The sequence below is a fragment of the Macrosteles quadrilineatus genome, unplaced genomic scaffold, assembly GCF_028750875.1.
Source record: "Macrosteles quadrilineatus isolate MER2022 unplaced genomic scaffold, UCM_ALF_1.0 Scaffold_3__2_contigs__length_128488019, whole genome shotgun sequence".
In the NCBI taxonomy this organism is placed as follows: domain Eukaryota; kingdom Metazoa; phylum Arthropoda; class Insecta; order Hemiptera; family Cicadellidae; genus Macrosteles; species Macrosteles quadrilineatus.
Genome location: NW_026542596.1, coordinates 9,950,123 through 10,022,211, shown reverse-complemented (window position 1 = coordinate 10,022,211; position 72,089 = coordinate 9,950,123). Strand labels below are relative to the sequence as shown.

The 72,089-nt window shown below is 34.1% G+C and overlaps 3 protein-coding genes across 3 annotated transcripts; 2 read left to right on the top strand and 1 right to left on the bottom strand.

Moving 5' to 3' along the window:
- The first annotated feature begins 6,811 nt into the window (after positions 1 to 6,811).
- Positions 6,812 to 17,676, top strand: LOC128989988 (uncharacterized). The gene is made up of 7 exons (XM_054412176.1): positions 6,812 to 6,894; positions 8,094 to 8,268; positions 10,781 to 11,017; positions 12,286 to 12,436; positions 13,726 to 13,968; positions 15,691 to 15,859; positions 16,271 to 17,676. The coding sequence occupies exons 1-7, from the start codon at positions 6,837 to 6,839 to the stop codon at positions 16,540 to 16,542; spliced, it is 1,305 nt and encodes a 434-aa protein (XP_054268151.1). The 5' UTR covers positions 6,812 to 6,836; the 3' UTR covers positions 16,543 to 17,676.
- A 7,187-nt stretch (positions 17,677 to 24,863) lies between these two features.
- On the top strand, positions 24,864 to 63,531 carry LOC128989917 (uncharacterized). Its single transcript, XM_054412049.1, has 25 exons — positions 24,864 to 24,958; positions 25,676 to 25,727; positions 26,206 to 26,300; positions 26,641 to 26,754; positions 27,488 to 27,678; positions 29,903 to 30,095; positions 32,799 to 32,936; positions 34,299 to 34,487; positions 35,827 to 35,932; positions 38,762 to 38,869; positions 39,313 to 39,440; positions 40,045 to 40,275; positions 41,023 to 41,149; positions 41,535 to 41,626; positions 42,300 to 42,416; positions 43,222 to 43,412; positions 44,897 to 45,086; positions 51,644 to 51,778; positions 53,324 to 53,506; positions 53,853 to 53,970; positions 54,371 to 54,490; positions 55,825 to 55,973; positions 57,614 to 57,826; positions 61,397 to 61,526; positions 62,590 to 63,531. The coding sequence occupies exons 1-25, from the start codon at positions 24,896 to 24,898 to the stop codon at positions 62,682 to 62,684; spliced, it is 3,468 nt and encodes a 1,155-aa protein (XP_054268024.1). The 5' UTR covers positions 24,864 to 24,895; the 3' UTR covers positions 62,685 to 63,531.
- Positions 63,532 to 63,712: 181 nt separating this feature from the next.
- Positions 63,713 to 68,176, bottom strand: LOC128988558 (uncharacterized). Its single transcript, XM_054409949.1, has 3 exons — positions 68,086 to 68,176; positions 64,603 to 67,466; positions 63,713 to 63,748 (listed from the first exon to the last, which is right to left on the bottom strand). The coding sequence occupies exons 1-3, from the start codon at positions 68,174 to 68,176 to the stop codon at positions 63,713 to 63,715; spliced, it is 2,991 nt and encodes a 996-aa protein (XP_054265924.1).
- Positions 68,177 to 72,089: the final 3,913 nt, after the last annotated feature.

The following is a 72,089-nucleotide window of genomic DNA, read 5'->3' as shown; positions in this document are numbered from 1 at the left end:
AAGCAGCCGAAATCCCTGGTTAGGATTGAGGGGCAACCCTCCTTCCGAAGGGTCTGCTTCGGCAGCCGGCGAGCTTGATGACCTTAAGTCATCCGCCCATGATGTGCTAAAGGTTGATGCGTAAGCTTCGGCCTACATCATGGGGCCCGGGTATGTCCTAAAGGATAGGTACCGGGTATGCAGTCAGGGGGCTTCGGCTCTCATGACAAAACGAAATGGAAAATGGAAATGGTACAGTACAAAGGTGCTGATAAATATTAGTGGCAGTGACCAGGATCCGAACCCACGACATCGCTGCCTTGGGCCCGAAGTCCACGACGCTACCAACTGAGCCACCGACTCACTTAAATAATATATAGTAAGGTAGACATATTGCTCTATAGTAAAGTGTTTCAAAGTATACGCACACGCAGTTGTCCTGAAAAATATGTAGAACGCTAGTAACACATCTTGCTCAGGATTATCTAAGCCTTTACCCAAGTGCAAATTGGAATCTTATAGAATAATACTTTTACGAAGGAGTTATGCAATCAAGTAAAGCTTTATAAAATAAAACAAATAATTAGGAAATATAATTTTGATTACAGCGTACCAATTGTCTGCTAAAAATCTGTTGAAAATTTTGTGTATACAAAGAATATTATTATGATATGAAAAAATCTAGTTTTACACTTACGTTATAAATTGTTTGTTTCCCGTATATAAATACTGTATTTAAGAGGTGTAACCATTTACATTTTTGCAGTTTTATGAGGACTGGACTGGTGTTTAGAGCACAGGATTGTCCCCCGGGCTCGAGTTCGATTCTGACAACCACTAATGGCTTTTACCAAAGCGATTTGCCATCAATCGGTGATTTAAATCCACATTACGCCCACTATATGTACAATAAACTGTATCAGAAATCTGACACATACTTTCTCCCATAAGTTTGTCAACAACCTTTATCATGTATAAGCTCTGAGATTAAATATACGGACTACATACTAAATTTTTATCAAAATCGTTCGGGCCATTTTTGTGAAAATCCGATTTTTCCGTTATTTTATGGGGTTTTTATGGGAAAATGAAATTATTTACCATAACTTTGAACCGTATGTTTTAAAGAAATGGGATTTGTACCATTTTGTTCAGAATTTAAAGGGCTACAACATACTAAATTTTTATCAAAATCGTTTGGGGCCATTTTTGAGAAAATTTGATTTTTCCGGGTTTTTACGGGAAAATCCCCATTAAAAATCAAAATTTCAAAAAAATGAAAAAACGCCTGGAGATACCATGGATTAGAACCTACATACCAAATTTCATCGAAATCGGACCACAAGTGTAGTCTCTAGCTCTGTACACATCCAGACACACACACACACACGCACACACAGACATCACTTCGAAAACCACTTTTTTGGGTCCAGGGGGACCCAAAACGAATATTTCCACTCAAAACTCAAACTCGAAAATTTTGACGAAAACTATACTTTCTCCATATACTATGGTATAGGGGGAGAAAGTAAAAAGTATAACATCCCGGTGTGAGAGAACCACCTCCAAAAGTAGGTGTAGGATAATTTAAACGTAATTCGCATTAAAACTAAATCATTTTCCAACTAATGTTACATAACCGCTGAATAAATTCCGCGATTTGGAAGATAAACCATGCCAATTTAAGGGATAATGTCAAATGTCATCCCCCATAGAATCGTGTATGTAATAATTGAAAGCAAGGGTTATATTATATTCTGTTCTAACCCTGCCAAGATGGTTTGCGGTTTCCACCAAAACCAATGTGAATATTGGTTTATGAATATTGAGTTTACCTCAAAGCCTTATCATATATCAAAATAACTAAGTTCCTAAATGTAGCAAAAAAGTGATGTTTCAGAATATTCTCATAAAATTAGGGAAATTTTGGTATTTTTGTTACTAGCTAGAATATATAACTAGTAACATTAATATTTATTTATTATAAGTGAATTTCCCATATAGGGAATAAACTATTTTTAATAAATAACGTGAACCTATGTAATATTTATTTTTATTAATTATTGTTGCAATATGCAATAATAATTAATAAACATAAATATTATTCAAGTTCACGTTAGTAAGATTCTATGTACTAAGTTACAAAGTAGCAGCTGAATAACATTTGTGCAGGAGTGAATGTTTACTTCAGTATGAGACTTGTATGCATAGCTTAGTGAGAATACAAAAGTTATGCATCGAATGCAGCAAATGCGAGGAAATGCAACTTGTTTCGCTAAAAATATTCTAACTATGTATGGATAGACTCTAAGATAAATAAAATGCGGACTCAGAACTATCGCGTGGCTGCATTTTTGCTTTACCAAAAGCATTGACTTCTGATTCTACAAGTGATCATTCCAAAACCTACGTTTATAACAGTTTTCTGACCACCTGCATTTGATAGCACTTTTATCGAATAAATTATTCTCTCCTACTTCAGAGTGATTTTAAAGTTTGATCTTTACCCTCTAGTTTACAATGCCAAAAAGAAAGCTGCCGTATAGTATATTATTTGGTTAAAATGGTTGGTTTTACAATTGGTTACAAACATAATAAATAAACATGAAAGCTTTCTAAACATAATGAGATAAAACAACCCGACTCCAACAGCCTCCAATAACTAACTAACTGGTGCAATGAAAAACAGCATTCGCAGAATCAATCTCTATTGGTCTCTTATATAAACCAGTTATAAGTGATTGGCAAGGTTGATTGAACCATTGAAGGTCTTAGACAATATATTTCACAAACTTTGACCTGAACTTTGACGCCAATCTCGAACCAATCACATCCTTTGACAGATGAAGTGGATGTGATGTGATGTGATCACTCGACTGACCGGGGATAGAGTTATTTGTGGTAAAGATATCGGACGTAAACAACCCCTCTGGGCACGAAAAGTTGATAACTTTATGTTTGGTGTATTTGAAACAACATATTCAGTTTCCAAATCGGTGAATTATGTTTATTTTCCCTTCCGATCTCTTCCCTTATTATTACCCTAAGTCTCATTTTATTCTAAGATTGTATGGTAAATAAAATGGGAAAGAATGAGAAAAAGTACTTCACTATCAATAATAAAATATTTTAAGGAAATGTTTATACCCTGTTTGCCTTTTTTTTCGTGATTTATTTTAAAGGCAATATGCTCATAAATTGTGACACAGTATATGATAAAACTGGACAATTTTAGATAGAAATGTAGGTTTATAGCATTAAAATAGGCCATGAAGAGTGATGTTGATTCTGTCATAGCAAAACAATCTAGGCTTGTCCATTGCGTTTCCTCATTAAGGTTTAATCTAACTTTGACATGAATACACCCTTGACATTTTTTCAGTGGTTAAAGATCACACCCTAGAACCATAGATTTCCCATCCTTATGGATCAGCTGAAGACAATTTATTCTTAGTTCTGTCCGGTGCACTAGTAGGGGTCGTGTTTTGTTAAAATTTGTTTCTTGTTATTTCAGTAATTTAAAACGTCGTTTAACCAAATAAAACGATCAAATCATAAGTAATAACTCGTCCCTTAGTTATGTAACCAAACAGTAAAGCACAGATCAGTAAATACATCCTAATATAATAAAGATACGTTGACACTCAATAGCAGTGTCACCAACATGAGCTAGACACGAAAACGAGCTTCAACATTTACAATGGGGTGAGAACATTGGTGTTGGTTAGACTATATTATAACAGATGTTTTAACATAACGTTGCGGGGCTACAGTTATCCCTCCACCAAATACAAAAAAAACGTTATCGAGATTGTTAAGCTACATCGGAGTTTACGATGCAAAAATTGTTAGTTTTGTTGTAATGTTTTCACAATTATTTTAGTGTTCACAACTCAAATTATTTTTGCAAGAAATTTTGAACATATTGGTATTTACATATTTTTTCGATACACGTTTACAATGAAGTTCAGAGCTATAATTTCACATTTGTCCCGAAAGTGGACCTTGGCCTATTTTGGAGCCAAAGTAAATCAGTAAATAAGTTAATCAGCGAGGCGAAGCCGAGTGTAAAAATAACCATCGAACCCCATAATGAATCCATCGCGACGCGATTCATAACACGAAAGTTCAAAAATCACACAACGTTTCTTGGTTTTGAACAATAGGTCATTCCATAATATAGTAATTATGTTTAAAGTTGTCATAGCTTAGGTTTTCAATTTGTTTTGAAAGTCAGATGTTTAGAACATATTTATTTAACAAAATAATGCATCCAGTTGAGGTTAACAATGAAAATTACAACAGAAAGCGGCGTGGATCGTAACATTAAAACAAATTACGTAACTGGCCTACATCTTATACTAATAACATTAGTATGGTTTAGTTAGTTCCATTTTAATTTTAAATTATGTTTACTTTTGGTCCAGTAATATAATTTGTTTCTGATCCATGCCGTTTCAGTTCTAGTATTCGTGAGCTAAACGGAAACTTTGTTTGTTTGGGTAAGAAAAACGTGTGTTTGGGAAAAGCAAAAGTTTGTTTGTAAAAGTAATGTAAAGGCAGGAGAAATCATATGTTTTCCTTCTTTGGAAATCGACGATTTTCTGATACCTTAGTTGTAAAGATATGATCTATTTTCGTATACAGAGTATTGCCAAACACTTAAGACTTTTGTTAACAACCAGGTGATTTAAATATTTTGTTCTTAACTCTGGTGTAAACGCGGCTTTAAGAACAACAACAATTATAACAAAACATTGTTATATGAAATAGCTTGGTATGATTAGTAGGTTTAAAATATTTGTGAGAATAAATTATTTGAACTGCTGTGTAAAATGTCTGGTGCATTAATAAGTTTGACATTTAAACTGAATCTTCTTTTGTAAATATTGATGTATATGCGTTTTAAATGTATGAATACGTTAAAAGGTCATATCATGAGTAGTAGATAATTATTGTGCTTTCAACTGATTAACTTTCTCTCAAAGAAGTTTACTAAATCAAGTGCTCTGTAATAGCAACGATTAAAACATCATTAACGGGAGTACCTACTTAAACAGCAATACAATTTGGAGTAATGTAAACAAATTGATTCTAACTGTTTGTAAGACACTTGGTGTTGCTGAATTAGCATTAAAACACTTTTTGACTACAAAACCAACTTGATACTTTATCCTCAATGAAGTCGAACTTGACTTTATCCTGACTCTTAAACATAGGTGAACATAGTAACAAAACGGGCTTATTTTTTAGATTTACTGTGTATTTTATTTCCAGGCTTTTTTATAACCATTGGAATTATTTTCAAATGTTAAAATAGTGTATGTAGGTCATGTTAATCAGTTTATATGCTTATGTATCAAACATGCATTTGAGATTTTCACTCATCAATAGATAAATATCCCTGGGATTTAAACCTGGAAATTATTTATATCTGTTAAAGTGTACTAAGAATTTCTTAAAGCATTTGGCTTACAGACTTCTAGGCTTTGAAACCCTTAAGTTAGACTTGATATTCTTTTTCGTAAACATCATAAGACTTAAGTCATCCACCAAAGAAATATCCATCCAGGCACGTTTTTCGCTAAAAATAAAAAAGGATTATTTATATTTAAAAATTTGCTTTTATAGACTATATTTTTTAAGGTTGGGATTAGAAACTTCTATGTTATAGGTGTATCCAGCTTTAAAAAAATGCAAAGTTGATTTGAGCCTTCGAAAATATGTCTTTTATCAATTATTTAATTGCAGCACAGACAATAGCGTTACAATAGATGCTATTGTCTGTGATTACTGATTTCTGTTTTACGCACAAAATATGTAGCCATGTTAAAATTAAATTTCGACCTGGAGGTTTGATTTTATATAAGAAGAAAACAGAATCACTGGTAAAAAATGTATTAGTACAAATTACAAGCCAATATAACCCTAAACTATATGATATGATCTATTTAAAAAATATTGCTTCAGCTAGATCTTTTATATTTGAACTAGCTGTAACCCGCGGGCTTTGCCAAGTTTAACTTCTTAATTATCAAGATGATCTCGTTCGCATGGCTCAATTAAATGGCTGGTTAAAATTCGTTCGCTACGCTCACTCACCTTTAGGTTGGAGCTCGTTCGCTGCGCTCACTTGCCTTCAGGTTAGCTCGTTCACTACGCTCACTTGCCTTCAGGTTAGCTCGTTCACTACGCTCACTCGCCTCCAGGTTGAAGTTCGTTCGCTATGCTCCCTCACCTTTTGGTTGCAAATTAGCTGTTGTCATAAATGTAAAAGAAATAATAGTGCTGCATCCTGTTGGCAATTCTCGTAACTTTAATGCTATTGAACATCATAGAACAGAACCAACTTGTTTAATTGAAACAGCTGTTAAGATTCATAATTCCATTTCTCATAAGGTTAAAGTGGGAAACTCCAGAGCCACTGGGGCGGAGCCGATTGGACGAATCACGAAATTGATGGTGTATAAACCTATTCCATGAAATTATACACGTATGTACCAAGTTTCGTGGCAATCGGTTCAGCGGTGTCTGAGTTTATCATTGCCAAATATATATACAAACATCCTCTTTTATAATTATAGAAGAAAACAGAATCACTGGTAAAAAATTACTACAAATTACAACCCAATATAACCCTAAACTATATGATATGATCTATTTAAAAAAGATTGCTGCAGCTAGATCTTTTATATATGAAGTCCATCCTGGTATCTGATAGCCAATGTTAACGGAATTCTGCTTATTTACATTGTTTAGCCACGATACGAGTGACAAAACTGTTTATCATCGTTAACGGGTTTATCAGTTTTAACCCCTGACCCAGCAGAGTCCAGCGAGTACAACACAGAGTCATTATGGTGAGCACAGTGAAAAGTGCAGTGACTTGGATTTTATTGTGTTTCACATTTACGTGTAAGTATCTTTTAGTGCTCTGTTTCATTTGAATACGTTTTCAAAATATGATACCAACGTTATAATTCCAAACATGAAGAAAACCTGTAATTTAGATTCAATGTGAGTGAAAATAGGTTGATTTTCACACGTAAATATTACTTCTTCTAACTTCTATTATTTGAAACATATTTTGGGGGAAGTTTGTGATCAATGTGTAGAAGCAAACTGTATTTGGTCTTATCAAATATTGTTGAAACATAATAGGTACAATCATTTAATATAACTCGTAATTATTAAGCTATGAAATTTTGGAAAGTTACAACGTTCGTTGTTCAACGAATAGAAATTTTAATTTAAATTTTTGCCTTATTAGAGATTTGTTAAAAGAATTATTGAGCAGTCTTTTTAACAATGTAAATATGGTTATTTTGGAACAAAGTGTGTACATTGAATGGTATAAATTATATTATGTTCAAGCCAAAAATACTTAACTATGATTTTTATGTTTATTCTAGGATACACAATTGTGTAATAACGTGTTTTTTCTTATGTGAAGGTTTCTCCAAGGGCATATACTTACTTATATGTTTAGTAATACAACGTTCTTAATGAAATGCAGTAAAATTAGTCTCATTATTTTACAGCTTTATCAAACTTGTTAGAGTGATTACACATTTTCTGTGAACAATTGAAGACTAAAAACCTTTAAGGACTTATCAACATTAAACAAATTTAAATTTAAATTACATAAACAATCAATTCATTGGTTCATTGGAAGTATGAATGAATTTCGAAGTATGACTATAGTCATTTCCGGAAAATACATGTCACCAACTAATATACGATCTTATAACATATAAACAATGCAACAACTATACAGTATAACTCTTGCTAAACTTTAGATTCAACTCTAATCTTAACTCAAACTTTAATTTTTTTTACCCAACCACTTTTCTTAAACTGCTGCTTAGTTGCAAAGGAAACAATAGTTTCATAATATTTTTATGGATAGTAAAATATATGTCATAATAAAAGAAAATGTCTTAAAATCGTATAGATTCCATGTAAGAAATATTAAATCGTTTAATTGTTCAGGATTGTAAAATTACTACCTCATCAATATTAATGTCTAACATATTTTTCGTAATACCATACTAATTTTCGTTATTAGTTGTTTTCATTCGAAACCCTTATTATTTTTTTAATCCTTGCCAAAGACTGCGTCTCGGAGACTCTCCTAGTGGGCTCAGAGAGAGGTATCAAGATTCTGGAGGCTGTTACGTCACTTCCAATAACAATACATCAGCTGCTACCTTATGTTCTGGCTACTTCTGTGGACTTCCGGTACAAAAATAGAGACATCTACTTCATATCGAACAATCAGATATTGTAGTAAGTCATGTTTGAATTACCTTCTAGAATTCTAAGATTTGTATAGTAACATCGATCATGAAACACGTTACCATGGATAATATCTGTATGAGCTTTTATTACAATATAAACGTCACCATAAAATACAATCTTAAATCTCAATGTCTAAATACAACCAAAAAGTAGACAATTCTACTCCTATTTTATTGTGTTTATTTGTTTTTTCTAGCTCAGATGTTGTTTGTCGGTCCATCAATTAATTAATGATGCTAAAAAATCTACGTTCAATAGTAACAAGATCAAGGGTCAAACAGTTCGCTTAAACAGAAGTAAAAATTGCCAATGAACATATAAATTAACATTAATGAAACCCCGAATCAAATGAACAATCATAAAATTAAATGAATGATGAATCGTAAATTGAATGATGATTGAATGGATGTCTGAATCAATGAACACAAAGCACAACAATCGGGTACATTGAAGAAAAAAAAATAAAATAAAAAAGTACACGTTTACGTTAAAGGCTGTTCTGTATTTAAAAAGTACCTTTAATTGAGCCATTTGACCTAGTATACTGCTGTGAACATTGAAACTTTTCCATTCAAGATATGTGGGGCATGACTATATCAGAATGGGGACAAGTTGATTTTTTCGTTCTGATTTTAATTTTAAAACCATTGTCGATTTTCGATGCTTGACCATACTAAGTATTATTATCTTATCCAAAAAGGAGTGGAATATAAAATGACTTAATATTCCCGAGAATGCCTTTTTTCCACTGGCTGTAACATTATTCACAGTAAAAACGTTGCATGTATCCCGTTTTAAATAGAACTTAGTTTCAGGTCCTTGGACGTTTCAAAAGAGATAACCCACTTAAACAGAGAGTTGATAAGCGGTTTTATTAGTGAATTAAAGAAAATTTATGTTGAAGGGAAGCTCTGAATATTTCTTATTCATGATTATAAACTTTTAAAATTGGCTTGGGAAGTTTGAACCATAAAAAAGTTACTTAATATATAAACTGCTAAAGTAATTTTAATACTGAACTAAAGATAGGTCCTTTAAAATACTGTGTTTAGGTTGCTGTGGAGTATAGAGAATACAAATGGACTATTATATTATATACTGTATTTAAAAACTATTTACGTGAAACTTGTAAAAAAAACTGTCTAAAACAGACCTATAATGTTTTGATATACAGTATGAATATCAAGACAAAATGCTTTGAACATCAGTAAAAAATGAATAAAAAATAATATTGAAAAATCAATAACCTAAAATTGGCTTATCAATATTTTTCTAAACTATATTTCGAGTGCCCAGCATTTGGGATTTTTCTCTCAATAAATTGCTCCTCTAAATACATACTGTTTCTATTGAAAAGGTAATTAAATTACAGCAAATACCACTTCGAAATGCGATGTTCAGTAACTTGTAAGGAAGACTAAACACTTAAGTACTGAAAGGCCGTTTTGTCCAAAACTTTTAATTGCAAACTCGCGCACTTTAAAGAGAAGCTATTCCGTGGATTGTTATTCTCTTCGCCACAAAGTTGTAGGAACCGCGTACTGCAGAGATGAATCTTCATATAATGGTCGTTTAAGATGTGAAATTCCTACATTTCTAAACAACGTTTGTAATAATAAGGTCTGCATTATGTACATTAGTTCTTAACGATATTATCCATACAAAATGTGGACTAAAAATTGCAAATAGTAAATAGTAAAAGAAAATGCAACCTTGTTTAAAGTTGTAAGGACTAAACTCTAACATAAATAGCCTAACTTAACTAACTAATCGTTTTGATTATTTGTGTTATTAAAAATCATATTATTATATTTTTAATTACGGTTTTGTCCTGTTTCTTTACTTCTTGAGGTTAAATAGATAAATGGTCACCGCTCACGTAAAATATACTTATTATCATTACAACCTTTCTTCCTGTTTACTGTTTGACACATATTGCTGGGGAAGTTTGGGTTTCTTGTTCCCTCAAAAACTCACAAGGTAACAGGACATCCAAAATATGGTCCTAAACCATGTTGCTATGTTGTTTTAAAAAGGGAGTCAGTGGCTCAGTCGGTAGCGTCACGGACTTCGGGCCCAAGGCAGCGATGTCGTGGGTTCGGACCTGGTCACTGCCACTAAAATTTATCATTACAGTTCACCTTTGTACTGTACCGGCTCACTCCTTGCTTTGCTTTAAACGTCCCACGCACGGGTGGTTAGTCTATGTGGACGGGCAAATGCAGGGTTAAAAGAACCTCTTTTATATTTTTTTTTTATTTTTGAACCTCTACAGTTTTTAGTACTAGAGTGACTATTTCTAGATAGATATTTCTAGAAGACTACGTGGTTTCCAGCCCACCTAGATAGGTGGGCTGGAAACCACGTAGTCTTCGTAGCCACGCAGTACATTGATGTCCTGGTAGCTAGCTGAATTATATAAGTCAATGGTTAAATACTGAGTATAATATCATGAACAAAATTCAAAATCCTACCTTTCTAATATGTGGTATTTCCCCAGCTCATACTACAGTGAGTATACGGACAGTCATGCAGAGCCTATCCCCATCATATCTACAGGACAGAGGCTGGTAGACTTGGCTGTGGACTGGAGGGACTTTAAGCTTTACTACACAACTGACAATGGTGGCGCCAGCAGCACCATCTACGAGGCGGCCCTACTGGGTGCTACAGTAGCGCCCTTCTTAGAGATAATGGGCGCCTCCATCACTGACTTGGCGCTAGACGTCTATGACAGGTGACCTAATGCGGAGGAGGAATCTAAGAACTAATAAAAATACTATAACATTGTATTTCTACAGTTTAAAAACCAAAATAAGCTAATTCGAAGGCTTCTAGACCTAATTACCTTGCCTCACAACTACTTTGATTCTTCATTCTCGTAATTTTTCACTGCAATTGTAGCAACATCAAAAGACAAAATGTTCTACGCCCAGTTAAAATGCGATTAGAACCAGATAGGTTTCCCACACACGTCATGACCGTAGTACAGAACATACTGCACTGCCGAATCTCACTGTTGTACGAATAAATTATACTCGTATCTGTGTACTGTGACATCTGATGACTCTACAGTAGCAGCGAAACATTTCTATAACGCAAAGGAGTTGGGGACGAAGTATTCACCTAATTTAAGTCATAAGACCATTAATGTGCCATTTAAATAATACATTATGGGCTAGAATGAAGTTTAATTCAGCGTAATTATAATTATATTTACGTGGCTTTTGCTGTTTCTTAAGCATTCACTATACGATCATAGTTACATGTTTGAACAAAGATTAGATGTTATCTAAATAGAACAAGATAAATTCTCAACCATTTGGACAATAATCTTTATCTCATTGTCAAAAACACATGGATTGCTTATGAAACATGCATACTTAAAAAATAACCAATAAAATTCCTATTATTTTATATCTACGAGAGTTCAAAATTTCAAAGGGAATATAGAATCTCAGTTATACCCAGTTTCGAAATTTTAAAAGGGCTACTCTTATTAGTTCTAGGTCCTATTAAATTGAGTAACCGAAATGTAGAAAACAAATTGATAACTCGGTTGTTTGTCATCCGATTTTAACAAACCAGGTCTCATTTGATTTGGATTTGAATTCTATATCCTTTTGATTGTGAAAACGGTGTTCTTAATATTTACGATTTTCATGAAATTTGGCATTAAAGGTTTTAAATGGCTGCCATATTGAAATGGCTTGAGATATTAAAACGTTTTTTTTTACTTCTAAGCTACACATTTAAACCAATTTTAAAATTTCTATCTTGAAAAATGCCCAAGATATAAAATAATGAAAATAAATTACATACAGACCGACAGACAGAAATCTAGGCATTTTAGACTCATACTCATATGGCATTATGTTTGTCTTAGCCCAAGGAACAAGTCCACAACATATACCTAGACAATTTGGAAACACCCTGTTTAAACAACGCTGAAAAGTAAATTAAACCTTAATATTATTATATCAAACATTATGATGGATCTTTTAGGAGATTTTTCTACATCAATGATGACGGTCTTTACATGTCTTCACTTCATGAGAAGAGGTCATTCTCCGACCACTTCAAGTATCACTTTTCTACAATCACTCACAACATAACAGCTGTGTCTAAGGTCTCTGTAGATCATCACAACAAACACGTAGGTAGTTATTGTTAAATAATAGGTAATCAGTTCATTAAGTTTATATAATACTAGCAGAGAACCCGTCCTTCGTACGGGGTTGGCATATAAGTATGAATGCTTATTGCAGTTATACTCAAGCTTTGCGTTTGCAGTGGGGGAGGACACAGTTTGATCAAATTTGCTTCTTTAAACTTATGGTTTAAAGATACAGTATACTACACAGTATACTATAGTATTACACATATACCATAGCCATATAGTTCTACCACTTCACCTAAACAATATAGAAAAATAAATTAATCAAATTCTCAAGATATCTTAAATTATTCATGTAATTTAAAACATAAACATAACTGAGTTCAAATTAGCTGTTTTCATAAATGCATCAAAAAGAATAGTGCTGCACCCTGTTGGCAAATCTCATAACTTTTTAATGCTTTTGCATGTAATAGAACAAACTTTTTTAGTTGAACCAGCTGACTAAATTCTTTAATTCCCTTTAAATATGAATACTCATAAGGTTAACATGGGGAACTACAAAGCACTGGGGCGGAGACTGAAAGGAGTTTTGAGATAAAAATATGCCTAAATGTTAATCGGGAATGTGAGCTATCATCATGCCAAATTTCAGACCAATCTGTCCAGTAGTTTATGCGTGATTGAACTTCAAACAAACAAACACACAAACTCAGTAAGATGTTTTTTTAACAATAATGTGAGGTGGTTGGAGATTGGTTTTTGGTTAATTGGGGGAATTTCAATGTCACAAGTAAAACATGTTTTCAAAATTGCGTTTTGTACATCTGTATTATGAAAACCCAGCACAACAAGTAAAAATTAGAGAGAATAATAAATTCTCTCTTCAATCTATTTGTTTATTTAAAATATTTATTCCGGTTTTCGTTTACTTAAATATTGTTTATAATTTTTTTTATTATATTGATTAACTAAAACACAATTACACTATAGCTTCCGTACAATGTATGAGTATCATTCACTTAATTTAAATGTGAAAATAAACAAATACGCTTTTGTGGAACTTTGTAACTCGTCCGGCAATCATAAGCCGCACGTTATTAGTCTAGGCTCCTTTTTTCAGGTAGGCCTATTCGTTCCATAGATTGCATCCGTTGCAGCAGTTACAAAGCTAAACATTTGTTTCCAGGCGGACGTGACCAACTTTCAAACCGTATGTTGAAGAGAGAATTTATGTCAAATTGTACGGCATAGTATACTAAAATTCCATCAATGGCCTGATTGATTACAAAATTATATAACACATGCTGTACCATAAATTTGTTCAGGTATACGTCGTAGGATATGACGAAAACCACCACCAATGGCATCTAGTGAGCACCGACTACCTCAACTCCTACTCCACCCTTCTGTTTAACGGGGGGGAGCTGGCTCAGCCCTTCGCCCTAGGAGTGTTTGACGGAGTAGTAGTCTGGGGAAGCAAGACTCATGGAGAATACATCGTCTACTCCTGCAAACTAACCCCTGCCTGTGATATTGACCAACTAGAGATCGTCTACAGGTCTGAAGAGGTGATAAAACATGTTCTTTGAAGACAAAACAATAATCATTGTATTGAATTAGAAATCTCTTTATTCAGGTATACTATGGGTATGGTATACATAGAATGGAGTTCCAGTGTTTGGATTAAAAATAAAAGTCTTAAGTTGGAGACAACTCACGAATACGAGAAAAATACCGGTATGGATCATAAACATAAACAAATGACGTTTTTGGTCCGAAATAAACATTAAACAACTGCCAAAACATATGTTCAATGCTATTAGTATAGGATTCGGGCCAACAACGTCATTTGTTTATGTTTATGATCCATACCGGTATTTTTCTCGTATTCATGAGACAACTTATGAGTGTATTTGGTTACCTCAAACACGATCCTTTAGAAACCGGGAATGCCACGTTTGAAACTTGTTGATAGAGTTTATTATCCTACTGGAAAACACTTAACCGATTTTATAGGAGTAAAATAGGGACCGAAAATATGACACACTTAGCGGAAGCAATTTGGCATACAATTTTAAATTGTCTATATGTCATGGGAATGCAGATGTAATTGAACGACTTACTGAAACATCTAATTTTGTCAGAATAGAAGTAGGCTAGACATACTATAAAAAACATTGAAAGGTTAAAGCGGAATAAATTTGTCAATAGAGATGGGTGGATAGTATACTCATGTCCCTTTAGTTTAATTGCAGTCATAAATACATTTTGGGTCGATGTCCTGTGTATTTAAGTAAATCAACAATTCATAAATATTCAAGCGATTCTATACAACTAGTTTTATAGTGTTATAATGTGAAATTAGAAATCTGTAAACAATTTGAGTCAGCTTTATCATCACTTTGGTAAAACTTACTGTTATACGTTTCAATGGCCCTTGTTTGAAAACTTATTCTGAATAAGGCCATATTCTGACTAGGAAGAATCCACTTAACAGTAAGTGCAAACTATGGGTAAATATTTGGTGATAATAAGTTTAACGCGAAAGAAATTTATCGATTTTGACACTGGCCGCGTAGCTTCGTTAAAAAAAAACATCCACTGATTAGCTCAGATCAAAGAAAGCTTCTAAAACATTTTAGTGTTTTATTTTTCTCTGCTTTGTGTAAATAAATGCTTACATGGGCATAACTTTTCTTAGTGAGATGTTATTCATAAAACAAGCAGGGGACAAGAAACAAACGATTCTACTTTTTTCTCCAGTTAGACACTGCCTCTTTAATTTTTAGAAACTCCTGGTCTATGAACCAGGAAAACAAAGACAACGGAATATAATGCATTGATTATAAGTCAGATAGATGATACTGCAATTTTTCAATTTTGTATATCTGCTGCCAATATTCTGTATAGACAGCTGCCTGCCACAAACCGCCATGGAATTAGTAGTGCTAAAAACATTTATTTTTCTTAAAAAGAAGAAAGAAAACAAATTAATTTTGTTTGTTAATTTTTGTGTATAAATTGGACCTCGCAGACAAGTTTTGTAAACCTGGCGAGGCCAAGACGATGTATTATCATGAATAAATATATTTGAATTTGAATTTTGAATTTATTTTACTTTTATTGTTTTCGTTGAACTTAAAAGACAATATTTAATACTTAGCCCTTATTTTCAAATATTTATAAGTAACCTTATATCTAACAACTCTTGTTGTATTTTTTTTAAACTTTCTGCTTTTATTGGGGATTTTTTCTTGGTTGCATTTTTGTAAATAACTTTTCTGCTTCAGGTGATTCATGACATCAAGTTCTTCAACTCACACACACAGACGCCAGACCCTGACACAGCCTGTGCAGAACTCAACTGTTCGCACAACTGTACAATATTGTCTCAATACACGGTAGAATGCACCTGCCCTGCTGGTCTTACGATTGGAGGAGAGGGCAACTTATGTATAGGTAAAGTTAAAATTGTGTGTATCTTCAAAAACAATAAGAGTTTATACAAGAGTGGTACAAGCTAAAAACAATTTGACATTTTCAGTTATATGCAATTTATATTTCCGTCTTGGTGAATCGGTGGCTTATGTATTCAACAAAGACACGTGGACAGTTAAACGAATAAAACACTCGTGTAACAATTTTATAAAACTATTTTACACATTCCTTTTCTGATCTCATTTTACAGATTCCAGAACTTTATCGACGTGAGAAAGTTATTACTCCAAAGTCACATTTAACTGCTTCACGTGATAAAACATATTAGGTCAGTCCTTAAAATATATTCTAAGCAATTAAAATTCGCTTTATATATTAACATACTAACTCTAATTCAGTAAGCTCTCAATATTTTCTCTGTTCTCATTCCAGAAGACAAAGTCACCCTTCTCAAATTCAGAACAATCGGTTCTCAGCTACAAGCGTTGGTGATGGAGATGATAGACTATGTTCTGCAGTGGCTGTCTTCTCCGAGTTTCTATCTCACCCTGCTGATCCTGCTCGTCAGCATCGCAGCGCTGATTCTGCTGTTCTGTTGCTTGTGTGTGCTGACGTGTTTACGGACAGAACAACGTTCGCTAAGGAAGAGCGAGTCCTACGACCTCAGTGAGACGAGACAAGCAGCTGGGGATACGATTGTGTGATTGACAGTTTTTTAAATGATGACGCATGGATTATTAATTTTATTTGGTAGTTTTTCCTGACTCTGAAAAATCCTGCTGTGATAATACCAGATTAAAGTTAGAAGGTCTGTTGACCTTTTGCTTCCGTATACAGAGACTGCATTTAAGTTTTATTTAAATCAAGAGGACAATCAATATTTTTCAATTGGCTTTTCTCCCTGAATAAAAAAAAAAACACATTTCGATAATTTGAAAACGGTTCTAGCTCTAGTTGATCGTAAAAAACTATCAGTGGGTGGTAATAAAATGTTCTACAAGAGCTACAACAGCTGACAGCTGGTACAACTGGTGGTTAGTAGAGTGGGATGGTGATCTCACTGTATACCATGCGCACTCGGCAGTCATAGCATTGACTATATAACACTACTATAGTGTTATATAGTCAATGGTCATAGCCAGCTTCAAAAACTCAAAGTTACACAAAGTGTCTCACTTTCTTGAAAAGGCGAACTAAACTGTTTTTTTTTAAATAGAAAAGTTTAAGACTTGAAAAAGGAAAATGAATTATCACTAGCTCTCTTCTGCTGCGTAGAGCAATGATTCATAAAATAAACCGGTATGATAAATAAATATGAGATGCAATCTTGTCTTTGGTCATTTTCAACGATAACACACTGGGCTTCTAGAACATATTCTTTTATCAAACGGAATTCAGAAACAATTCAAGTTCATGCATTCACAACATTAATTGAAAAGGTTTACTTTGGTGTGTCAGCTGAAAAAGCTATGTCGAGATTCACTCCTTAAAGTAATATTGATAGTAATGTTTTACATTATAAAATCATTTATTGTAGTTTACGCAACGATCACGTAAAGACTATTTACGCGAGTTGAGTACACTACTTTACCTACGACAGTTTTTGTTATTGTTAACATCACTTCTTATAACTTCTAAAAGTTTTCTTATGTTTCGTTTATAGCCTCTCATTGCCACTGACATTGATGCAACAAATCATTGTACGATTACTAAACACTAATTGCAGCACTCGTTGAAATTGCTCTTGAACAGCTGATTATTTGAAGTTTAAATCATTACAATTTTACTTCTTTTCTCTCAATCCTCGAACCTCATTGGTTCGACACATGTTGTTAAGTTAGTTTACCTACAATCGTTTTTTAGCCGTTTTAGTTCACCTGAAGTAGCCGTTTCAGTTCAGTTCGTAAAATTGAAAACATTGACTTGACTTTAACAGCATTGTTGTGTTACAACACGGGTTAAGTTTTGAGTGGCTTATAGGTAGGTAGATAGCCTATACTGTAACGTTCTATAGGTTATAAATTATGTTTTTGTAAATCTACAAGTATATGACAAATTGAAATGTATAGCTCAACTATTAAGATAAGTATGTTGTTTGATAAATGTAAATACTATATTTATTAAATTATTTATTCAAAACATCGAGCTTAGTTTTTTCCACATTTTATATGGTTGAATTTTGTTTGGTTGTTTAAGTTAAAGCATCAAATAAGACCCATCTGTGAGGTCTACAGTTCTCAGTTTAAGCAAATGTTCCGTTACTATGCAGTTAGAATGCAGTAAAAGAATTCAGCAAGATTCCGATTTTTAAAATAAAGTTTACATACTTGCTATGAAATCAATCAGTGGCTGGTAACATTATGAACACTGCTTTGAGACTTGCATGGGAAAACAGACGTTAAACATGGATACTTCACTGCTCATGGTGGTTATTGTTTCTAGACGCATTAATGCTGATTAGAATCTCCACATGTAAACACAACAAGTTAGTCAATCAATGTCTAATAGACATAAACATTGAAAAATGTCTATCATAGTTTTTGCGTCGATTAACTTTCGTTAAACAAATCGTCTATAACCACATTTTACATCATAGTGTCTTAATTTTCTCTACAAAGTATAAATTCAGAAAGAAATTGTGTTAAAATGCATGTATTGTTTTTGAAACCGTTACAAAAAAAAACATTGTTCACTTTACAAGCTTTAAAAGTAATTAATGCAAGCGTCAAGTGTAAAGGCAATATGTCAATGTCAAACTTATTGCGTTCGATAGTAATTGTTCAGTGAACATGGATCACTCTTATCAATGGCGCTGCCATATGAGATCACTGTCACACTCTAATAGGAAACTCTCTTTATTTATAAACATGTTGTTGTTTTTGTATTTGTTGTTGTCGTCGTTCGTGTCAACGCCAAAGTGTTGAGGAAAATCTCTCCAATCACATTATATTTTGTGTTTCATATTTTGAGTTGTTTTGTCTCTGGATCACAGAACAAACTATAAAAGGTATAAAATTACCTGAGTACTGCCAGAGTGATCCTGTCTGTTCCTTACGGATAACGCGTTTCGAAGACTTAGTCTAATCTTAGTCGAAGATAAGATGCTGGTAGGTAATTTTATACCTTTTATAGTATATTTTGTGGTTCTGTTGGGGATATAACCCATGATATTGTTAAGGATATAGGCTAGATATTGAGTACAATATAAATGACCTTGTACAGTACCATAATTGATAGTAATTATTTATCTCAGATTCAAATAAACTTAAAATTCCTTTTTATCAAGTAATACTATTTATTTATTTAGACACTACCGGTCTAAATAAAAAGTCTCTTGACACCCGGTAGTGAGTGTGCTAACAAAAGGAAAATATTTCCAAATGTAACATGTTGGTAGTCTATCATATTTCATACCTGAACATAATAATGTTAATGTTTAATGTAAAAAAACCCATCTGGCATTTAAAGTTCAGGCCTTTAGAAACGCATAGCCTACTACAAGGCTCGAAATTCACTAAATGGAGCAATACGGTTGGCAAAAAGGCACTATTTCACTAGGCATTTAAAAACAGAAAATCCCAAGAAATTCTGGACTACGCTACGAGCAGGAGGCAAAGCCGAGGACGGGAATAATGGAGCAAGTGCCGGATAATAACTTTCGGTACGAGTTATGAACGATACTTTTCATCACGACGCAAAAATATATAAACACAGAATAGCAGACCTCAGTAATATTTCAACTGTTTTATTTCTCAAATAATTAGATTGAACATCAAAATAAAATAAAATCTTTTAAAAGGAGACCTAGGTTTATTTATGATTATTTTTTTAAACAAAAAAATAGGATAAAATATTCTAAAGGTAGCCTACGTATATTTTTCAATAAATTTTGTTTAAACATCAAAATAAAAGAATAAAACAACTTTCAACCATACACACAGCTGATTCAAATCATTAAATTAAACCGTAACAAAACACTTGTGCGCGTAGTAAATAAATGGAGAACAAATTGAGAGCGAGGGAAAATCAGCTGATCGATTTTCCCTCGCCCAAAATTAGAGCTTGGGAAACGACTACTTTCATTGATGTCAGCTGTTATCGAAAATAGTTACTTTCGTTATGGAGTGATGAAACATCAGTTGATGTAACTGACCATAGAGAAGTTAAATAATTTATTTACAGCAATGGGTTGTGGCAAGGAAGTTTGCAACGACAAACTGAGATTGTATGGTAGCAATAAATACGCTGGAGTTTTGTCTCTTTGTTTACTCCAGTCTCAGAAAGCAAGGTAAAGGTGTTAGTGAACAGCATAAGTTGCGCATTTGGTTTGGATGGAATATCCATAAATATTTTAAGAGGTTTTAGCCCTTTCTGAATCACCCATCTGATCAATTTATCATTAAAAAATTCCCTTCCAACTGGAACCAGAGCGTGGTAATTCCCCTTCCAAAAACACCCAATCTTTCATTGACCTCTGCTGGTTTTCCGACAAATGTTAATCAGTCCCGTCATATCTAGAATACTGGAATAATGTTATCTGTCCTAATACAGATGGTTTCATTCTTGGAGACTGAAGAAATAAGGACCAAATGCACACTAATAAAATTGATAAATCCACAAAGGGGATGCAGACTGTGAGTATTTAGGAAAGGATTCAATACTTGTGCTGCGATTCTAAATACTCTAAATGAAATTTTGTTTGGCTAGGGATAAGGGCTTTTGAGAGTTTAATGACTGCGTTAGATTTCTCCTAGGTTTTTTACTCGGTTAGCATTGAATGCTCTGTTAGCTAAGCTTTGTTTTTATCATTTTGATTAAACTTCGATTAGGTGGGTTTCATCTTATCTGACTGGGTGAACTCAAGAGCGAAGGTTAACGGGTGATTATCGTAATCTCTTATACGATTCGTTGTTGTCCCTCAAGGCCCTTGCCTATTATCTTTCTTCTATACACAGCAGATTTGAACAAGCAGTTGAATTTTTGTTCTCTACAGAAGGCCGATGATTCACAACTTCTGATATACAGGGTGTCCCGGAACTCTCTACCAATATTTTAGGGCATTGCTCCTGGGTAGGAAACATACCTAAATATCATATTTAAATTGCCCGGAAGTCCTTAGTTACTCACACAGCCGCCATTTTGTTTTTTTTTCAGTTATTATTTTGTTCTAAAGAATGGTTAAACATACGAAATGGAAAGTTTGCACAAACATTTATGACAACTAGACAAAGATACCGAAAAATTATAACGATTTTTCAAATTCATAAAACAAAATGGTGGCCGTTAAATTTTTTTCATAACTTGAAAACAGTTGATTTTACCAAAATTTTACAAGAATAACTGTTTTAAGGCAATGTTATAACAAATCGATTGACACCTTATTTTTTAAGATCGGACGAGTATTAACTGAGATATGGCAGTTTTAGTGATACGTGACCGCTTTTAGCATGCGCTGCAACTAACCTCCAGCGGTCACGTATCTTTAAAACTGCCATATCTCAGTTAATACTCGTCCGATCTTAAAAAATAAGGTGTCAATCAATTTGTAATAACATTGCCTTAAACAAGTTATTCTTGTAAAGTTTCGGTAAAATCAACGGTTTTCGGGTTATTTAAGAAACAAAATTTTAAATGGCCGCCATTTTGTTTTATGAATTTGAAAAATCGTCAAACTTTTTTGGTGGCTTTGTCTAGTTGTCATAAATGTTTGTGCAAAGTTTCCATTTCGTATGCTTAACCATACTTTAGAAAAGAAATAATAACTGAAAAAAACAAAATGGTGGCTGTATGAGTAACTAAGGACTTCCGGACAATTTAAATATGATATTTAGGTATGTTTCTTACCCAGTAGCAATGCCCTAAAATATTGGTAGACAGTTCCGGGACACCCTGTATTTCAAACCTTTGAGGACTCGAGGTCTCTTTGTCTTCAAGGAGTCAACTAGGAGCTACAGTGTTAAACAAAGCATCCTTGTGAATGGCAAGCCACTGACTTCAAGTCACACTCTTGGTTCTGGATGTCAATCCTGATTTCCGCCTTGATTTCTCTAGCCATGTTAGATTGAAAACTCTCTTCAGATTTGGTACAATTTTACCTGAGTCTTCCAAACTGAAAATTGTAGGTTCAACTTCAACTTCAATTTTTCCTGTCATCCAATATTTTCTCCCAGCAAATAAAAAGGTGAGAAATCATCTTGTTTGGCTCGAGAAAATGAGGTTGTTCTCACCCGATGGTATTATATTTAATTTGTTACTATATTTCATCACTAGGGCTAAATAGTGTGGTCTGATATGTATTGTTTGCTAGACTGGCCTGTTAAAATTGAAATAACTTTTGAAAACTGTTAATGTACCTTAGGAAAAAAATTACTTGTTGGCATTTTTTCATTATTATATACAACCCCAATTCAAGATGGCTAGCAAACGACACAAAAACGTGACTGTAAACTAAGATGTAAGTGTTATAACTTTTCTTTACTATGACAATTATATATTTTTTGTGTTTAGGCATTGTACGACATGTTTTGGCGGTAAATTTTAGAAATGAAAAGTTTAATAGCTCGAAGGACCAGAACTAATTACTAGTTCAAGAGAAAGATAGTAAAATTAGAGAAATTGGTGAATCTGCAATTTATAGGGTGATTGAGGTCCCGAGGTGGAATAAAATGTCTTGTGAGGGGCAAATGAGGTTGTTTACAGTAATTAAATCACACAAACAAACTTTAAAGTTGTACCTTAAGCCCCAATGTGTAGAGAGGATGGCAGCTGCGTCGTCAATGGCGGCGCGATAGAAAAAACAGCTAATTGAAAATCTATATATATAAAAGGCCCTCACTGACTGACTGACTGACTCACTCACTCACTCATCACTAATTCTCCCACTTCCCATTTACCTAGGAGGCTGAAATTTGGTACACTGATTCTTTAGGCTTTAAATAGGACAACTAAGTTGTTTTTATTCTGATCGGACTCTCGGGCTCTGCCCCAGTGGCTCTGGAGTTTCCCATGTTAACCTTATGTGTACTCATATTTGAATGGAATTAATGAATCGTAACAGCTGTTTCAATTAAACAAGTTGGTTCTGTTCTATGATGTTCAATAGCATTAAAGTTACAAGGATTACCAACAGGGTGCAGCACTATTATTATTATTTCTTTTACATTTATGACAACAGCTAATTTGCAACCAAAAGGTGAGTGAGCGTAGCGAACGAACTTCAACCTGGAGGCGAGTTAGCGTAGCGAACGAGCTAACCTGAAGGCAAGTGAGCGCAGCGAACGAGCTCCAACCTAAAAGTGAGTGAGCGTAGCGAACGAACTTCAACCAGGACGTGATTGAGCCATGCGAACGAGCTCATCTTGAAAATTAAGAAGTTAAACGGGGCAAAGCCCACGGGTACAGCTAGTCAATATATAAATCCCAAAGTACCCATGAACTTTTGAGGAAACTAAAAGTCATACTCCCATAAACCATATACTTAAAATGTTCGTCATGACGAGAAACCTTGTGCACAACTATTCATTATTTCATCAATTGCCCTTTAAGGTCATTTAAAGTCATTAGACTTTTTACACTCACTTTTAAAGTGTACACTCAGTGAGGTTAGAAGAACTGATAGATTGAATAAACAATAACATTTTCAGACGACAAATAAATCAGCTGATTAGTTTGTAGACAAGAACGTTGACTTTCACCACAGCTGACATAAAAGGTTTGGGTTGTTTTGTGTGAATTTTTAAGACAGTAAAAAGGTGTGCAATTTTTAAGCAATCCTAATGACAAATAATTGATAAAAAATACAGTTTTGGGGTTATATAATATTTTATTATTGTTTAAAATTATCTAAAATCACTTAAAAATAACTTGCAAAGGGAACGGTGATTGTTGTATTGTTGGGACAGACTTTAGCCGTATGCTTCGGCATGTACTGCAACTAACCTCCAGCGGTCATGTATCACTAAAGCTGCCATATCTCAGTTGTTATTTGTCCAATATTAATAAATAATAAGTCAATCGATTTTTTATAAAATTTCAAAAAAAAAGTTATATTTGTAAAATGTTTGTAAAATTAACAGTTTTTAAGTTATTTAAGAAACAAAAATTTAAATGGCCGCCATTTTGTTTTATGCATTTTAAATTTTGTCCTAATTTTTCTGCAGGTTTGTCTAGTTGTCATAAATGTTTGTGCAAAGTTTAAATTTTCTACGTTTAACCATTATGTAGGAAAAAATTGATAAGTGAAAAAAACAAAATGGTGGCTTTGTGAGTAACTAAGGACCTCCGGACAATTTAAATATGATATTTAGATATGATTCTTACCCGGGAACAATGCCCTAAAATATTGGTAGGGACCAATAAATATTGAACCAATATATATTTATATATATATTTATTGGGACCAATATTTAAATATTGGTATCGTGTGGTGACGATAGGGAGTTCTGAAACATCCTGTATACAGGGTGACAAAAAAGTCTGGAAACGGCTTAATATCATTTAACTAAATCTGTTAGAAAATTCCAACCTTTCACATTAACTTATATGTATGAAAACTACTTTTTCCAAGCATTACCATTTTTTTACCTTCACCAGGGGACGGCCCATGAGGAGTAAGCACAAAATCTTTAATGTAAGCATAGGTTGATATGCACATCATTTTAAAACGCTGGTCAAGTGGAGTTCATTGCCGGAAACCGCGTCTCAAAAGGATTATCCGTTACAAAATGGCGGCTGTCCAAAGTTTTTTTGGAATGTACCTGTACAAGCCTTAGTATTGGTAAATACTCATAGTCAACATCAGCCGGGAAAGCTGAAACCCGGTTAAATTTGTTTTGACGAATCACCAATACTAACGCCTGTGCACTGTGCATGTAGGTAGTTAGTAGTTTTAACTGCATTAACCACGTTTTTAGGCAAGAAACAAATTACTTACAACATTTGATGGCTATTAAATATGCCACAGAATAGGTACAGCTGTACTCGTAATTATATTGGTAGAAACGTTACGTAACCTATTGTTGAAACAGCTCTAGCTCAGTTGTGTATGGACCCCATGCAATGAGGTACTCGTATTCGCATCTGTTCGGACTTCAAACCTTTATTTTCATACTTTTCATTCAGGTATTGTTAATTTATTATTTGATTTTTACAAGTCAATGTTCAAAATTGTATTAACTATTTAGCAAAAAGAGGAATTCGTCATTCACGTGAACTGATGTTATCAGTTTAAAGCTATTGAGTTAAAGAAATACTATTAAAATTTCATCAATAATATTTTATTCAAAAAAATACATTAGGTTTCTTACAGATTGTGCTTGTTTTCAGTACTTAAATCAATAGAGTTCTCAAATGATACTTTATATTCTGTAAGTGTTTTATGTAGTATATGCAGTATAATATGTGTTTTATGATACGTTATTATGAAATAAGTAATAAACAAAATGTGCCGAGTGATGTTAATTGTGCCTTGTGATATGTAACATGTGATAGGTGCGTGGGTTTTTTAATTTGTGATACGCAGTATGGGATAATTAATTGATATATTATAAGTATAAACCGTCTATATCGCTATGTTTATAGACGAATTTTCGCCCCTTTTGCATGATTAATAAAATGAACTTTATTTCACACTTTGGTGTGTTCAATGTATAGGAATCAAAAAATTTTCAAATTGATAGATCTTACTTTACTACCTCCAATCCTGTTAAATGATTGTGTATAGGGCTTTATTTTAACCATTACCTTTATCGATCCATGTTTATTATTAACAACTGGCATATTCATTTATCTACGATACTGTGCTTGAAATAAATTCAAAATCAAATACTAATGTTTCAGATTTTATTGTTAAAAGAATTATCATCAGAAGAAACCAAGACTACAGGTCCACGTGAGTTTAATTTCAGTTTAAATTTCTGTTATTACAATTTTGGTTTCCTTTATATTTATTTTGTCAAACAAATTTACAGAATGCTTTTAACAAACATTTAATGACAAAGCAGTAAACAGCAATATGTGTACTAGCATAGTCAATGGTACTAGTTACTCGCAATAACTGTATTAGTTGAGTTCATACTGACGATACGTTCTAAGCAACGCACTTCTGAGCAAACTACCGTTGCTAGAAATTAGATTATTACGACAACTCTTAAATTACTGGGGAAATAAATCTATGGATATATATATATATATATATATATATATATATATATATATATATATATATATATATACATATATGGGTATCTGGGGTTCAGATCTATATTCTACAAAGATTGAAAAACTGTAATAAAGTCAAAATAAAATTGAAATGCAACTAAAAATAGTGATGAAGTATATAAATTATAATAGAAATATGTTTTTTTTAGCAACAGGAACTTTGTCCCGCCTTTCTGGTCTGAAATCGGTTGGCATACAAAATGGCGTTAAAGTGTATAGTGCTGCAAGGAACATATACAAAAATGTGAGTAAAATGTAGGAAGGGAGATAAAGCAAATTACGAATATGTTGATTAAAACTTTAGAATATGTTGAAATAGCTAAAAAAAAGGGACCTGGTTCCTACCAAAGAGGTGATGCTATGACTGCAATATTTTACTGTTACAAAAACCTTTTATTGTTGATTTGTTTGTATATTATTTTTTTATATATACAAATCAGGAATAATAATTGAAAAAAACAAGTGAATATAGGAGCAACACTTCAATGCAGACCACTTAGAACTAATATTAGAAAAGAATTATGTTAAACAAATTATAGGGGAATATAAAGAAAAGGAAAAACATATCTTGGATCTTTTTGTAGGCAAAACAAGTGGCAACAACCTACGTGAGTGGTGTGGTGACAGACGTTTGCCTTAATAATTTGGACGACAAGTACGATGTCTTGGACCAGTACATGTACCTCCGGGGCCTGCAGGTAATACTTAATTTTCTGTATCCTTAGCAGTCTTAATATACATGTCGTACGCGCATTAAAATGATTCAGGAAGATCTAAGGGATGTCAATGTAATGTGTGTAATTTATCATACAGGGTGTCCCATAAGTAATCAACCAAACTGCCAAGCCTTGGTTATATTTTACATTAACATTTATTTCTATTTTTATATTTTTCCAACCGATATTTTATGCAACTATAGAAAGTTGCAATACATACAAGTATTATAAGTTAGAAGAGACCTATTGTAGGAAAGCTAACTTAGTTCAATTTAAAAAAAAATGGCTACTATTTTAATAGTGGCTTATTAAAAAAAATTTCAAGATCATTTAAGCGATTTTGATTTGATTTTATAGTATCTGTAGGAAGTGCAACTTTACACAATAGTTATACAAATAATTATAATATTTTATAATAATCAAACAAAATCGTTTTCATCACTGTAACGGTGGAATTAAATTTTGCATTCTCTTTAAAATGGTTAGTTCAAACTCTATACTCACCCTTTGCTTCTTTGGGAAGTGCAAATTGTGCATCGACAAGACCAGGGGTTGGACCATTCCCTTTCAACACGTAAAAATGCCACTGGCAAAAAAAATCTGTTGTAACAAGGTTGCGAGGCACCCTAACACCTACCCAACAAAACAACATATTATAACATTTAAAAAATCTTTCAAAAGAAAATGCAACTATCTAAACTCTATTTCGTTTTAGAAAAACCAACCAGAAGATTTTTACAAATGTTTGATTAACAATGTTGAGAGGATTGCACCGATAGTCTACATGCCTGTGGTGGCGAAAGCGAGTAAGAATTATAAGACGATCGTTAAAAACGATCTGCAAATTGGTCTCATCATCAATATGGACGATGCCAATCGTGAAATCACCGTGGAGCTGATGATATGGTAAGTTTAAATGACTTAAACCTTGGTTTGAAGAATGCGTTGTGTTGTTTTATTTGTATTTAAGCTATTTTAAGACATTGGCGTTCCCACCAAAGCTTTAAGCGAGGAACCGAAGATTTGAATTGGTACTGATTTATTGCTGATCAACATTTTTATGTTGTTACAACTATAAAACAAACAAAAAACTATACGTTATACTACGAATCTGGTATGATACTATACAGGGTGTCCCGTAAGTAAATAGCCAAACTCTGGTAAATAGTTTTATCGGTCAAAATAAAGAGAAAATTTAAGAATAACATTTTTTCCAAAATCGTTTCGACTTTGTATTTTTTACATAAACATTTTTATTTTTGATTTTTTCAACCGATCTTCATAAAACTTAATATGTAGGTTAAGGTAGAAAAGACCAATGTTAGTAAAAAAAATAATCTTGATTCAACTAAAAATTTCAAAATGACGGCCCTTTAAATTTTTTAAACTTAAATTACTCAAAAACGGCTAGTTTTATGAAAAAATGGAAAGGAACACGTTTATTTAGCTTTTTTAATTCCCTATCAAACAATACCAAGTTCAAAAAGATCTAATAAGAAATAGCTGAAACATTAAGATTTTTAGTTAAATAACTTCTTGATCATGATTTTTAGTCGTAAAATGGTGCAAACCTGATGCAGCTTTTGCCTTATTCTACCCCATTTTACAACTAAAAATCGTAATATTTCAACAATTTTATATTCGATCTTTATTAATTTGAAATTTGATAGGGAATTAAGAAATCTAAATAAAAGTGTCTTAGACATTTTTTCATAAAATTAGCCGTTTTCGAGTAATTTAAGTTTAAAAAATATAGCCGCTATATTCAAATTTTAAGTTGAATCAAGATGATTTTTTTTAATATTTCTCTTTTCTTCCTTAACCTACATACCAAGTTTTATAAAAATTGGTTGAAAAAATCCAAAAATAAAAATGTTTATGTAAAAAATACAAAATGGCGGATATCTGGTTAACGAAGCGATTTTGGAAAAATGTTATTCTTGATTTTCTCTTTATTTTGACCCATAACACCATTTACCAGAGTTTGGCTGTTTTCTTAGGGATATTCTGTATATCAAGATGATTTTGGTTGATCTATTATATTGTTTCGTGTGAACGCAAAAATTCATTGGATGACTATTCTACGCATAAGTAGGCAAACCGTATTTTTTCGTTTAATTTTAACATTGACTATACACAGAATAGACTTTCATTGTGATATACAAATTTGAAGCAAAGAAAAAAGATGAAAGTTCAGGACCATCTCACGAGAGATTACTATAGTTCGGAAGCTTAGAAAACGACCTGCGCGCTAATGCTAAACCAATGCTGGAGGAGGTCGCTTTCTAAGCGGCCGAACTATAGTTTATTGGGCTTAAAATTAATTAAAACCAATGCAACATCATAGCAAACAGCTGATTGATTTATCACTTGACACAGAATATTGCCATTAGTTGGTAGACCATCTCAACAGATTGCACCAGGTTTTTTTTTATTATAATGGTTTAAATACCTGCATTCAGTAATCCCAAAAGTTGCTTGTGGCAACGATAGTTTCGATTCACAGGGAATCATCTTCAGGCTGTACAAGGCGTCGTTATTCATCTCCGTATATGAAGGTCGTCATTTAATAAGTACATAGAACACGAACACACACGAAAACGCACATTGAAAGACGAACATTTAATATTAAAAATACGGAGACACGAGACAGGTGACGCGACCGGGTGCAGGTATTTAAACCTTTATAATTATTCAAGCGTAATCCGGAGGCTAACAACTCTTGAAATATTTTTTTTATTCAAATATTTACATTACATGGGAAGTATATTAATGTATGTATAGTTAATGTATAGTTAAGGGTTTTAATCTCACCTGGCTACGCCTTATACTTGTTAGTCAGCTGTTGTTATAGATAAATAACTAATAATGATAGATCTTCATGGTAACTAAAAGATAGCTCAGCGTGTTATACATTTAGTCTATTTATATTTAGTTTGTTTACTTCCTATTATATTTTGTTAAACATTTTATTTCACCCAAAATATATGTAGGCCAAATTAAAATAACTCAAAACAAAAACTATCTACTAAATATAACCATATAGCTATCAATCTACAGTATATTCACTTAGGTAGTCTGTTTCTTAAGAGATTATTCATCAACCAGAGGTGTGTTTTTTCCATTATAGGACACAGAATAATCCCAACAGTGATGTAAGTGTTGTCTTGGTCACGGATGGAGAGCGAGTGTTAGGCGTGGGAGATCAGGGAGCAAACAGCTTGGCATTTCTTGAGGGCAAAGCAGCTATGCATTCTACCCTGGGAGGGGTCCACCCAGACAATATTCTTACTGTTGCCTTGGATGTTGGAACTAACAATCAGGTAAATTTTTTTACCTACTACCGTTTTTTTAAAGTAGCCATTTCAGTTCAGTTCTTAGAATTGAAAAGTTTCACTTAACAACTGTTTACTTTCATATCAGCATAGTTTCATTTCATATCAGCATAGGTTTTCTCATATCAACACAGGTAACGGACGAATGAGGTTCAAGTATTGAGAGAAAAAAATTAAAATTGTAATGCTTCGAACGTCAACTAATCAGCTGATCAGTTGACCAATTTAATTGTTGATCTGACTTGTTCCTGTTGATACTCGCGTATTCTTAACCTAAGTTTGTGGAAGTTAAAGAAAGGTAGATCAAACTGATTTAATAATGTCAGTAGTGAAAGTGAAGCTGACGAGATGGAAATGAGAGAACAAACTGTTTATAATATTCTACAATATTCGATGCTGAGATCTAACTGTAAATTAACTGTTTCACTATAATCATTCAGTTGTCAAAAACAAAATGCAAAATTTTCCTAATTGTACCTGATGCAGTATTTATGGTAAGAATGCTGCTAGCAGAACACATTCCCTGAAAAAGGTAACGTATTTTTTTATCGAAGTTTTACAAACACGTAATTACAGGAAATCAGCTGATTATACAATAAGTCGTTGCATCACTTTCCTTTCATTAGCACTGACAATAAACGAAAACATAACCTCTCTAAGAAGTAATGAGTAGTGATTTTTAGTAATTAAAATCCAGATTGTTAGTATTTAAAAAAGTGTCGTAGGTAAAGTAGTGTACGCAACTCGCGTTAATAGTCTTTACGACACTCGTAGAAGTTTTTAAGGCACTCGCCAATTTTCTACTCGTGTCGTAAGACTAACTTAACGCAATCGTTGCGTAAACTACTATTTCACTAAATAGTTCTATGAATGGTGGTTGTTTTTTCGTTAGTGTGTATGGTAATAGCAATTTTAGTAATTCTTCGAACTTGCTTTTACGGTAAAGCGGTTCAAACTCCTGAGTGTAGGGATCCCGGCTACTGGTCGTGAATTCGGGGGACATATTTATATAATCTAACTTAACATAACCTAACCTAACTTCTATATGCAGATTAGGACCTGAGTTGGATGGTTCTCCATTTCACCAAACTCCTACACGATGGGAAATTATTTCCTCAATACATTGATAATATGTTATGGCAATCAAAGAAGTATGTTATGTTATTGTTATCAAAGAGCATATTTATTACTGTTACACACTACATATTTTATTGCATTTACTGGCTAGGTTATTGTTATCTAAGAGTTGTTATTTATTATTTGTTACTCACTGTTGTTATTTATTAATTATTGTTACTCACTGTTGTTATTTATTAATTGTGTCTCACTGTTGTTAATTTTTCATTGTTACTTGTTTTTTTTTTATTTTGAGAATATTTATTTATTGTTACTCTATTGCAATCAATCTTGGTCACTTGTTATTTATTTAGAGTAATACCTTAACAGCTGTCCATGTATATTCACTCTTGATCATAGTTGATTTGTTACTGCATGCACAACAATGTATTTTACTGTATTGGTTGTAACCGTTAAATGAATAAATAAAATAAAAATAAATCAAGGGAGAACGGCTAGAATTCGTTTAACAACAAACAACACGAGAATAAAAACTCAGTGCGTATCGTAATTTGAATCTCTATGATGAATAATATAAGTTTGAGCAGGAAACAAAGGTGCATCTATTGGTTGCCAGGTAGGCCTGCTTTCACCAAACTCTTTTTAAAGTAACTTCCGCGATCTTTGGATAATGACTGTCAACTAGGCCAACCTGAAATCTTCAACCCAAATTTAGATTAAATCAAATCCAATTTTAAGTACAATGATGTTTTACATAACTTCACAGTTTAAGTATTTAAGTATTTATTTAAGTAAAATGCTTTCATGTGTACATATTATAATACAACCACCAATTATTTTAAAAGTCAATTTGCTCGAAAATTTTAAGCGATGAAGTAGATCAATAAATAACAGGGGGGTTGCGTTCACTACTATGCTCTAATTTGTATAATTGGCTCTAATTTGTATAATTGGACTTTACTTTTATAAGTATATACGTTTCATACGTATATTGAAAAACTACTGCGGGTCCTCCTTAGTACTTAATATATTTTATATATATATTTTACAAACGTACAGTATTTATGATTTAAAACATTTATACACACGTAGGTTTTATCATTGAATACATTGACCAAATACCATATTATGGTATATATACAGTATATAGTAAATGGTTTTATTTAATTTCTAATTAATAATAATTTCTTTCAAGTCTTCATAAGCTCTATAATATTTGCTTTGCAGTTTTTATACATGAATATTAACAATTTATCTATTTCCAGCATTCCAAGTAAATAGCTTCTTGATAATATATTATATTTTTGATATAGAATTTAAAAAGAAATCAAAAGACTAATTTATAATAATTATTGATAACAACTTACAAATCTCTGCATTAGTATAACTTACATTCGTTGTATACAAAATAAGCTTATTCGTGTAGTAGGGTGTTTACTCTTGATATTTATTTTATGTTTGTACACTGTTTGAAATAGCCTGTCACAATATTGTTAATTGGCCGAATAAAATCATTATATCATTGTATCTTTGTAATGTGGAGTAATAATTAAGATAAAATATTTTATTCATATAGTAAAACATTTATTTGAAACTTGCCTCCCATGTTTATAGAACCATTTGAGAAGAAAACATGCAAAATACGCAGGAAACAAACGCCAAAGAACTACTGATAAACTTCAATATAGTAACTTCATTACAGAATTTGTAGAGGCCGTGCATGACGCTTTTGGCGAAACTACCCTGATTCAGGTAAAACAGTATTAAATTATGTGATTGTGAATAGTTTAACATGGTTATTTGGTCTAAACGGGGGCCTACTCAATGATGACTGTAGGTTACTGGTTTCTCTGTAACAAAATTACCATATAAACTATCCACGAGATCTGTGACGTCGTTTAATAGTTTTTTAGTAAACCTATAAGTTAAGAGCGCAATTTTTGGTTTGCCTCAAACACAGAACAATAAAATACAGTGTGTAAATTAAGTATTGAGACAAATCTTTTTTTTAACCGATATAGATAGAAATATTCTGTTTGTGGCAATAATTGTTAACAAAGGTTCCACAATTTTTACATCAAAAATATTTTTAACCTCCCTAACAGGGGTAGGGAGTAGGGGGTGACTCATTTTTTTCAAATTGCAACCCCTATTGAGTGACCCCTCATTTTGAAGGATTTGTCAAAGGAAACACAATGAAGCAAACCCGAGGTGGGTATCTCACCCCTAGCCAAAATGGCAGGTATTCCAAAATTTGATTTACCATTTGTGAAAAAGCAACCAATTTCACAAATAATTGAAAAAATCTGTATTATTTTAAAACCGAAATAGATCGAAATATTGTGTTTGTGGAATTGGTTGATAACATAGGTTCCACAATTTTTTACATCAACTGGGGGTGGGGTGACTTATTTTTTTCAATAAAAACCCCTATTGAGTGACCCCTCATTTCGAAGGGGTTTGTTAAAAGAAAAACAATGATGCAAACCCGAGGTAGATATTTCACCCCTAGCCTTAATGGTGGGTATTCTAAAATTAAATTTTTGTAAAAAAGCACCCATTTTGGAATATCCGCCATTGTGGCTAGGGGTGAGATATTCACCTTGGATTTGCGTCACTGTGTTTCTTTTGACCCACCCTTCAAAATGAGGGTTCACTCAATAGGGGTTGCTATTTGAAAAAAATAAGTCACCCCCTACCCCCTACCCTGTTAGGGGGTTTAACAAATATGATTGATGTAAAAAATTTCGAAACCTTTGTTTAACAGTTATTTCCACAAACAGAATATTTCCATCTACTTCGGTTTTAAAAATACAGATTTGTTTCAATACTTAATTTACACACTGTATATCATAGCTATTCACAGTATTATTCTGCGGGTTTGCTGTCTCCGGGATATTTGAATCCCACAGCGGGGCTGCGTTATATGATGTATGATGTTAGTTTGTTTTGTACCCTAGGTTTTAATATTTTGGTTGGAAGCAATATGCTCACGTTGATACAACTAATGTGTCGTAAACTGAATATTTTTTCTTGTCTCTAGTTACTGTTGCAAAAATTGAAAAAATGCTAGTTCTTTTATATAAAACTGTGCAACTGACATTTGTCTTACAGTTTGAAGGCTTTTCGACCGAAAATGAATACTCTTTTCTGAAAACATTTCAAGAAAAATACCCGATTTTCATTGACAACATACAAGGCGCAGCAGCTACTACCTTGGCAGGAGTATTGGGGGCTGACAAACTGAGAAAATCTTCAACTAGCATAACTCAAGCAAAGGTTTTAATCGTTGGAGCTGACACAGTAAGTAATTACAATAAGGTTAGGCATCCTTTACAACATTATAATTTATTGAATATAGCCTAGTATACAGAGTGTCCAACAACGAGGTTTTGGCTTTGATGTAGGCCTATATAATACATGCACATTAAAGGAGTATGACAATTTTAAAACTTTACACAAATCCCAAATTAGGGTTAAAAGTTTTGGTGTATTGATAGTTTTACCAATAATAAGCTACATATAACGATTACTTTATCAAGTTATTGCCTCCTTTGATTACTGCTATGCTGTTGACACTTATTCTTGAAAAACTGTCCGTTTGAAGGATACTGCTTTAGTTAATCTTCCCAAGTGCAGTTACTGTACACTGAGACCAAAGTTCGGAGGAAGACTGCTTTTGCTGGAATAATGAAGTGATGAGCGTGGGATATTAGTTTTGTACGGTTGCAAAAGCAGTTAGAAAATTTAGGGTTGCCTAGGCAGGAATTGAACCACACAGGGGTGGTTCACCTCATAGTATACAGTGAATAATTAAAATATCTTTTGATAGAAATTGGTAGTGGTACATACTTTTACATAATTGACTTTTGCACATTGGGTTCTGTGTAAAAGCACGCACAGCACTACTTCACTTTTTGTTCAATTAAGTCGTTCGTCAAACTTAGTTTCAATAAAACTGCACTATAGAGTTTAAACTATGTTTTTAACTATGTTTTAACTAGCCATACTATCAAAAAGGTGACATTTTTACAATAGATTTTTGAAACCTATTTAAAATTGTTGCAAAGTTTAAAAAAGTTTGGTGCATAGATGGGCAAGTCATATAAAACTAAACGTCACATCCTCATCGTGATACACCCTGTAATTTTCCAAAGCAGCGAACTTGATATATAACTTGATCCACTATGATCTCTAAGGAGGGAAGTTTTCTTCTTTTGTAAGCCACCTAAACAATAGTGTTTGCGTATCATACATTTTTCTGGAACCACCATTGGTCCAAATTATAAGTAACAGGGGTGAAGTGAAAGCACTAATGAGGAAAACTATCTTTGAGCTTTTAAAAAGGTTTTCACTGCGTTTTAGAGGACTAAGCATTCTGCACTTTGAATATAAGATAGTACTGCACCAATGTTTTTGCAAATAAAATTATTCAAAAGTTCACCTAGTCAAAACCAAGACTTTGTAAATCCTTTCCTTTTTTTGTATTGTGGAAAGTCGTCATACACACGCCATGAAACACAAATTTCGTTGTCGCGTGTCTATAAATAAGGGTCCCTTGAAAGTTTTTAGGGTGTTTTAACCTTTCATTAGTTAAACATTTTCATTGCTAAAAATCTGTAGTTGAAATAAAACATTACAGGTATACGAGTCAGCACTCGGCATAGGGACACTTATGGTGGAAGCAAATTTCAAGAGTGACAACATATATATGATGGATAAAAAGGGTCTTCTAACAGACTGTAGTGGTAAGTAAAATGAATGGTGGTTTTTAGTACAAATAATTCATTAATTTAAACTGTTGAATCCCTTGGTCTAACGTAGGAAGTCGAACTTCCTGTTCACATTAGTGAACCAATTGAAGTAGTGGTGCAAAATTTGTGTACTTTAAACTAATTTTGAACGAAGCATGAGTGTTAAATGAATGCTATGACAGCTGTGCTGCTGAACAGATCATGTGGTTCTTTAAGAAGGATCATTTATTAAAAGCCAAATGATCAAGTTCGGCTAATTCAGTTTTGAACCTAAACGCTTCTTACTTTTCGTAGGATTAATAATTTTAAATACCAAGTAAGCACTATATCCACGAAACACTGACATTGATGACAGTTTTTTATCGTGAGCATAACAAATAAAAACAAAAATTTTACCAAATTTACCAGACTAGTGGATATAAACACTGGCATCAATGTCAACGTCTAAATACTAATATAAAAAATCCCCGCAGTAGCAAACCTGCAGACTAAGTGAATCTCTAATTCAGTGATTGGATTTTTGCTCGAATAAGTGTTAAAATATTTAAGATTTTATCCCTGATAAAATATTTAAGATTTGATCAACCTTAAAAATGTTTAAAATATTTAAGATTTTATCCTGATAAAATATTTAAGATTTGATCAACCTTAAAAATGTTTGCAATCGGTATGTTGCTATCGCTGTTTGCTGCAAAGGGTAAGGTATAGAGTGGGGTTTTAAAGAAATTTTAATAGATTAGTATAAAATAAGTAAATTTGATCAAAATCATTCCCCAAACAAGCAAAATACAACATTTTGAATTCATTCTCAAAAGAATATCATGGCAATTTTTATTTACAGCTTTTATTATTTTTTATGTAAATATAATATTTTGTGCTATAAAAAATATCCGTAAAAAAATTAATTGCAAATGACAGGTTTTAAGGGGAAAATAAGTTTAACCCCACAAACATATTTTTATCCCCAAGAATTGTATACCTTTATCCCATGGATCAACTATGCTGGTATGTGAACTCGTTCGAATAGGTTTACACGTTTGTACCAAATTTCACCGATATCGGATTATTTTTACTTGAGTTATTGCGTGTATGAAAATACACATGAACAATATAATTTGTATGCAAAAATCTATATGTGTGGTAAAAAGTTTTGGTATGGTTAGATAAAAAGTAATAATAATAAAGATATAGCTACTAAACTTGACAAAAATAATCGAGGATAAAAATAACGTTAACATATTGCTCAGTTTAAACTTATTTAAGTTACTTTATTGTAATTTTTATACTTAAAAAAGTAGTTAACTGCTACATAGCTTTTGAAAACGTCTAAATAGAATATTATAAAACCCAAATACACATTAATTTTTGTTTCTGGAAACAATACTGAAAGTGTAAGTTATGTTTTGTTTCTTTAATCAGTGACAATTATGTAAATGAATGTGCCTTGAACTTTTTAAGTGGTGAAGTGTCACATTCAATTATTGATGGAACAAGATCTATCATACTCTTGTAAAAGTTGATTCCAGTTTTAGATAACAATGGATGTAGCAACCAAAATATTCAGCAACCAAAAGAGAGCACTAAGTTGTAATTGCTGATTTATGTACTTTTTTCGAGTCAAACTGATCAACATATAACAATCTATTGTTAGATGTGAGATTTTTATGTTATCAGTTATCTCAAAGGGAGAAAATGTTGACTACAGTGCATTTTGTCTGTGGCTTAATCAACGATGTTATTTTTTAATAAGGAATAGCTACTACAGGTAGTCTATAAATATAGGATATCTACTTCAGTGTACAAATGTCAACAGTAAAACGTGTTGTTTGAACCTCACAGGTACCGTAACAAATATTATGCTTTTGGTTGATGTTTGATTTACATTGATAAATTAGTTAACCCTAGGGATATGTTTAAATGGTATAAGATAATAAAAGCTTTTCACTATTTTGCTTAAGCTTTTGTTGTAAGTTTCCTCCTTACCTATTGACTACAAATATGGGAAGGATTTTAAGTAAATTCAACTTAAAGTCTGCTTATGATTTGAAAACCAGGCAAATCTTATCATTACAGTATTTTTATATGGTATCAGCTATATATTTTGTACTGAGAAGGCAATTAAGTTTCCACCACTACTTGAATAAAAATAAAATCTTTGGAAAAAAGCTAAGTTACACGATTTAATTTTGAATTAAAAATAAATAGGAGATTAGTTTTATGGATGTGCAGACATTTTTTTTGTGATTTGAAGAACCAAACTTTCCACTTCTGCTTCCCCTGGGCGATATGAGTAGGCCTAAGCACGTGAGGAAATATACGGAGACACCGTGCGAAGGACGGTTACCCTACTATAGTTCGGCCGCTTAGAAAGCGACCTCCTCCAGCATTGGTTTAGCATTAGCACGCAGGTTGTTTTCTAAGCGGCCGAACTATAGTAATAAATAACTAATGAAAAATATATGCAAGTATTGAATTAAAAACGGATATCAGGGCAATATAATATACTCAATATTTAGAGAATTCACTCTGTATAGATAGTGACATTTATATTACAATATCATGATATAATAAAAGTTAGTAACATAATATGATGACATGAATCAACTCGGTGGTGAGCAGAATATTACAATTCTAAATGGAATAAAACTCCATTCAGTTTTTATTTCTCTGTGGAAAGTTTTGTTCAAATAATCGTATATTTATAAAACATTTAAGAAGTCCTCCCTTAATTGATTAGTTTAAAACATAAGTTGTTGGTCTTCACACTACTTTGATAGGTCTTACTTAAGATGCATATGTATATATTACCTGTATATGTTTTAGAACTGGAGGACAAAAATGCACAGCTATTTTGCCATCAATTAGATAAAGGACAAGACACTGTTAATCTTGAAAATATCGTTTTGTGGCTGAAACCTAATGTTCTGATTGGTAAGATAGACAAATTTGGTAATACTAGCTGAACGCTAAATAAAAGTTACCTGCCTTAATTTATTTTGGAGGAAGAATTTTGATTTTAGCTTCAATAAACTATGGGATGGAGTGTAATAAATAGAATTATAATTAATTAATAATTTAATTTACGGTCTGTGGTGATACGAACACATCACCCATATTAATTTATTCTTCATATAACCAAAATGTGTTTTCTTAAACTTACTTTTACTTTCACAACGATTTACTGACAAGTATCCACTCTTACTTCGATTTCGAAAGGGCAGTTTTTTTCTAGGACGAAAGGAACTTTGAAAACTTTAAGTAATAAGTTTAAAAATGTGGAAGAACTAACTATTTAAGAACTAACCATACATATAGCCTACTTCTAGGTATTGTATTTCCTGACGATAATAAAACTAAGAAAGCATATTTTGCAGGCGTTTCCGGAGCAAAAGATCTGTTCACTCAAAATGTATTAAATAATATGAAAAAAGCCAATGTGGGTCAATCACCTCCAATAATAATGCTAGAGTGCACAATTGGAGAAAGTTATATATACGCTAAGGTAAAGTAAATGAGAGGTAGAGTTACTGAAGAACTGTGATAAGATAAGGTGAAAGATTGAGTGCTTTGTCAGATGCTGAGCATTGAGTGTATTACGAAGCGAGCTCAAAGCTTGAGGGATTTACGTTTTAAATGTAGTTGTTTGGGAATTATGGGTGGTTTAGCAAGTTTGTAAGACCTTGAGTTGTTGTTGGGGAGACTTGGATGGTTAGAATCGGAATTCGGAGGTCAAGGTATCTGAGGTTCAGATAGTTAAGAGGATCTCAGAGTAGAGGCATTGGCCTGAACGGTGTAGCCATCGTGGTGAAAGGTTAGGGTAGAAGATGTAACCTCTTCAACCATGGTGCAAAGCAAGCCTGTCTTTGGTTTCGAAGACTGATGTGTAGGAATACAAGAGAGTCGAATAGGTGAAGACGAGAACGGTGGGTTGACAGGATAGGTATTTGGGTCAGGCTGGTGCTGCAAAGACTCTACTATGCTACCATGTTTTATAAAGTAACGGGGTAATAGTGGGATTAGATTATTAACAATAAAATGCTTGGATATGAATTTTAAAAAACCGGAGCACCTGTAGTATATCACATCTTGTAAACTATTTGTTGTAGGGCAATCTATTTACCGCCAATGAAAAGCTATTCGAGGAAGACTCAGAGGGTGGAAGTAAGAAAAGTAAGAAAAGACCATGGAAGACGTTGTATGACATTTTCCTCACTCGCAGGCAGAACTTTGAGATCGTCCAATGCAACGATAACTACATCTTCCCAGGTATTGTTCAGGGAGTGATTTTGGCTCAGATGAAAAAGGTGCCCAACAAGGTGTTTGCAATTGCAGCAGAGGTGAGTTGATAAAAGTTCTTATGTTAGTAAACTTAACAGGTGTAAAAAAGCTTTTTGTTATTTTTATAGAGTGCTAACTTAAAATTAAGAAATTAAGAACTTCAGTCTGTCAACATAGCTTACTAAGCGTCGCAGTGATCTGGGACCAGGGCTAGGTTTTTGTGCGATCAAAATTAGTTAATATCCTCATAGGACGTCTATGTCCTGCCACTTTAATAATGTCTACCAATGCTACAATACGATTCACTGACTTTAATTAACTTAAAAAATTACTTAGAGCAACTAGGGTACATTACCAAAAGTTTTTACTTCTTCACTCCATTAAGTTTGGGTTTGTCCAGGAGCCAAAGACCTATATGTTTATATGTTTATATGTTTATATGTACCTATATGTTTATATGTTTGTATTGTGAATATTCTTTCTCCACCATTTAATTCCAAAGCATTTGTTGAAACATGCATATTTGTATTTTATTCAATTATTACGCTTATTCAATATATTATTTACAACTCAGAGTGAATCAAAGTTCTTTTAAGGTTATTAAAAAAAGATCTAAATCAAATATCAACTATTTATGTTTCCAACTTTTTAAGACTTGGCTCTAAAAAAATCAATGAAAAATAGTACCTTGCTCACTTTGTCCATTACATGTTTTCCCCTGAATACAATTCTCTTCTCTATTTTTAATGACTGTTGCCCAATCCATTCTTACATGACGAAAGATTTAAGCCTATACCCCGTTACAGACCATGGCATCAGAGTGTATAAAGAAATACAACGATAAAACTAAGAGTATTTACCCTTCCCTGCCAGAATGGATGGACTGTTCTGTAAGCATCGCTGCCGCTATAGTTCAGTTTGCTGTGAAAGAAGGTAAGTGTGATTATCTGTATCGTATTATTATTTTTACATCAATTACTAAAAAGACTCTATTCCTTGCATGTCTTTTTTACTTTTCAAGGGATGTTAGGGTTCATAAATAAGAGATACTTCGTTGTCGTCTCCGGTGATCGAGGCGAAGTTATGATTTTCGATCACTCAATCTTTACAGAAGCTTTTAGCGATCACGTTAAAAAAAGCTCGGATCAAAAGTGAAACCCTAATAGATTATCTTTTAGGGTAAATAATTATTTTTTAGGGGCCCTCGGAAACCCGTTAGGGAAATACGGCCTCGTATTTATCACAGCTTCATCACTTTATATACAAGTTGATCTGTCTTTGAATACAAACATTTCACTCGTTGCAAATTTCTTTGCAGGTCTGTCGAATTTAAAAAGCAATCCACCAGGGATGGAAAGCTGGACTTTAAATGAATACAAGGTTTATGTTAAGGAGAAGCAATACAAAGTTGTAAGTGTTTATTTCTGTAGAGGTAGTAAGAATAAATAGGCCTACTATAATATAATATTATAATAGCTTATTCCCTATATGGGGAATTCGCTAAAACTGAAAGTTGGTTCAACAAGGAGGAAACGACTTCGAAAATGCTTGCATTTGTGATCTGCTCGTTATTCCGGTTGATTTGAGTATGTGGTCATTTTTTGTGGTTAACATGATACATTTTCGAAACCAGCGATGAATTTCAAGTACAATGAAGGCAAATTTCAAAACTGGGTGCATACCCTAAAATGCACATTTATCTAAAAAAGTAGTATTATTATTGTTACCAATCAATATTTTGGATTATACAAATAACGTTGTTGTCATTTTGAAAATATTCATTCATACTGTACATTTTTCGTATTTTCTGCCAACATTGTATCACAAAGTTGCTATGAAAATAGTTTACTACACCACATTGATTCTATGAACATGATACCTACATTTTGTCCAAAGTATGTAAAATGTTCCTCTTCAGGATAAGGCCTCTTATTATTCTCATCAAATAAAATAAATGGAAAATTTGTTACCTATAAGATATAATAATTTGATAACGTATAATGTAATTAAAACTATTAAGCCTCAATTTTAGTTGTATGAAGTGAAGATATTAGCTTAGAACTAATTCCTATAAATTATTTAGGGTGTTCAGTGGAAGCTAAAGAAGAGGATTCGTGAATATCTTAAGACTGACTGTGTCAAAGGAGTGGATGCAAAGCTTGACGGTTTGTCGAAATACATATACCTTCGACAATTACAGGTATTTCAGTTATAAGAACAATAACTTTGAATTTATCTCACAAATTCATGAGCCGATTTTCAATTTTTTTTCACCAAACATTTTTTTTCATGCTCTTTCATTTAAAATGTCACAAGGGGTACCTTGTGATTAAAAAAAAATTAAGTTCCGGGTGGGAGGGGGGGGATATCTCACAAATTTATGAACCGATTTTAAATTTTCTTTCATCAAACATTTTCTTTTTTCATGCTCTTTCATTTGATATGTCACAAGGGGTACCTTGCTATTTAAAAAAAATAAGTTGGTGGCAGGGAGGGAAGGGGGGGAATGTAAATGTAACGTTCAATTAAAAAAAAATGGGCCCCCTACGTCAATAGATGATTCCCGCAAACTGCATATTTCTATCTATTGCGGTTTTTACATAAATAAAGATGCAAGTTTTTAAAAAAACACCCTGTATAATAGTAATAAACATGGGCTCCCTTGTATTATAATTATATATATATAGCCACTCCTTAACATTAGATACTGAGATCAATAGAGAGTAAAGTCTTTACCGTCGGAAGCAGATGGTGAATCTTATATATTTGACTGAGCAACGTCTTAGAATACGCTCATCGGAAAACACAACAAGAGAAATAGTATGTGGCATTTATTCCCCGTATTGAGGAAGTTGAACCACCGGTTTCACACTTATGTAGATAGGTGCAACTCCAAAATCCTAAGCGAGGACGAGTTTAAGAGCTGTCGCGTGACAACTAATATTTTATAACTGGTGTCAACCACAAGCTGTAAACATTGTACTAACTATCAATCTTTGTACTAGGTGGAGAAACAGGAAGAATTTTACAAGTGTATTATCGAGAACTTGGAAAAGATGCTTCCAATAATCTACACTCCGGTTGTAGGAAAAGCTTGCAAAAACTACAAAATTGTCGTTGATAAAGGAGGCAACATTGGAATCACACTTAGCTACAAAAAAGACAAGGGTCAGATTGAAAATAGACTAAGGGAATGGTAAGTAAAACAATTCATGCAAAATTTTGGGGTTATAATTTTCACGATTATCGAGAAAGAAGGGAATTTTTGACATATTCAAAATGACGGCTGTATGAGTAACTTGGAAACGATTTAAATGTGATACTTAAAATGTATTACTGACCCAGTAATAGTACCTTAAATGGTTGGTAAAGAGTTACAAAACACCCTGTAAATACATAATATAGGTACGTCTTGAAAAGGAACTTGTGAACCAAATTAGTTGACAAAAAACAAAGATAATATAAATCCATAGGATTACTACGAGCCTCTTGTTTCAAAATGGAGCTAGGTATCTGCTTTCCAGGCTTCAAAGTTTTGAGATGGGAAATTTTTAAGAACGTTTTGATGGGTTGCCATGGAAGCAGACAGAAAATACATGCTTTATTTGCATTGGGCCTGTTTAGAATTAGTATTTTAAGGTTGTTAAAAGGGGAGTAGTATTTTAAGGTGTTTTTCTTTTATAATAATTGTCTAATTATTAACCGCTCTGCGAAGTCTGGGTTGGGCCACTAGTATTTAGAACATACATCCCTTTGGTGGTTTCTTAGAAAAAAGTAATAAGGAACGAGTTTTATGAAAAACAAATATTTTTGAACTCTTTGAAGTACTGCCTGCTTGATGAAAACCCGCGAGTTTGCAAATTAGTAAAGTTTCTGCAGTGTGTACAGTATATAAACATGCTTATAAATTAAATGGCTGAAATGAAATTAAAATGGAATCCCAAAACAAATAATTATAGATATATTATTATAAGCTAAGAAGATAAAGTCCCAACCAAGAAAAGTTGTTTTGATTTAAATTCAACAGGGGTTTTGTAATATCAGTTTCGTGTGTCACCCTTCTTAAAATCATAGACAAAAATAATTCTTTTTGTCTATGTTAGTACAGTGAATCTTTTGAATAGCACATGCTGTTATAGCGATTTCACTGGAGCACAATGTTTGATTAATCTACATCCTTATTACTTATTTTGGAGCTAAAAGTTTTCAATATAAGATTCTTATTAATAAAAGGCTATTGTTCCAAAATATCATTAGTAAAATACATTATTGTTAATAATATCGTTCCATTACTTTGTATGAATAGTTCTAGTATAATACGTGACTTTCAAAATTTCCTCACAACCCTATAAAAAAGGTAATTTTAAATTAAGAGTTTAAGACATGACTGTATGATACCCATGTTTATCGTTCACAAATCATAATTTAATACTTTTAGACATAACTGACCTCCTTATAGTTTATGTAAAACACATATTACATAGTTTTTTTTATTTGTTCAGAAATTAAAGACTATTTCTATGGCTCATAATCTTTTTCTTGACTTACTCTATCCACAAGTAATTTAAGTATGTTTTTAAAATCACTTTACAAGTATTGTACTCTCTAAACTATCGTAGGCATTATTTTCATTCCAGTAATTTAATGCAACAAAGGCCTGAGTCTCTATTTTCCCTACAGGAAGAATAAGCACCAACCCGAGGTAAAGGCTATCGTAGTAACTGATGGCGGCCGTATCCTGGGTCTGGGTGACTTGGGAGCTAACGGGATGGGCATTCCAGTAGGAAAACTAGCACTTTATACGGCTCTTGGTGGTATAGACCCCAAAGTGTGTCTACCAGTCACCCTAGACGTCGGAACCAACACAGAGGTAATCATTGTTATGTTCCACCTTCAAATTCTAGAACGTAAGGCTCTTGGTGGTATAGACCCTGCAGTGTGTCTACCACACCCTGGATGTCAGAACCGACACAGAGGTAAACGTTGTATGTCCCACGTTCACATCCTAGAACGTAAGGTGCTTGGTGGTATAGTCTTGCAGTGTGTCTACCGGTCACCCTGGATGTCAGAACCGACACAGAGGTAAACGTTGTATGTCCCACGTTCACATCCTAGAACGTAAGGTGCTTGGTGGTATAGTCTTGCAGTGTGTCTACCGGTCACCCTGGATGTCAGAACCGACACAGAGGTAAACGTTGTATGTCCCACGTTCACATCCTAGAACGTAAGGTGCTTGGTGGTATAGTCTTGCAGTGTGTCTACCGGTCACCCTGGATGTCAGAACCGACACAGAGGTAAACGTTGTATGTCCCACGTTCACATCCTAGAACGTAAGGCACTTAGTGGTATAGTCTTGCAGTGTGTCTACCGGTCACCCTGGATGTCAGAATCGACACAGTGATAAACGTTGTTGTTGTGATAACCTTCACATCCTATGACGTAAGGCTCTTAGTGGTACAGACCCTGCAGTGTGTCTACCGGACACACTGGATGTCAGAACTGACACAGAGGTAAACGTTGTATGTTTCACCTTCACATCCTAGGACGTAAGGTTATTGGTGGTAAAGACCCTGCAGTATGTCTACCGGTCACCCTGGATGTCAGAACCGACACAGAGGTAAACATTGTATGTTTTACCTTCACATCCTAGGAAGTAAGGTTATTGTTGGTGTAGACCCTGCAGTATGTCTACCGGTCACCTTGGATGTTAGAACCAACACAGAGGTAAACATTGTATGTTTTACCTTCACATCCTAGGAAGTAAGGTTATTGTTGGTGTAGACCCTGCAGTATGTCTACCGGTCACCTTGGATGTTAGAACCAACACAGAGGTAAACATTGTATGTTTTACCTTCACATCCTAGGAAGTAAGGTTATTGTTGGTGTAGACCCTGCAGTATGTCTACCGGTCACCTTGGATGTTAGAACCAACACAGAGGTAAACATTGTATGTTTTACCTTCACATCCTAGGAAGTAAGGTTATTGTTGGTGTAGACCCTGCAGTATGTCTACCGGTCACCTTGGATGTTAGAACCAACACAGAGGTAAACATTGTATGTTTTACCTTCACATCCTAGGAAGTAAGGTTATTGTTGGTGTAGACCCTGCAGTATGTCTACCGGTCACCTTGGATGTTAGAACCAACACAGAGGTAAACATTGTATGTTTTACCTTCACATCCTAGGAAGTAAGGTTATTGTTGGTGTAGACCCTGCAGTATGTCTACCGGTCACCTTGGATGTTAGAACCAACACAGAGGTAAACATTGTATGTTTTACCTTCACATCCTAGGAAGTAAGGTTATTGTTGGTGTAGACCCTGCAGTATGTCTACCGGTCACCTTGGATGTTAGAACTGACACAGAGGTAAACGTTGTATGTCTGACCTTCACATCCTAGGACGTAAGGCTCTTGGTGGTATAGACCCTGCAGTATGTCTACTGGTCACTCTGGATGTCAGAACCGACACGGAGGTAAACATTGTATGTTTCACCTTCAGATCCTAGGACGTAAGGTTATTGTTGGTCTGCAGTGTGTCTACCGGTCACCCTGGATGTCAGAACTGACACAGAGGTATACGTTGTATGTCTGACCTTCACATCATAGGACGTAAGGCTCTTGGTGGTACAGACCCTGCAGTGTGTCTACCGGTCACCCTGGATGTCAGAACTGACACAGAGGTAAACGTTGTATGTCTGACCTTCACATCATAGGACGTAAGGCTCTTGGTGGTACAGACCCTGCAGTGTGTCTACCGGTCACCCTGGATGTCAGAACCAACACAGAGGTAAACGTTGTATGTCTGACCTTCACATCATAGGACGTAAGGCTCTTGGTGGTACAGACCCTGCAGTGTGTCTACCGGTCACTCTGGATGTCAGAATCGACACAGAGGTAAACGTTGTGTGTCTGACCTTCAAATCCTAGAACGTAAGGCTCTTGGTGGTACAGACCCTGCAGTGTGTCTACCGGTCACCCTGGATGTTAGAACCGACACAGAGGTAAACATTGTATGTCTCACCTTCACATCCTAGGACGTAAGGCTCTTGGTGGTACAGACCCTGCAGTGTGTCTACCGGTCACACTGGATGTCAGAACCGACACAGAGGTAAACATTGTATGTCTCACCTTCACATCCTAGGACGTAAGGCTCTTGGTGGTATAGACCCTGTAGTGTGTCTACCGGTCACACTGGATGTCAAAACCGACACAGAGGTATACGTTGTATGTCTGACCTTCACATCCTAGGACGTAAGGCTATTGGTGGTACAGACCCTGCAGTGTGTCTACCGGTCACCCTGGATGTCAGAACTGACACAGAGGTATACGTTGTATGTCTGACCTTCACATCCTAGGACGTAAGGCTATTGGTGGTACAGACCCTGCAGTGTGTCTACCGGTCACACTGGATGTCAGAACCGACACAGAGGTAAACATTGTATGTCTCACCTTCACATCCTAGGACGTAAGGCTCTTGGTGGTATAGACCCTGTAGTGTGTCTACCGGTCACACTGGATGTCAAAACCGACACAGAGGTATACGTTGTATGTCTGACCTTCACATCCTAGGACGTAAGGCTCTTGGTGGTATAGACCCTGTAGTGTGTCTACCGGTCACCCTGGATGTTAGAACCGACACAGAGGTAAACATTGTATGTCTGACCTTCACATCCTAGGACGTAAGGCTCTTGGTGGTATAGACCCTGTAGTGTGTCTACCGGTCACCCTGGATGTTAGAACCGACACAGAGGTAAACATTGTATGTCTGACCTTCACATCCTAGGACGTAAGGCTCTTGGTGGTATAGACCCTGTAGTGTGTCTACCGGTCACCCTGGATGTTAGAACCGACACAGAGGTAAACATTGTATGTCTGACCTTCACATCCTAGGACGTAAGGCTCTTGGTGGTATAGACCCTGTAGTGTGTCTACCGGTCACACTGGATGTCAAAACCGACACAGAGGTATACGTTGTATGTCTGACCTTCACATCCTAGGACGTAAGGCTCTTGGTGGTATAGACCCTGTAGTGTGTCTACCGGTCACCTTGGATGTTAGAACCAACACAGAGGTAAACATTGTATGTCTCACCTTCACATCCTAGGACGTAAGGCTCTTGGTGGTACAGACCCTGTAGTGTGTCTACCGGTCACCCTGGATGTCAGAACCGACACAGAGGTAAACATTGTATGTCTCACCTTCACATCCTAGGACGTAAGGCTCTTGGTGGTATAGACCCTGTAGTGTGTCTACCGGTCACACTGGATGTCAAAACTGACACAGAGGTATACGTTGTATGTCTGACCTTCACATCCTAGGACGTAAGGCTCTTGGTGGTATAGACCCTGTAGTGTGTCTACCGGTCACCCTGGATGTCAGAACCGACACAGAGGTAAACATTGTATGTCTCACCTTCACATCCTAGGACGTAAGGCTCTTGGTGGTACAGACCCTGCAGTGTGTCTACCGGTCACACTGGATGTCAGAACCGACACAGAGGTAAACATTGTATGTCTCACCTTCACATCCTAGGACGTAAGGCTCTTGGTGGTATAGACCCTGTAGTGTGTCTACCGGTCACCCTGGATGTCAGAACTGACACAGAGGTAAACATTGTATGTCTCACCTTCACATCCTAGGACGTAAGGCTCTTGGTGGTATAGACCCTGTAGTGTGTCTACCGGTCACCCTGGATGTCAGAACTGACACAGAGGTATACGTTGTATGTCTGACCTTCACATCCTAGGACGTAAGGCTCTTGGTGGTATAGACCCTGTAGTGTGTCTACCGGTCACCCTGGATGTCAGAACCAACACAGAGGTATACGTTGTATGTCTGACCTTCACATCCTAGGACGTAAGGCTCTTGGTGGTATAGACCCTGTAGTGTGTCTACCGGTCACCCTGGATGTCAGAACTGACACAGAGGTATACGTTGTATGTCTCACCTTCACATCCTAGGACGTAAGGCTCTTGGTGGTATAGACCCTGTAGTGTGTCTACCGGTCACCCTGGATGTCAGAACTGACACAGAGGTAAACATTGTATGTCTCACCTTCACATCCTAGGACGTAAGGCTCTTGGTGGTATAGACCCTGTAGTGTGTCTACCGGTCACCCTGGATGTCAGAACTGACACAGAGGTATACGTTGTATGTCTCACCTTCACATCCTAGGACGTAAGGCTCTTGGTGGTATAGACCCTGTAGTGTGTCTACCGGTCACACTGGATGTCAGAACTGACACAGAGGTATACGTTGTATGTCTGACCTTCACATCCTAGGACGTAAGGCTCTTGGTGGTATAGACCCTGTAGTGTGTCTACCGGTCACCCTGGATGTCAGAACTGACACAGAGGTAAACATTGTATGTCTCACCTTCACATCCTAGGACGTAAGGCTCTTGGTGGTACAGACCCTGTAGTGTGTCTACCGGTCACCCTGGATGTCAGAACTGACACAGAGGTATACGTTGTATGTCTGACCTTCACATCCTAGGACGTAAGGCTCTTGGTGGTATAGACCCTGTAGTGTGTCTACCGGTCACCCTGGATGTCAGAACCGACACAGAGGTAAACATTGTATGTCTCACCTTCACATCCTAGGACGTAAGGCTCTTGGTGGTACAGACCCTGCAGTGTGTCTACCGGTCACACTGGATGTCAGAACCGACACAGAGGTAAACATTGTATGTCTCACCTTCACATCCTAGGACGTAAGGCTCTTGGTGGTATAGACCCTGTAGTGTGTCTACCGGTCACCCTGGATGTCAGAACTGACACAGAGGTAAACATTGTATGTCTCACCTTCACATCCTAGGACGTAAGGCTCTTGGTGGTATAGACCCTGTAGTGTGTCTACCGGTCACCCTGGATGTCAGAACCAACACAGAGGTATACGTTGTATGTCTGACCTTCACATCCTAGGACGTAAGGCTCTTGGTGGTACAGACCCTGTAGTGTGTCTACCGGTCACCCTGGATGTCAGAACTGACACAGAGGTAAACATTGTATGTCTCACCTTCACATCCTAGGACGTAAGGCTCTTGGTGGTATAGACCCTGTAGTGTGTCTACCGGTCACCCTGGATGTCAGAACCAACACAGAGGTATACGTTGTATGTCTGACCTTCACATCCTAGGACGTAAGGCTCTTGGTGGTACAGACCCTGCAGTGTGTCTACCGGTCACACTGGATGTCAAAACCGACACAGAGGTATACGTTGTATGTCTGACCTTCACATCCTAGGACGTAAGGCTCTTGGTGGTATAGACCCTGCAGTGTGTCTACCGGTCACCCTGGATGTCAGAACCAACACAGAGGTATACGTTGTATGTCTGACCTTCACATCCTAGGACGTAAGGCTCTTGGTGGTATAGACCCTGTAGTGTGTCTACCGGTCACCCTGGATGTCAGAACCAACACAGAGGTATACGTTGTATGTCTGACCTTCACATCCTAGGACGTAAGGCTCTTGGTGGTATAGACCCTGCAGTGTGTCTACCGGTCACACTGGATGTCAAAACCGACACAGAGGTATACGTTGTATGTCTGACCTTCACATCCTAGGACGTAAGGCTCTTGGTGGTATAGACCCTGCAGTGTGTCTACCGGTCACACTGGATGTCAAAACCGACACAGAGGTATACGTTGTATGTCTGACCTTCACATCCTAGGACGTAAGGCTCTTGGTGGTATAGACCCTGCAGTGTGTCTACCGGTCACACTGGATGTCAAAACCGACACAGAGGTATACGTTGTATGTCTGACCTTCACATCCTAGGACGTAAGGCTCTTGGTGGTATAGACCCTGTAGTGTGTCTACCGGTCACCCTGGATGTCAGAACCAACACAGAGGTATACGTTGTATGTCTGACCTTCACATCCTAGGACGTAAGGCTCTTGGTGGTACAGACCCTGTAGTGTGTCTACCGGTCACCCTGGATGTCAGAACCAACACAGAGGTATACGTTGTATGTCTGACCTTCACATCCTAGGACGTAAGGCTCTTGGTGGTACAGACCCTGTAGTGTGTCTACCGGTCACCCTGGATGTCAAAACCGACACAGAGGTATACGTTGTATGTCTGACCTTCACATCCTAGGACGTAAGGCTCTTGGTGGTACAGACCCTGCAGTGTGTCTACCGGTCACACTGGATGTCAAAACCGACACAGAGGTATACGTTGTATGTCTGACCTTCACATCCTAGGACGTAAGGCTCTTGGTGGTATAGACCCTGCAGTGTGTCTAGCGGTCACCATGGATGTCAGAATCGACACAGAGGTAAACGTTGTAGGCCTATGTCTCAACCACAGGCCTAATAGATGAAAACTAGAATATGATGCTGTTAGACTCGTTTTTGGTATAATTTGAGTGTACGTTAACAATTTTATATTGTTCGATTTTCATGTAACAAACCTGTGTTGCAGGAACTACGAGGAGTCAAGAAACATAAGTACATTGGTATAGACATGGGAAGAATAAAAGATAAAGAGTACGATGATTTCATTGACGAGTTCGTTAAAGCCGTTATAGAAGTCTACGGAAAAACTACGCTGATCCAGGTAGGACGATTTAAATGCGTTTGAAACTCCGTACGCAGTTTTATGAATGTTAAAAAGGGTTTAGGTATAATTTATAATATTAATTCTGTTGGTGAATTCCTAAAATCAAAATAGTGAGAGTTTGACAGCTCGCATGATAATGGGAGGGAATATGCCAGATTATGAACAAATCTACCAGAAAATGAGAAATAACGAACAATATCTTCAATTTAAAGTGCCTTGGGGTTGAAAACCCCACTTTGTTATTTTAGACATGTGAATACAAAATATATTTTTTCATTCTTATTCTAATTTTTGTTCTGTTGATTGAGTGCGTGGAGGTTTTTACTGATAGACAAATAATTTAGATAAATTCTGCCATCACTAAAAATATCTAAAAGATATTATTTACTTACAATTATCCACAAACAATTATATGATGGTGCTTTTAGCAGAGTTAAACCTCTGGAATGATACAAATTATTTATTGAAAATAACATTTGCAAAAGGTAACAAAGATACTGTTTTTTTACACAAGGGATATGGTGTACAGGGATATCTATTCTAACGTAAAGAAAATGTGAGCCAATTTAATTTGTTTTAGATTTGAGATTATTAGGGACTTATGTCCCTGCAATTCACTTAATTTAAGATTGAATACATAACTTTCATCAGATTGTGGTTTCAATCAGACATAATGAAATCAAATTCAAAACGATATAACTTGAAAATTACTTATATTCTATTAGTGAGTTTCACATTTTCATGATTTTAATTAACACATTTATTTCTTTAATCTTATACTATTCCCATTTCATAAAAATGATTTATTGCCTTCCCTGTAGCAGCAAACCTAAGTACTTGTGTAACTTAATGCTATTAACACAAAAAGACATTTTACATGATTCAGGAAGTATTTCAGTGAGAATCCAGCAGGCTTATTGAGTGTGCAGGTTTGCTGCGGCGGGGTATTTTGTTATCGTGGCTATTAATTCGCTTAATCCACGTGAATACACAAAATGCATAACAAGTAAAATTATTTACACGTGCTAAAATTCTCTTTGTTTGCTGAATAGGACCATGGCTCTTCCCATGTAAAACTACGAGCATGATGCTGTACCTATGAAATCCCTGGCTTCTGCCTGTTTTCATCTTACATGTTTTGGTTAAGCCTATGCTCCTCCCACTGTTTCTCTCTTCTTCACCTTCTCTAAGAAAACAAGGCCAATTATAAAAATAATGTCTCTTATACTTAATAACACAATCTTTAATATTATATCTTATATGTAATATAGGTATACAGAATGTCCCATAGGTTAGTACAAAAATTCTGGAATAGGGGTTTGAGTCAAAATAAAACGAAAATCAAAAGAATAATTTTTGTCAAAATGCCTTGTTAGCGGGATATCCACTAATTAATTTCTTTTATGTGTTTTATATTTATATCTTTAAAAATATTTAAGATATTCTTATGAAATTATGAACTAAAAGAACACGCTTTTTCTTTTTACAGTCTCAAAATATCGTTGTTTTAATTGGTAGTTAATCGTAATATATTTTGTTTAGTTTGAGGACTTTGCAAACCCCACCGCCTACCCAATACTAAAGCGTTACCAGGATAAGTACACAGTGTTCAACGACGATATCCAAGGGACAGCTGCTACCGCTGTGGCGGGGATCTTGGCAGCGGCGAGGTTCAGGAACACCAAGATAGATGACGCTAAGGTTCTATTCGTAGGGGCTGGCTCAGTGAGTAATTTTAGTCAACTTATTAGTAGATTACGTTGATTTATGATCTTCAACAAGATGATAACGTCACAATAGTTCTCTTTTAAAACTGTCTAACGTTAGAAAACTTTGAATTATTAATATAGCTCATTCAGACATCAATCTCAAAATTGTAAATTTCTCGGAAATAATTTAGAAATTTTAACGAAAGAGGTGCAAGAAGTACCAGCTCTGGCTCATAAAATCTCCATACATATGAATGTAATACTACATAAATTACAGAATTGCGAGGATACAATCCAAGCCCGATTAAAGACGACTGAGGAATTTTAATAAAGAGTTTCTGTAGATACACTTTACTTTTTAGGCCGCACTTGGGATTGGGACACTAATAGTGCAAGCCATGGAGGGGGGTGATATAGAGAAAAACAGGAAGAAGATATATATGAAGGACGTGTACGGACTTTTAACCTCTGAGAAATGTGGTAAATATCAGAAAAATATAAGTAGTAATTGTTTTATTTCTAATCCAAGAATATAAATCACACATCTTGTTTTATAAAAAGAACAGACTTAATACAACAGTAATATATTTCAAATAAATATATTTTATTATACAGACATTGAATTTTTGACATACAACTTTTTGATCTCTGATGGACATTAAAATAATAAATACTAAAGGAAAACCTGCGTAAAGTAACTATTGAATACGGTTTAACAAATAAAATACTACAATCAATATGATTTCTTTTTTTATGCTAATAGCAATAGTCTGGGAATGCAAGACTTTAGTTGAATGAGTTTTAATGAGCTTAATGTCATGTTATGTGAGTAACGATTACATTTATATCGGTGATCATACTACTTAACTACTTTTTACAGGTCATCCAACTCCATTCGATGAAAATGATGGAAGGAGAAAGTTCTGTCATAATGAGGAACCAAACGACTTTGAGAATCTCGAAAACATAATACTATGGTTAAAGCCAAATATACTCATTGGTAAGCAAATCATTAAGCCATAATGGAATCGATTGACAGCGTTGTCCTTATTTTTTCTGACAGTTGAAGATTCAAGTAACATTTTCCTTATAAAATTACAAATATCTGTGAATTTGTGTGGGGTATAACTCTTTTTTGGACTGTTGGGTGGTTTTTAATTTAAAGTATTCTGTACTAAAAAAAATTATTTAAAAGTATTGATCTATGGAATTTAAAAACATTGGAGTTTTCTATTTAAGAAACTACTTGACACATTTAAATGTATTACGTTTATGTAAAAATGGCGGTCACATGTCCTTTTACGCTGTATAGGGATCATAGATTGTTTCATTATAAAAAATATTCATCAAAACTACAACTAAAGGCTCTACCTTAGGACTTACTCTTTGTAAATGAGGAAATCGCTGTAAAATTTCCATCTCGAAGGTTAGTAATAGCGTTACCTGAGTTACACGTGATTGCTTATTGTGTAGAGCTATTTTAAACTGTCGTGCATTGTTTGAGTACTTCTTTATTTTTGTGGAAATGTTCACCAAAATATTAAAACACAGGCCTCAATATGTCCTCCATACGTGAAATTTTAACACTAAACAGACATAAGGCTAAACCCAAAACCACATTCAGTGCTGAAATGGGTTAGTATTGCGTGCCTAAAGTGCTGAAATATGATTATTGATAACTCCCCAAGTAAATGATGTGAATGCATCCAAAATGTCATTAGATCCCCAGGCCCCCATTTTGGTCATTATTGGTGACGTCACTTCCGGTACATCAACTGATGTAGTCCGCCATGGGCGCTCGTGACGTACTACATCAATTGATGTAGTCCGCCATGTGCGCTCGTGACGTACTACATCAATTTATGTAGTCAGCTCTGAACGTGTTAACGAATTCAAGTTGTTCTGCTTTTTTTGTTTTTTTATCAATTATATGTTTAATGTATTTCCGATCTTGGTTCCTAAACATGGTCTATATTTCAAACGTTGTTAGCGAGTTGTGTTCCGGGCTAAAGTGTGTGCCCAGTCATTTATCATATTGAAAAACTCTGAAGTAAATTGTACTAGATAACAAACGTTACTACTTAAGCACACATTTCAAAGATCCTATTACAATTAAAATAAGGCCAATTATAAACCACTGCGATGAATCACGATTATACTTTAACTTTTCTAAACATAAGAACATGTAGTATTGATAAGGTAGGCTGTAGAAAGTATAATATTTCGGCTCTTTATCGTGATGTATATTTTTGGTTAATGAACTAATTGTATGTATACCTAACAAATATGAATCATATTCACAAACAATTTGTTTGACTATCCAAACTGTTTCAGGTGTCTCTGGAGTTCAAGGTCTTTTTACGCCTAAGGTCCTCGAAAACATGGCTGCAGTAAATAAGGAGGTTAGACCCATAATCATGCCCCTCAGCAACCCTACGTCCAAGTCAGAATGTACAGCTGAAGAAGCTTACAAATATGCTAAGGTAAAAATAAAATAAAGGCTTTTTCACCCTCATTATCATAGGCTAACTCAGACTGGTGTCGACGGTAAGTCAAGACGGAGGGTCAACGAAATAACTGCCCTTTTTACGGTTAATTTTATATAAAGGTTACTTACAGTCTTCGCAATCCTGTAAATTGAGCACTACGGCCGTTTCGGAGATAACTCCATAAGTCGGGTGCGTAGTCATCATACACTAATCTGAACTATTTACATATTTACATTTTTTACGTGATTTCTTCATTTTCATTGCGTCAAAGTTTAATAAATAGGTAGTACATACAACACAAAACACGGACACGACACGAAAACATTAAGGCACGTGCACGCCTAAAACCTGACGGCCGACTGAATAAATATGTGTATAAATATGTGTTCAGTCGGTCGTCAGTTTTTAGCCGTGCACGTGCCTTAATGTTTTCGTGTCGTGTCCGTGTTTTGTGTTGTATGTACTATTTATTAAACTTTGACGCAATGAAAATGAAGAAACCACGTAAAAAATATAAATATGTAAATAGTTCAGATTAGTGTATGATGACTACGCACCCGACGATGGAGTTAGCTCCGAAACGGCCGTAGTGCTCAATTTACAGGATTGCGAAGACTGTAAGTAACCTTTATATTTATTACACGCAATCTGCCACACTGATTAATCTCGTTAATTTTATGATTTGTAATTTACTTTCTAGTTAAAGAACCAGAGTACGATCTGTCGTTTGTAAATAGATCTTTTAGCTAATTCCCCATATAGGGAATACGCCATTAACATAGGTCTCATGGTAAGACCTGGGCCTGGGACCGATTTGATTTTTCGTTTTGAGGTCCCCAGAGGCCAAAAACACCATCCGTTCAAATTCATATATATATATATACTGTATATATATATATATATGAATAATGTTTGATAATTATAATGAACTAAAAGGGTACTAATGCTTTCAATTGTTAGTAGCCCTAATCACAAGAATACTTATTTCATGTCCGTTAGCACGATAACTCGAACAAAAACAATCCGATTTTGATGAAATTTGGTATAAACGTGTAAACCTACATTCATTCAAACAAGTTCGTGAACCAGCATGATCGGACCTGGGAACGGGGGTTTTATTTGGTAAAAATTGGGTTTTCCCATTTTTGACCCTAAAAACATAACATTTTTGAATTTATTTCTCAACCATTTTATAGAGCTTAAAAAAGATATAGTTTAGTATATTGAAGCAGTGTTATATGCCTAATGGTTACGAAGAAAATTCAAAGTGTAAATTTTAAATACCCGTGTAATTCTTATGGAGAAATTGAAAACTGTTATAGTTTACTTGTTTATGGATGTATGTTGAATAAACTTTGCATATTTATTTCATTCTATACCTTTGGTCAAAACTACTTTTTACTTAACTTACTTAATTACTTTTTTATTAACTCAGTTGAAAGTTAAGTCTCGGTAACTCACATATTGATTTGATAAGTAACGTTATTTTTGCCAAAACAAAAATGTAATCCTCGCTACAGTTAAAAAAATACCAGCCAGATTTTATTCCTTTTCAGTCCTCTTATCAATAGATTTTAAGGCAACCATCCTGATATTTATTTTCTCTTAATATAACGTATATATGTATTTTGAAGGGGTGCTTCTTCGCAAGCGGATCTCCCTTTGCCCCTGTCTACGTGGACAACGAAGTACTCCAGTCTTTGGGGCACGAACTTTCAAATCCTAATGGGAAACATTTAAAACCAGCACAGTGTAACAATGATAACATCTTCCCAGGTGTGGCTCTAGGTATAGTTGTGGCGGAAATGGTGAAAGTTCCTGAACATGTGTTTTTGCTTTCCGCAGAGGTAAGTTATGTTTAGTTTGAGTTAATGAACCTTATGTTTAGTTATTTATAACTTCATCTGACCCAATAATTTAATCCAAAGGAAAGAATTGTACCTAAATAAACACAAACAACTCACCACCAAACAAGGTGTATCAGTAATAGTGTGTGAGGCTAGTAGACAAACTTATCAACTTATGGTTAATACCATCAGTCAACAATAGCTTTTCCATGTTACCTATACAGGGTGATTGATATAAGTGTGCCAGCCGTTTTATTCGAAAACCATAAGAGATATCAAAAAAAGTTAAATGGTAAGTGCCTTAGATTTTTTATTTAAAAGATTGTAGTCAAGTCAAAAAAATCATTTTAGCCGCCATTTTTCCAATATGACCGCCAACTTTGATTTTTCTTATGGAACACCCTGTATTTTATGATGTATTCTGGTAGAAAATGTAATTTTAAGACGATTTTATTCTTGTAATTTATTTATAAACCTAACCGTTCCAAAGATAATAATGGTTTAAGTTGTGAAATTTTGTATGGTTTTCAAATAAAACAGCTGGCATGCTTGCTTAGGCCTTTATCGAAACTCTTTCTCATGCAGAAATTTCAAAACTTTAACTTTAACTTTTATTATCTTTGAAACGGTTAGGTTTATAAAAAAAAAATCACAAGAATAAAATCGTCTTAAAATTACATTTTCTACCAGAATACATCATAAAATACAGGGATGTTCCTTAAGAAAAATCAAAGTTGGTGGCCATATTGGAAAAATGGCGGCTAAAATAATGTCTTTGACTTGAATTCAATTTTTTAAATAACAAATCCAAGGCACTTACCTTTTAACTTTTTTTGATATCTCTTGTAGTTTTCGAATAAAACGGCTGGCACACTTCAATCACCCACCAGGGTCAATCACCCTGTATAATAAGTAATAAGTAATATATAATAAGTATATTGTAAGTATATATATTGTAAGTATATATTGTAAATATTCCGGTACCGGTATTCCATTTGCGTTAGATACATGCTAGTTATTATGGTTTGTATACCTACTGTTTGTCTATTGGGACGGGGATTGAATTTTTTTTAAGAGAAAATGGTAAAAGTCTAATCGTTTAAATATTGTCATGCTTAACCGTCGTAAGGAGATTGCGCGTGAAACTACATCTGTTTATGTGAATAGGTTAATATAGAATTTCCAAACAACATAGGCCTATAAGTTTGGCCAGGATGTTTCACATCTTATTCTGCGGTATAGTAAAACTATTTTAAGAATCATCAGTTAACTTTTTCACAAAAAAAAAAAAACGATGGAGTGTATATTTTTAACTTGTACAGAACACAAGACTTTTACGCATGTATTGTCTTGCTCTGCCTTCTCAACAGTTTATTCATTGTTATGTTTTATTCAATTTCTGTGCTATCAGCGTATGTATCTATTTGATTTATTAGCTTATTACCTATTGATGTTAGTAATTACTTTTAAGTGAATTCTGCAAACGCGAGGAAACACATAAATCTAATGGCAAAAAATTAAACTTGTCCATACTGAAATTACACGAAGAGTAATTTATAGTGAAAAAAACTGATACATTTTTTGTTTTCTCAAATTGTTATTTTAAACACAACAAGTTCAAACCTCTTAAGTCTATTAGAATTTTACATTTGAAGAGCATATTAAACTAGTAGATGTATTTTCAGTGGTATAAATAAATATAAAAAAAAAACACGTAAAAAACCATTAAAGTTAAATAATTAGAGGTTTCTTGTTTTTTTAAACGTTTTTATTAGCTCGCTTTCTTGTCCGGTACAAATTTTGAAATCAATTTTATACTAACTTCCCGACGAGCTAGAGATTTGAAACTTGAAACATAGCTCACAAATGGAAGACAATGCAATATTATATCATTTAATTTTCATATTTCCCTTGGGCTACGCCCCATGGGCTTGTTTTTATTAAACCGCTTTCTTGCAAATTTTGATACTTCCCCATGAGCTAGAGACTTGAAATTTGAAACATAGCTCATAAATGGATGAGAATACATTATTATATAATTTAATTTTCATATTTCCCTTGGACTACGCCCCAAGGGCTTGTTTTTATTAGCTCGCTTTCCTACAAATTTTTATACCAATTTTAAACGAAGTTCCCGATGAGCTAGAGACTTGAAACTTGAAACATAGCTCACAAACGGATGACAATGCAATATTATATAATTTTATTTTCATATTTCCCTTGGGCTACGCCCCTTTGGCTTCCAAATTTTCCATGTTTACATTTTAAAAGAACGTAAACATATAAATTAATTTAAGTCAGCTGTAAATACTTAAATTTGACAGTTAGAAGAGCAGAGGTTAAGAGGTACAGGTTCTGCTCCCAAGATATTTAAAAAAATATATAAAACAATCATTTCAAAGTAAAGATAAAACATCTGATTACAGATAATAAGGTTTTGGGTTTTGCTTATGTATTAAGAGGCTATATAAAATAGATTTAACATATTTACACATTAAAGACTAAAAACTAGAAAATAATTTATAAATAAAAATACTTTTTAAAAATGCCACGTTTTTAAACGCACTAAAAAGTATAAAATAATTTATAAAATGTTGAGAGAATAAATACTTGTAAGATTTAAAACGAAAAACGTGGGGCGCATGCAATAGATCATAATAGTTCAATAGGTGAAGGTTCAGCATGCGCCCCACGCTTACGTTTTATATCTTACAAGTATTTATTCTCTCAACATTTTATAAATTATTTTATACTTTTTAGTGCGTTTAAAAACGTGGCAATTTTAAAAAGTATTTTTATTTATAAATTATTTAGTTTCAACTATCTGACCTTCTTGAGATTCTTAGCCTGGCGGAGTTAAGACCAAATCCTGTCATACTTTCTGCCTGTAAGAAAGAATGTGCCTGCGGAGTTATGAATGTTTTTTGTAAAAACCCGTACAGATAGAGACACTAAACGAAACGAGATATATCATTTATCCCTATGAACGTATTATGTTTGTATAAATGGTTTTGCTTACTTTGGTCCAAGGAATGACAATGTCCCCACCTTTTTTAAACACTCTGGAACATTTGAGAGAGTACCTAAACCATTATGTAAATTACTTTGACATACGAAACTACACGGTAATATAATTAAACTCCCTTCAAGTATCGATTAAAGAAGAGGGCCAAAACCATGTTAATTTACAAAGTTAATACAAACATCTTCAACAATAAAAAAGGCAGAACAGGTTAAAATAGTTCACTAATGTTCACATAATTTTATTAAAAAAACTTTGACCTCTATTTATCGATCTCTTTTTAATTGACTTTTATTTTAATGATTATTAAATTATAAATTGTTTTACATAAATATAGTTAATAATAGTTAAATGGTGAGCTATTATTAAACCAAAGATAACATTTTTATGTTCACTCAAATGTAAAAATAAAACAAAAGTTAGACGTATAGTTTATTAAAAATTAATATACAAATATAACTATTTCAGTGTTGCTAAATATTACAACAGTTGGACTTTAGTCGCAAACTTAGGTTCTTAAAAGCGATTCAACCGTAAACTCGTTTCAGACTCTTGCATACAAGTGTTTGCAGAAAAGCGATTTTGAAAACGGAAGCCTGTACCCCGAACCTAAACACTTAAGAACATGTTCAGTTAAAGTAGCAGCTGCAGTGGTCGAATATGCATTCAATACGAAAGGTAAGGTCATATAAAGTATAATATACTTATAATTATTTGTACTATTAAAATAACTTATTGTAAAACTTTTCTTTTTCCAGCATGCTGTTAGAAGTATTATTTGAAGTGCATATCAGAGCAAACATGTTATGTACTATAAAAACTCACAAAAACAATTCTTTCGACTTTGATGTGAACATATATTGGTCTCACTAAGTAGTGGCCTAATTTACTTTCGCAAGAAACACCATAATAGGTTAACTGTTAAAATATGGAAAGAATTAATGGATTAAACATTTTCCCAAAAGCAGTCTAACGTCTTTAAAAGATGAGTTACAAAAGTTTCTTTGGATTTTTAAGTAACATTGAAACCAGCAAAAACTCCTTGAGGGACTGTGCAGTTGTATACCATTTTTAAGGAATTGGGTGTATTTAAAACTATTTTTGCTTGATATAAACAGCATTTAAAATTTAATGCAGCTATTGCCATTTTATTCATCCAAATATATGTCATTTTAAAGGTACGCGATTTTGGAAATTTCGTGTTTTTTAAGAGAAATGCTTACATTTAAGAGTATAAAATAAAAATAAACAGTAAGTATTATTACATCGTTTTAAAGGTTAATAACTGGAAAAGCTTTTAGTAATATTTGAAAGTATCTACAGTACAGTGTCATAATAAACAAAAAACACTTTGGAAAAGCTAATAATTTTTTCTCTCTCAAAAATCACAAACTTAAACTTCCATTGCAGAATAAGGGCTTACACAGATGTTTTATTTGAATTAATCTGTACTATTACGATTGAAGAGTTTAAAGAGGATTCTGAAAAAGACATTAAATTTGAAATAAAAGCAATGATTAGTGCATTTATGGCCATGTTATGTAAGCAAATATAAATATTTTTTTGTTTCTTAATTTGTCTGTTATTCCCACCTGTACGGTATAAAAACATAAATTGGTGCCATTTTGTCACCAAAACTTAGTAGTTTAGCGCAGTTTTTAAACACTTACTTCTTTCTACCCAGTATAAAGATAAAACATATAATACATCCATTGATCAAACTTTCCCTCTTGTTTTTAAGGACTTTCCGCACTGAAAGAAAAGCCCGATGGATGGGAAACATGGACGTTTGAGGATTACGAAGCCTTCGTCAAGGAAAAACAGTATAATCCATGATACGCTAGCGTTTTAAAAATGCAATTTAAAAATTAATGCGAATCACAAACGATAGCTATAAATAGACTAAAATATGTATTAATTAAAATGTATGTATGTGCTTAGCACGAAACTTAATTAGTGCTCTGCATATACTTAAAAACTAATTATTCTCTCATGAAATTAAATAACTCAATGATGCCTAGTGATAGTTTCAAAGTTATCATTTGAAAATTACTAAATGTATTTTATTGATTAATTTCTATGTAAACAGAAAGACAAATTTATAAATGTTGTCCTAACTAAATTGACAAAATAAACTACGTGTTTATGGTTATAAACCTCCACTTGTCGATACATATGCAACCAAAGTTTAACTGATATCTTTGAAATTTTATAAACTTTTGTTGATCGTTTTAATTTTAAGTTATTTAAACTATAAGTTTAACCTTCATTAAATTGTTTGTAACACTAGCATTTTTGTTGGAACGTCATATGACTTAATACAACCTAACGTCATTATTACAGCCTAATTCTACCTCATTGCAATGAACGGATTAAGCTAGTATTCAAAATTAATATGTTTTCCTTATTTAGTTTTGTATCTTATTATCCAGTGTGTTAAGTGTGTTAGGTAACCGAGTAAAATAAATTATACAGTTTACACGTCAAACAGAATGCCATTGCTTATACCCGTAGTGATTTTCCTTAAGTCAAATTAGTATTTCATTTTTAAGTCGCTTAACTTGTATAACTCACTTAAGATTTAAAAAATCCCATAAGTTTGTGTTAAGCAATTATTTACCTGAGCAAGTGGGATTGAAGCAACTTTTTTCGGTTTACATACTAAAAACCACCTTAAATAAACAAATCTAACAAGCTTCCATTATGATTTTAATTACTGACTAAACCTATGAAATTTTCCAGTATTATTAGTATGTTGTTTGGAAAGAGCTTAAGTTATTGTACGTTTTTTTTTTTTTGCAAAACATATCTTAAAGCGACCAATCTAAAAATAGCTTTAAGCCATTTGTACAATTTCCTAACGTTTACGCTTCGTCGACTTCTTCTCTGAGTTTGGCAGCCTTCCAACATCTTTACAATACAATACATTCCTTACTCTCATTCACTGTTGCGTTTGACAAGAAAATATGTAGCGCTGTATTTAGCTCAAATAGTAAAAAAACTTTTGTCGAAACAAACTACTTGGATGAAACATTTCTGACATGTTATGTAAATATCTGAACACTTTCGGGAATTTACCCTGGAAACCTTCATATTTTACAAATTTGAAAGTGAAATAATTCTTGACAAAATTTAGTGTGAACAATATATCATAGTCAATGGTAAAAGTTTAACGATAAAGCTAGTGTTGATTTACACTACACACCTACCTTCTTCAAGTGATGAAAACTATAAAGATAAAATTAGAAAAAACTAGACTTTTTAATACCACACTTCTATTTTCAACAACTCATATAAAACTATTATGACAACAACAAAACAAAACCATATGACAATTTAAATTAGTCAAAAGTAAATATGCATCATATCAACAGACTAGGAAATATAACATCCTCCCACCGAGTAGTATTACTACTCAAACATGAACCTTTTTTGAACTTTGATTTTTAGTCCAGCTTGTGAGACGTGCTCCCACCGTGGCGGTTAATAATTCCAACCTTGGAATCGTAGTTTTATTCAGAGGAGCAACTCTTGATTTTGCAGACAATAATTGGACTCTTACTTCATCTTCAATTTCAACTCTCAAGTAAATAACTGTAGCATAGGCATCTTTACTTGCGTCGCAAAATGTATGAATACTACAACCATTTGAATCCATACTCATTTTACCTATCCATCGGGGTATTTTCACTTTTTCAAGAGCGCTTAACTCATTATACCACAGTATGAATCGTTTACTGATGTCTGAACTTACTTCAGTGTCCCAGTCAATTTTCAAGTCCCACATACTTTGCAGAAGAAGTTTAGGAAACAAAGTAACAGGGCAAAGGATACCAATTGGATCAAAGATCTTGTGAGATATGGATAAAATGTCTCTCTTTGTGATTCGAGACACGTCCAAATCTTTAATACAGTTCGTCAGGTTAAAAAACAGAACGTCCTCAATATAGTTCCATTGAACTCCCAAAACATTAGTGACGAACTTGTTATCTCCTTCTTCAATGACGCTCGTGGCATGCCATCCTCTTAAATCAAACTTAGCGGCAGCCATAACTTGTTTCGATTCTTCAACAAAGTGTTTTAGTTCCTCATAAGTATCTACACTGGTCGAAACATTGTCCACGTAAAAACTTTTACTCAGCTTCTTTACCACATTATCATCAAACTCCTGAGAAGTCATAGATTTTTGAAGATGCAGATCAATTACTGCCCCTAGAAGAAATGGACTACATTTCACTCCAAAAACAACTCTTTTATGGCGGTAAACAATACTTCGGCTTCTTTCATTGATGTCAAACCATAAAAACCGAAGAAAATCTCTATCTTGTACATTTAACGATATCTGTAAGAAGGCTTTTGCTATATCAGCAATAACTCCAAACTTCCCTTCCCTAAAACGCATCATAACAGAAGGAATCAGTTCAATTAAATTTGGTCCATTTTCAATACAGTCGTTCAATGAGGGTGAAAACTTGGTCTTTGCTGATGCATCAAACACTGGACGAATTCGTGTGGTAATACTACTCTCCTTCACTACAGGTCTATGTGGCAGGTAGTGAAAGTTGTTGTTCAAATCGTCAGAAGGTACAGCTTCAATGATGCCATCACTTAACCACTGTTTAAAAACTGAGTCATAGTCTTCGGTTAAATTGTTACCATCCAATTTCTTTACAACTGTTGATAACCTCTTTTCGGCTAACTCTCTGTTACTAGGCAAAGGAGGATGACAATCAACCCAGGGCAAACTTACTTCATATCGACCTTCTTCATTTATAGTGGTAGTTTTTATAAAATGCTTTTTAACTGCCAAAGCCTTTTGCTCTTTGGAAACTGATTCACTTGTATCAGTAATGCCTATAGTGTCTAATCTCCACAGTTCCGATATGTCAGCATCATTAATAAACATTGATGTTACAACAGTGGAGAGTGTAGTTGAACCTGTACTACCACTACTTATAGCCTTACCCATCAGTGTCCATCCCAGAATTTCCATAGCCACTAGTCCAGATTTCAGTTGAATCATATTTCTCGTGAATAGTTTACCCACTATATCCGCTCCAATCAAAATACCAATTGGTAGCTCGGTCTCATGTATGTCAGTCAGAGAAACATTTTTCTCTAAAAGTTCCTGTATCCAGGGACCTTCGGTAACAGGTGGAATTTCCCCACATATGGTAGTTTGACTCAATACCTCAAAGTTGCAGTTGTAACTGTAATCTTGACTGGTTAGAAACACACGATGTCTGTTATGAATTACTTCACCAGATTTGACATTACCAAAAAGAGAGTGTATGATTGTTTCTTCTCCTAAGCTTTCGTAATTCATTTTTTCAGCCAAGTCCTTTAAAATGTAAGAACGCTGTGAACCAGAATCAAAAAGAATGCGAACAGTCTCAAATTGATTACTACCTGGGGTTCTTAATCTTGCCCTTACTGTTTGCAGAAACACTTTCACTCTGCTACTTGATTTATTGGCCAAAGCGGTATCTTCCACTACTGTAATTTCTTTAGATACCTCATCAACACATTTGCTTACACACTCATTCACTACTTCTTTGGAATGAATACTAGGACACATTATAGGATAATGTTTCCTTTTACAATTAGAACATGACAAATGAGCTCTACAATTCTTAATACGGTGACCAGGCTGCAAGCAAAGGAAACAGCACCTCTTTTCCTTTAAAGTGGACACCTTATGAGACAATGGCAATTTCTGAGCAGCAAAACAGTTACTACTCTTATGATTCTTATCACAAAAGACACACTTTGTATAAGAGTTTTGAGTTTTACCAGAGGACATGAGGCATGAAGCTGTTGGTATGTCTATCTTACCTGGTTGAGTTTGAGGTGACCTTTTAAAAGATTTCTCCTTCCCAGAGCTACTTATCCCAAAACCTGCCATGGCTAGACCGATTCTCTGTTCCCCTTCAACTTCAGACAACATAAACTTCATTAAATTGTTGAGTCTTTCCTGAGGGTCTGTACCTACTTTCAAAGGGCTTCTTTGCCACGCCCTTAAGAGATCTTCAGGCATACAACTTTCAACTAACGGGTATAACATGGAGGAACATTTATCTGTTGTAACTCCCAAGGTATCTAATGCACGCATATGAGACTCAAGTTTGTCATATAAACTTTGTAAGTTCATTGTGTTCTTGCCTCCTAGAGCATTTTGTAAAACAATTTTCAAGAGTTCCCTGACATAAACCTCTACCAATAGGTCATCTTTACCAAATCTGGCTTTCAAACATTCAATTGCTTTTGGATAGTTTGCACCAGTTGGAGGAAAACTCTGAACTACATCAAAAGCTCTTGATCCGGTAACTATGGATTGCAATAAATATTGAAACTTATCTTCTGAATCAATGTCTGAGTCACTATGAATTTTGCTAAACTGACTCCAGAAAGGTAGCCAATTGATCAATTCTCCATCAAACTTTTTGATCTCAATTTTAGGGAGCTTAAATTTCTTCTTACTAGCATTGTTACAGCAAGATCCAGAATGAGCACTAACTACATCGTTACTTTGTTGTAGTACATTCTGGACTCTTAATTTTACAGCTTCAAACAAAGCTAAATATTCTCCAGCTAAGATTGTTTCAGCTAACAGCTTATCTTCAGAAACATTATCATTATTCAATAACAAATCAAAGATCTGAGAATTCAAAACCTGGAGTTCATCAACCTTTATCTCCAAAAGCTTTAGAGTGGTTTGAATTTCAATTTTGTCTGTGGTTTCATTTTCAACTAAACTGTTTAGTTTGTTCAATGTTTTAGAAAAATAAGCCCTATATACTGTTCTATTTTTCTTTAGATTTTCCATCATAGAGATAGGTGAAAAACAAGTCCTGTCACGGTCGCCAAATGTTGTTTTACACTACACACCTACCTTCTTCAAGTGATGAAAACTATAAAGATAAAATTAGAAAAAACTAGACTTTTTAATACCACACTTCTATTTTCAACAACTCATATAAAACTATTATGACAACAACAAAACAAAACCATATGACAATTTAAATTAGTCAAAAGTAAATATGCATCATATCAACAGACTAGGAAATATAACAGCTAGTTTCGATCTTAGTACGAATAGATAAATGTACTAATAATGATAAACTACGAACTGTTGTCTTTCAGAGTTCTCAGGTCGAACGACACTTTAACACTGTACTTGCTTTGAAACTTCAAGACTGCTACCCTATATTAACTTTGTTGACAAAACATATTTTACCCACATGCGCCCACTTGCTAACTTGGTAACAGATTATGAAAAGCAATGCATCAGAAAGTTCTGACAGTAACTGCTGTTTTTGTCTGTCCATGACGAGATGTTAAACTGTGTATTTAGTTCTTGAACTACATGGGATACCTAATTTTATAGATTGAATTAACCTGTTGGTCTGTAATTAAATACAAAATAATTCGTTGTTGTAAAAATAGATTAGGATGATGAATTAACAGCATATTATTTAAAATTAGGATTTTAATGTAATACACAGACAGATACAATACAATACAATGCATCAAATACAGATAAGAAATATCTTATTTTGGGTGCAAAAGAAGATATTTCATATTGAATTCAGTAAAATAAGATATTTTGAAAATGCTCTAAAACTCACACAGCTAATAATATTCATAACACAACCACATGTAATATAGAGTATTAGTATTTAAGATAATAAGATTCCATGTTTAAATTTGAGGTAAATTTGTGTAATAGATAATTCCTCGCTACCTAATTGGTTATTTAGTTTACACACTTAAATATTTTAAACAATGTTATAAAATTAGGATCCATTAAAATTAAACAAAATGGCTCACCATCTTAGGTGTTAAGCTCAAGAGTAGAAAAATAAAATGAGAGTCTTGATGATTAAAATAAATTACAGTATTTTCTCAGGGAGGAGAACTTGGCTGACTATCAAAAGGTCTTCAAATATTTTGTAATGTCATATATTTATTTAAGGAGTAGACAGGTGGTCATAGAAGTGATGAAATCGAGGTCTACTCTTTAATCTATGGTAATACAATTACAGTTCCTAAAAATGTTAAATTTCTTTTAAAAACTCTTCTAGCATTTTGAATTTAGCTTAGATAATACAGTGGAAAAAATAATTGAGTGTGTACATGATGCTTATTGATAAATAATTAAGTTTATTAATGTCTTATTTAAATTAAGTTCCTGAATTAATTATTCTTGGTGGTAGAGCCAATTTTCTATACATTCTGGTATGTCATGGTACCAGTCACAATACTATTAATTATTATAATCTATAATTTTTTATTGATTGTGTATTATTTTTGAATAGTAAAGTGTGACTGTGACCATGAACTAAGAGTTGAAATGCATTAGTCAATAAAAGTTATTTGAAAAAGAGTACTATGATTTATTTTTGCTATCGATATTTTTATTCATATATACTTATACAGGGTTAGTAAAAAGTGTGGAGACCCCCTGCTATTTTTTTAACAGCTCATACTAGAAAAACTAAACTCGGCACACCTTTATGGCATGTTATGAAGTACTTTTTTGGCATAACCGGCACTTGGTGTACATCCCCAAAATGGGGGATTTTGGGGGAAACTCAAAAACTTCAAATACAAAGACCTATTGAGTGACCCCTCATTTTGAAGGTCCTGGTAAAAAAAAACCAAAAACGCAAAGTAGATGTCTTTATCTCAATCCAGTAACAAATGGCAGCCAATTGAAATTCTCAGAAGTTGAATTTAACTTGCAGCTTTCCATGTCTGGAGACCCCCTGTAAATTTTGTAGCGGCTCATACTAGGAAAACTAAACTCTACACACCTTTTTGGCATGTTATGAAGCACTTTTTAAGCCTAATAGCCACTTGCTTACCAAACCCAAAATGGGGGATTTTGGGGGAAACTCAAAAGTTTTAAATAATAAGCCCCATCAAGTGACCCCTCATCTTGAAGGTCCTAGTAAAAGAAAACTAACAACGCAAACTAGAGGTTTCTATCTCAATCCAGTAAAAAATGGAAGCTGATTGAAATCTTTAGAAATCGGAAATAACTTGCATATTTATATTCAATTGGCTGCCATATTTTACTGTGTTAAGATAGAGACCTATAGTTTACGTTGTTAGTTTTCTTTTATTATGACCTTAAAAATGAGGGGTCACTCGATTGGGATTATCATTTAAAATTTTTGAGTTTCCCCCAAAATCCCCCATTTTGGGTTTGGGAACTTATGAGAATTTCAATTGGCTGCCATTTTGTACTGAACTGAGATAGAGACCTCTAGTTTGCGTTGTTGTTTTTCTTTTACCAGGACCTTCAAAATGAGGGGTCACTAGATGGGTCTTTGTATTTGAAATATTTGAGTTTCCCCGAAAATCCCCCATTTTGGGGATGAACACCAAGTGGCGGTTATGCCCAAAACGTACTTCATAGCATGCCATAATGGTGTGCCGAGTTTAGTTTTTCTAGTATGGGCCGTTAAAAAAATTACAGGGGGTCTCCACACTTTTTACTAACCCTGTATAATATATATGTGTCCGTTAGCACGATTACTCGAGCAAAAACTATCCGACTTTGATTAAATTTGGTATAAACAAGTATAAGTACTTTTATTCCAACGAGTTCTTGATCCAGCATATTTTCCGTTAATTTGACGTTTTATGCTGACTATGGGAACGGGGGTTTTTGAGGAGTTTTATAAGGTAAAAATGGGGTTTTCCCATTTTTGAAAAAAAAAAACACAATTTTTCGTAATTTCTTTCTAAACAACATTGTAGGGCTTAAAGAAAACATGAATAATTTAGTATATCAAAGCATTGTCATGCTCGTAATGGTTAAGGATACAATTTCAAAACAACTGTAAATTTAAAATTATCGTGTTATTCTTACCAAGAAGAGGCAAACTGTTGTAGTTTACTTGTTAACAAAATTCGATGGAATTTGGAAAATTTTTTTATTTCGTACCATACTATTATCATTTAACTATAAAAAATACTTTATTACATTCCCTGTAGCAGAATACCGAAGAACTCGTTAAACTAATGTTATTTAAATAGAGAGTAAATATGAAATTTGTAAGAGATATTTTAGTAAAAATCAAATCAGGCAAATGGAAAATCTGCCGGTTTAATGCGGCAAGGGTATTTTAAATAATGTTTAAAACTATATTATTCATTTTGGATAAAAATTTTAGAACATGTCAGGGCTACTTCACTAAAATGTAGGTTTGCTGCTAAACGTATTTAGATAATGGTGCCTGAGAGATGAATAATATGTGATATTTTATATTTATCATACATTTTCTGAGAACTTATTTGGATAGACATATGGTATGTATTAAAACAAGGGAAAGAAAATAAAATTACCAAGCTAATTTCTATATCTATGTCTGGGAAAATATAGCGTAAATGAATGATTATAATATCTGTCATTGACATGTAACCTTGCAACTGCTTGGCTTTTCGTAAAAACCACTAAGCCATAGGCTATTTATTGTATAATTTACCCTAAAACTGGAAAGAAAACTAAGTGCACATCAACGCACTTAATAAACAGCAAGAATAGCCTCTTTTTTCTAAAGTCAATGCTTTTAGAGAAAGACAGCCTTGTTAAGTAAGACTTTCCTACACCCTGGGGACTAAAAGAGTTAGCTCTAACTAAATATCCCGTCCTTCTCCATCGTAATTTGTTACCCGCACTCAGAAGTTTTCATTCTGAAGGTATCCATCAAACATAATCGGTGTTCCTTTTTTGTCAAAGACGAATTGCTCATTCTGAGAAAGTATTTTCTGCGGATTTGGGTTTTCTCGTCATGGCAAGACCTTATGTGATGCTAAGTCTTCATAAACCAAATATGTTGATATATTTCAAAAGAAAGCGAGTATATTACATTTTGGTATGATAAAAGATGCTTTTGTAAAGAAATATATTTTAAAAACATTTTCAGCGGTATATTTATTCATTTTTTTACTATAAAAAGCTCAGCATAAGTACTTTTGTAAGGTATTACGGCTATGGAAAAATATTGCATAATGCTACAAATTGTTTGTGTTAAAAAGTGAAAAGATTCCAAATAATTATGATTCGCATAATTAATCATTATTCATATCAAATTTAACATAGATATGGCAATCCTAAAAGCAAACCGTAGATACGTAACACAATTTACAATAATATAAAACAGGTTTAAAAAACATATTGCAATGGTATATAATTTGTGTAAACAATTTATAAGAACTGATGTAAATATC

Coding starts and splice junctions, on each gene's coding strand:
- LOC128989988 (XM_054412176.1), top strand. CDS start 6,837: ATGGTGAGCACAGTGAAAAGTGCAGTGACTTGGATTTTATTGTGTTTC. Junction 6,895..8,093: donor ATTGTGTTTCACATTTACGT/GTAAGTATCTTT, acceptor TCCTTGCCAAAG/ACTGCGTCTCGGAGACTCTC. Junction 8,269..10,780: donor TCGAACAATCAGATATTGTA/GTAAGTCATGTT, acceptor GTATTTCCCCAG/CTCATACTACAGTGAGTATA.
- LOC128989917 (XM_054412049.1), top strand. CDS start 24,896: ATGAGGTACTCGTATTCGCATCTGTTCGGACTTCAAACCTTTATTTTC. Junction 25,728..26,205: donor AACCAAGACTACAGGTCCAC/GTGAGTTTAATT, acceptor TGTTTTTTTTAG/CAACAGGAACTTTGTCCCGC. Junction 40,276..41,022: donor TGTTTGCAATTGCAGCAGAG/GTGAGTTGATAA, acceptor ACCCCGTTACAG/ACCATGGCATCAGAGTGTAT.
- LOC128988558 (XM_054409949.1), bottom strand. CDS start 68,176: ATGGACAGACAAAAACAGCAGTTACTGTCAGAACTTTCTGATGCATTG. Junction 67,467..68,085: donor TAGCAAGTGGGCGCATGTGG/GTAAAATATGTT, acceptor ATGTTTCTGAAG/ATAAGCTGTTAGCTGAAACA. Junction 63,749..64,602: donor AAATTGACTGGGACACTGAA/GTAAGTTCAGAC, acceptor AGATGTTGGAAG/GCTGCCAAACTCAGAGAAGA.